Source organism: Magnolia sinica, chromosome 16 (genome assembly GCF_029962835.1).
Source record: "Magnolia sinica isolate HGM2019 chromosome 16, MsV1, whole genome shotgun sequence".
Taxonomy (NCBI): Eukaryota; Viridiplantae; Streptophyta; class Magnoliopsida; order Magnoliales; family Magnoliaceae; genus Magnolia; species Magnolia sinica.
Window position 1 is genome coordinate 59,815,795 of NC_080588.1, and position 72,089 is coordinate 59,887,883.

Genomic DNA, 72,089 nt, shown 5'->3' on the forward strand with positions numbered 1-72,089 from the left:
AATGGTACAAGAAGTTCGATTCATTCATGTTACAGCATGGGTATGACAGAACAGAGTCGGACCACTGTGTATTCACGCGCAAGTTCTCAGATGGTGATTTCTTAGTTCTGTTATTATACGTTGATGACATGCTTATCATGGAAAAAGACATCAAGAAAATCGACAGGCTGAAACAAGAGTTGGGCAAGTCGTTTGCGATGAAAGATTTGGGCCCGACTAAACAAATCATACGAATGGATATAACCCATGACAGAAGCAACAGAAAGCTTTAGCTGTCACAAGGGCAGTATATTAAGAAAGTCCTAGAGCGGTTCAATATGAATGCAGCGAAGCCGGTCAGTACTCCACTAGATGGTCACTTTAGATTGAGCGACAGGTAGTGTCCCAAGATGAAGGCAGAGGTGGAAGAGATGCAGAAGATACCCTACGCGTCAGCTGTAGGAAGTTTGATGTATGTCATGGTGTGTACACGCCCAGACATAGCATATGTGGTTGGTGTTGTTAGCCTGTATCTTGCCAATCCTAGCAAAGAACATTGGGTAGCAATGAAGTGAATACTACGGTATCTAAGAGGCTCATCCACGTTGAGCCTATGCTATGGTGATGGAAAACCTGTGTTAGAGAGCTACACAGATGCAGATATGGCAAGCTACATAGACTCCAGGAAGCCTACCTTGGGATTCATGTTCACGTTTGCACGAGGAGTGGTTTCTTGGCAAAGCAAGCTACAGAAGGTCGTAGCATTGTCGACGACAGATGCCGAGTACATTGCAGTCACAAAGGCATGTAAAGAGATGCTTTGGATGAAGAGGTTCCTACAGGAACTTAGCCTAAAGCAGGAGCAACATGTGGTTTATTGTGATAGTCAAAGTGCTATACACTTGAGAAAGAATCCAAGTCAGCATTCCAAGTCGAAGCACATAGAGATTTGGTATCACTGGATCAAGGATACTTTGGAACAGAAGGTGTTACAGCTTGAGAAGGTCTACACGGACGATAATGGGTCAGACATGATGACCAAGGCTTTGCTCAAGGGTAAGTTTAAGGTTTGTAAAAACCAGGATAGCTTGAAGAAGGTAAATCCCTCCTGGGTCAAAAAGGAAGAGATTTGATGGGGGTTTTTCCCCGTGCTCGACCGGTCGTGAGCCTTACACGACCAGTCAAGGGCTGGTGCACGACCAGTCGTGGAGTCAAGCACTGACTCGACTCAAAGTCCAGCGACTTTGGACTATTTTTTCCAGGGGTGCTCGACCGGTCGAGGGTGGTGCTTGACCGGTCGTGGGTGGCGCTCGACCGACCGTGATCTCGTCTCGACCGGTTGTGGTTATGCAGATTCACTCCTCGATTTTGCAGATTGTGGAAATCTGAGTTCTTTCGCAACTGGGATGCGGAAAGGAATTTCCTAAAACTATAAATGGGAGTTCTTAGGATTTTTCTACAGGCATGAAAAACACAAGAGGGTTATCAAAGGTGTGAAATAGAGATAGAAAAAGAGAGAGGAAGCTTGTAGAATGGAAGTTATACTCGTGGAGGTTATCTATTGTGCAATTTATATCTCAGCGCTTCTACGTTCTCGTAATCGATGAGATCTCTCTGTTTTTCTTTTATTCTCTCATTATTTATCCACTCCTGCATGAGTGAAGACGGTTGTAATGTTCTACTTCATGGTGGATTATTGATCTAGACGAGGTCCCATGGTTTTTACCTCTTTAAAAGTTTTTTCACGTAAAAAATCTCTTATGTGGTATATGATTTATGCTTTGATTTATTTCATTGCTTTATTATCCATAATTCTGATTTGTTTTGGGAGGCTAGATCCTACGGTTTTGTGCAAGGCCCCCAACACAATTCACATTGTTTCCTGTTGTGTGGTCCACTTTAGTTTTGAATATGCTTCATTTTTTTTATCAAGACTTAAAATTATATGGTAAGATAGATGGACCGGAGTGGATAAAATACATAAATCAAAGTGGGCCCCACAAAATTTGCTCTGTATGCTTAGCATGTGGAGTTAGTAATCAGTCTGCTTCCCTCCTTGGTGTATTAGACTTTGTATGTGGGGTCCACTATGATGGATCCCACGTCCAATACATCATCCATGAGGCCCAAAAATCACCCTCATCCTAAACAAACGAAGGTTCACACCACACAGGGATCTGTTAGGATGGAGACCCTACCATAAAACCTTCCAAATAATGTGTGAGGCCCACCACAAGTTACACACCTTTCATCCAATCCATTCAAAAGATTCATTCCACCAAGATGAATAGACATGCAAAAATCAGGCCGTTGAAGCAACCACACCACCTACTTTTAGGCATGATTGTATGTGTTGTGGTCCACTTGATTTTTTAGAGATTTTAGGCATGATTGTATGTGTTGTGGTCCACTTGAGTTCTGTATCAGCCTCATGTTGTCGATTCAAAAAACACGAAGGACCTGACATGATGGACGGATTAGACATCGGCTCTACTTCACAGTGGACCCCACACGCAATGGTCGTAGTGTAAGTTTCTTTTGCACTGGAGCGGCTGAGGAAGTCGTTGGTCCTCCATAAATGGCTGGATGGGCCCCATTGCACCTACGGTCGGGATGATCATAACATTCTATCCGATGAGCACTCGTAAATGGGGCATGGTCCAAAACAACAGATACGCGCTGATCACAACCATCCATTGATGTCATTTCAATCGGACCGTTAAACGAAGTAGTCAACGGTCCACATTCAACTGAGAAAAAAGTCCAGTGATTATTGGTCAGAATTAGCTAACGAGGATTATTCTCTAAGCACGGTCGATCCACAGCATCCCCTACAAGAACAATTGAGTTAAGTGGGCCCCACTCAGCAGTCAATCAAAAGACGAATATACCCCTACGAGCTATAAAAGTACACACGTTAGTAAGGTAGTTTTATGGCAACTCCCTTAATTCAACGCCCGTGACCTAAAAAAACACTCAAATTTCGCCATTTTAATGGATGGAAGCGACTTTTGGAGAACGGTGTCTGAAAACTTTCATACTCTGGCAGATTTTGATGCTCCATACACGCGCACTCAGAAATCTTATAAATAGCACATGTGTAACTCTCACAAACCGTCTAAATAGTGGGACCCAAATTTGATGTTTGAAAAACCAATAAGGATACCAAAACAATTCAAAATAATTGGACGATCCAAATTCAACGCATGTATGCAAAATAATCAGATATTGGATTGACATAAATCTGATTTTGCGTTGTTGGATGATAATGTATATCCGGAAGAATCATAATACAATAGAGATCCATCTCTCGATTGTACACGTGTGGGTTGACGTATCAATCAGAAACTTACATCTAGTGGGCCCTACTGTTGATGTGGATGGGGAATTATCAAAGATACACAATCATCAGATGATCCTATCCATCCGATTAACACATTTCAAACAAACGGTGGAAAATAAGATTAGTTAACGGTCAGCGTCAATTGTAAGATAAGCTGGTTTTCAAAAGGTGAACCATCCATAGTTGAATTGACTATTTGGACCGTCACGATTGGACGTAACCTTGCCACGTGTACCGAAGAAAGATGGCTCTACCGTATTATGGGTGTTCCGGCACTACCGTACCATCTCCCGTGGGTTAACCAATGACCTATGCAAGGAGGACCCTAATCGTCTACACCCAACTGTTTTACGTAGTGCTTAAAAGACCCAAGATCTGTGGCGTCCACCATTTTTATATGGCGAATCCACTCCGTCCATCAGGTGAGAAGAATTATTTTGACCGTACAAACAGAAGATAAGCTGGAAGAAGAGCAAATATAGGCCATAAAATAGGAACAATATAAAACTGCTAAGCTCACACGTTGTGACCCGTCTGAGTTTTGTATGAGGGTGAATTTGATATTTTCTTCATTCTGGTGATTTACACCTGATTAACGGGTTCGATGAACGATATACAACATGTTGGCCCCACACAAAAATCTACAATTGGCATATTATTCCATTGTTCCATGTGGTGTGTCTTATCTGAGTTTTTGATTCAGCTGATATTTGACTTTACAACATAACATCCATGATAGAACCTGATAGACGGAGTGGATTTTACATATAAAACATGTTGGGCCCCACAGAATGTATGTTTTACGTAGGGCGTAGAGATGCGGTACACGTAGCGGATTTCACGTATACAACGTGTTGGCCGCACAGAATTGGGTGTTTTAAGCAGTGCGTAAAACGGAGACGGATTGGCTACTCCCCTGTCACTAGCCAGGTGGCTGGTGGTCGGTGCTCTGTGGGCCCCACCATGATGATGTGTTTCATCCACGCCGTTCATCCATTTTTACCGATCGTTTTATGTCTTGATCCCAAAAAATGAGAGGTATATAAATCTTAGGTGCACCACACCACAGGAAAACAATAGTGATTGGATATCCACCATTAAATCCTCCTAAGGCCCACTGTACCGTTTATTCGACATCCAATCTGTTTATTAGGTCATAGATACCTAGATGAAGGGAAAAAACAAAGATGATCTTGGTCCAAAAATTTTATGGCCCCAAAACGTTTTTATGGTCGAAGTTCATTCAACACTGTTTCCTGTAATGTGGTCCACTTGAGATCGGGATATACTTCATTTTTCGTCTCATATCCTAAAATTATCTAAAAAATAGATGGATGGCATGGATGAAACACATACATCATGGTTTAGCCCACAGAGCACCCACGATCAGCCATTGGCTGGTGGCAGGGTGAGTAGCCAATCCGTTTCCAAAACGTAAATCATGTGCCGTGGATGATTCCAGTCCAGTCCCCTGTCCAAGGTGGGTCCCACGGTTTGGACAGGTTTCTACTAGTCACAAGCGCGCCACGCGTACGATCTGGCCGCCTGTGTATGAAACACCCTACTCTGCCACAGTATCAACTAACTCCGTCCAAGTATCCGTTTCTCTTTCGTATCCGTTTCTCCGTTATATTTGGCGGCACCAAGCTTGCAGACAGGAAAAGAGAAAGACCTCTCTCTCTCTCTCTCTCTACTTATAAAATGGCGGATTCTATAACATGTTTTCCACACTAAGCTGTGGAGGAATGGCAGGCTCAGATTGCTCTGTATCACTCTCTAGCCTTCTATGCCAGGAAGAAGCTTGTTTTGATGATGATGAAGAAGAAGAAGAAGAAGAAAATGAGAGATTTCTATCTATTGAAGATTTGGGTCTTTTAGAGACAGAGGATGAGTACATAGAGATCTTGGTTTCTAAAGAAAGGAGTTTTGGGAGTGAAAGTTCTGGATCTTCTGACGATTTTTCCACTGAGAACTGGCTCAAATGCGCTCGGTTGGATGCCGTCCGATGGATTCTGGAAGTGGGTTTTCTTTTTTTTTCTTTATTTTTTTTCTGTTTTTTTATACATTTCCTTGTTGGGTTTTTTATTTTTTATTTTTCTGAGATTGCCGATTTGTTGGGTTTTTTTTTTTTTTCCGATCAGACGAGAGCATTCTTCGGCTTTAGTTTCCAGACTGCTTATCTTTCCATCTTTTATCTGGATCGATTCCTTTCAAAGCGACCTATTGATGTAAGCAGTTCGAAAATTTTCTGCTTTTTATTTCAATTTTTTGAAAATGGTGTTTTTCGTTGATGGGTTTGATTTGCATATGTTAGCAGAGCGGGAAATATTGGGCGATTCGGTTATTATCAGTGGCGTGTTTGTCTCTGGCTGCAAAGATGGAGGAATGCAGAGTTCCGGCGTTGTCGGAGTTTCGAACGGAAGATTTCGAGTTCGAGAATCAGGTGATTCAGAGGATGGAGCTTCTGGTCTTGAGTACGTTGGACTGGCGGTTGAGTTCTGTTACTCCGTTTGCCTATCTGAATTACTTCATTTCCAAGCTCAGCGAGAAATCAAGACCAAAGACGTTGGTGTTGAGAGCTATGGAATTGATATTGGCTACAACAGAAGGTGAATTAGAAGGAATGAATATTGATTTGTAATGGGTATTTCTAGTTTCTGTTAATTTGCTAGGTTTGATGTTGTTTTTCATGTAATTTCAGTGATGGATTTAGTGAATCATAGGCCATCAGCAATAGCTGCGGCGGCTGTCCTGGTGGCTTCTGATCAGAGCTTACCGAGTACTTCAGGTGATTTTAAGATGGGCGTAATCTCGTTGTGCGGCTGCTTAGAAAACGTGAGTACTTGTCCCTTCATTTTTTATTGGATTTCAATTCGATAATTGTCAAAACAGAAAGAAAAAAAATTTACATTGAAAATTGCATAATAGCTCTTTTTATTTCCATTAACAGAAGCATGTGTTTTCTTGCTATAATCTGATGCGGGAGTTGGAAGAGAGGAAATTGAACATGCACAATCTTGTAGCGTCAATCTACGCAATCCCCGCCAACGGAGACGTTCTTGATGATTAAGGTAACGATTTGGAAGAAAAGCAAATCGATTGAGAGAGAGAGAGAGAGAGAGAGAGAGAGAGAGAGAGAGAGAGGAAACCTATTACAGATCTTGTGCTATTCGCCGGATATGATTTCATTTTGCAATTGGATTATAGGTCTAATGAGTGTCGCATCTCGAACTCCCATCAATATGATTTGGAGTTGATTGATGATACCATTTCGAAAATCTAAAGATGGTTTTTTGGGTTTATGGTTTTGAGGGCATTCTCTACCAAATTGGTTAGTGTAATCAAGAAACAGAACCACAGGAAAAGGGGGAGATAGAGAAAAAAAATGGGGGGAGAAAGCTGACTTTTGAGTCCAAAAGCATGGAAGAGGTGTTACCCAAGATGCCATTGAAGTGTGTTTGTTAATAGTCATTCAGCTAGTCTTTTTGGTTCATAGTCATTGTCATTCATGAAAACCTTACCCAAATATTCATTTCATTTGTATTTCTTTAGTTATTTGTAGAATTTTGGTAGGGACCCAAAACAAAAAAGAAAAAAAGAGAGAGAGAGAGAGAGAGAGAGAGAGAGAGAGAGAAGAAAATCATTGTTGCGAGTCTTTTTTTTCTATGCATTATTTAAATATCTGCCTTGCAGACACTCCTTTGGTGGGGGTTGGGAAGCATGGGATGCTTCCAATGTCTTTAAAAAGGCTGAGAGCAATGCGGGGAGGAGGTGGTACTGGCTGTGATTGGATGCACTTATGTTGCATGCTGTCGATAAAAAGCATGTAAAAAAGAGGGGAATGGGGTTTTGGGTATTTGTTTTTTTTTCAATGTTGGGAATGTCTTTTGGGGGTGTGCTTTCACTGTTACTTTTGTGTTGGGGCCATAAAGACAGACATTGTTGTGGTATCAAAAGGAATTTGTTCATGGATATGTGATGAGCTTAATCTGCATCTAAGTTGGTTTTTTTCATGATCAATGATATGTTTGAGGAAACGTCACGTGACACAATATTGGTAATGGTTTCATTCAATCGAGCTTGAATTAAAGATGCGACGGCTTTTTCTTTATTTCTCCCATGCATTCTCTTTTATCCTCTTAAGTATGGGAATTTGTAAGTTGGTTGTTCCTTCATAAATGGACTTTTTCCTTTTCTGTTGGTGATTGCTTGTAATTTCATATGTTATATATTTGACTGTGTTTGGATGCACAAGTGAAATGAATTGTGCTGTATCATGGTATTCATAGTAAGGAAGTGAGGTTTGCTTGAAGACATCCCGACATATTGCAACATGATGTCGGAACTTCATCCATTGGAACTTTTCAATGACCGAAGTGGTTTATGTGATAGACTTCCAATGGATGGGGATGCCCCAAAGATCTCTCATATTGAATATTTTCAACCCTTAGATTATACATAATGGCAACCATCCATCTTCAAAGCAAAATATCCAAATTTCAAACTATCCAAGTAATAGAATCTGAGAGATTTTATTTGTCTTCTATCCACCATACAAGGTGAGACATATAAACAGTCTGGATAATTGGAAGGCAACTTAGATTCAAATCCCAAAATTCCAATGTATCACATCGCAATATGCTGGCATGTATTTGAGCAAACCTCTCAGGAAGTTGCCTTCAAATTGCGCTTACATATCTTTCCAGCTTGAAACCAATACTATTGGAATTTCGAGCTCCATGAATCCAAAGTAAGAAGCTAAATCTCGGTTATTTCGACTTTATTGGACTAATATTGCAATTCAAATTGTCGGTGCATCCAAACGCCCCCTTAATAGTAATACAATCATGGAGGTTTAATCAACTTCCACAACTATCACAACACTTTGATTGTGAATTGGATTCTTTTTCATTATATCATTGGGCAGTCATTGAAACAAACCCACCAACCCAAACCCATCATGGCTTTTAAAGTAGAATACACCAAGCAATCTGTATTGCGAATTTTGTGCTCGGGTTAATTATTGTTGAGTTTGCAAATTCCAAAAATCATTTGTGACCTCACAGAAAAGACCAAAGAAAGAGAAGGTAAAACAGAGAAGACTTTCTTCACCTATCTGAACTCTCTTTCTAATCCAAGTTTTACTTCTCATGACCCTTGCAGCATCTTTATATGTTTTTTCTTGTGTTGTTTTGACTTCAATTCAATTCCTTTTTGGAGAAGGGTTACCCGTGACAGACATGTTTGGTGATTTTGGGACCTTTGAGCTGGCCTGGTAGCATGTGAGTGGATTGTAGGCTGAATTTTGACGTGATTGGACAATCCTAGTGTTCCTTAAAAGGTAGGCAAAAATATTCTAGGGTTTGGTCTTTTGGTGATTTGGAAAATAAAGATACATTTTAGGTTGTGGTCAAGTACATTCCTTTAATTATGTTTCTCATAAGAAAAAAATAATAATTGATTAAAAGGTAAAAACCAAAGAGACCTAGTTTGCTACGTGGTATAGAGTAGTAGGATGCAGATAATGCATAACTGTCATAATCTATGGTCCTTTGTCTTCAGAGTATCTAAACCATCGACCAGCTAAGATACTAGCAATAGCTTTCAGTGTTTTGGCCGTCATTTTTAATAGCCATGTGACTCTGCGTTGTACACAAGCTCCAATCATTGCAACATTGTCATGGGTCTCATAAGCCAGAGATGATGCCCGCGGTCTAATGACAAGGTACTTAGCACCTGTCACAGGGAATGAAGCTGGGAAAGAAATAATGTCATGACACAATGCCTGTTATATACCTAAACAATGGCCAAGGGAGGTGCTCTATGCCTGGTACACATGTTATGATAAGTTTGTGCCTTGGCATAGAGCTCTATCTCTTGGTGGAAGCTCAATGCTTGGCCCTAAGGCTTCCTCTAGAAAGTCTAGTGATTGGAGTAGAGCTTTTCCAATGGGAGTGGAGTTTTCATACTGGTAAAGGTCACTTGACTAAACATTGGTGTGAAGTTTAGAAATTTAGAAGTCAAAGGTCAAAGTGAGTTCCAAGAGCAATCTCAAAAAAAAATGCCTCACAAATGAACCGCTATAAGGTATTTATAACCTTAAGGGTCTTGATTTTTCATCCAAAAGTAGTTAGGTGGTTATGTTGATGTGGTGCCCCTTGATTGGTCGAGAGGAGTGACGGTTCGTCAATCTTGAAAAGCAAGCAAATTGGTGAAGAGGCTAGCACCTACTTGGGGAAGGGCTAGGTGCTTTGCACTTGATTAGAGCTATACGTGAGTCAAACTGAGTAGAGCTTGGCACAGCTCAGCTTGGCTCAGCCAGTAGCTAACCCCAGCTTGAACTTGGCTCGGTCCTCGAGCCTGATTGGCGAGCTCAGCTCGGTTCGGTCAGTAGCCCGGGCCAGATCGAGACTATGCAATATTTGCGCATCTTCAATTTCTCGCATAATGAAAATAGTAACAGCACTTTATATGTATTTCACCAAACACTCGACGAGCAGCATAAAAATCAAAATATATTGGCAGTCTTATAATGTAAAGTTTTTTTTTATAAGGATTTATTTCGTATCTATTCCTTCCTTGCCACCAGCCAATCCCTCAGAGAATGTATGCACCCGAAACAACACTTCATTGAGTCATTTCATCAAACACTCGGCGAGCAATATCAATATCAAAATAATCGAGTCATCGAGTTGATTCAATTTGAGTCGATTTGAGTTAAGGTTCGATCCGAGTTGAGTCAAGCTTGGGCAAGCTCAAACTCAGCTCAAATTTTTTTCAGAGTTCCAAAAACAGCTCAAATCCAATTTCAAGCCAAGGCAAGTTGAGCTTTTCCGAGTCCAGTCCAACGAGCTGTCTGAAGCTTTACTCAAGTATCTCTCTAAAAGTAGGTGCAAAGGGAAATTTCAGGTACTAAGCATCCAGAGTCAATCTAGACAGGCATTATATTTTAGAAACACTCTTGAGTAGGTCTAATGACAGTTGGAGGTGTCAAAATCCTTTAATTTTTCCAAAGTAGTATCCTCAAAAGCTTGTTGTCCCACACCGCTGGTGCAAGAAAGAAATAAGGATACTCAAGAACATTTCAACACCAATTCTCCGTTGCGTGCACAAGGTCTGTACTACCCTTGGCTTTGGTGCAACATGGAAAAGTGATTTTTTTTTTTAATGTCAATATCTAATTATTCAATTTCTACTAGTGTTGTACATAATATGAATCATTTCTCAATTTATTATCAGTGTCCATGCAATGGTTGGCCATTGATATGATGGCTATCATATCTAGTCGCCTTGATTTTGGGCAAGGACCAATCCACAAGGTGGGCCATTAGTGCCAATGGTCTTTATTTGCCTAACACGATCACCCTCACATTTATTGAAGTACTCACTTAAAAAGAATTTTAGGTGTAATTGGTTTACATGCTATTCCATTTGACTTTTTAGTTTATTTATAGATAAAAAATGAGTTGTGTGTTCAGCTAGCCTTTAAAGTGTTTACAACAAATAAAGTATGCATTCATACCATAGAGCTTGGGCTATGAACCTTTCAAAATCTGCGTTGGTGAAGAGGCTAGCACCTAGCCCTTCCCAAGTAGATTAAGTTTGGAAAAGACAGACTCCTGCATCGACCACCTCACAACAGAGGTCTATTTGGACCACCCTTGTTTTGATGCTCGGCAAGAATCTCTTAATGTAGTACTTTATTATCAAAGAGTAGTTAGAAAGGGTGTATCTATCATAAAGATGGGCGTGCAATGTAGAGAGCGCCTCCCTTGCGTAATGACGATAATACCCTTTTCCTCGCGCGCCGGGAACCGGTTACATCAGAGGCTCCCTCCCAAAAAAGCTGGAATTACGGCCACAAGCTCCAATAATAGTTCACCACCATTATCAAACTTTGGTGACTTATCCTCCTTACGTGGCACCCATCTACCATCATCCATACCATCCAAACTGTGGGGTGCATTGGAGATAGATCACATCTCCAAAATCACACTGATCAAGAAATCCTAACCATCCCATTGATCGCTCTCAATATGGATAGGTAAAGTAAAATGTGCCGTCCAAATTTCTGTTGAAAATCATCTGGCCACCAACATATTCTCACTTTGATTCATGCACCATCCACTATAGGCCCAGCGATTTGGACAGCCTGGATTACCGTACAAGCATCCTCTGTGCACAGTTGAAAAATAGACACCAGTTTTTAAAATGGTGGTGAATTATCCTAGGAATTCAACCCGTATCTTTTCCAACATCCACACTGCAAAGAGATCTTATCAAGGGAATCCGATTCCTAACTTGAAAATTCTCATTCAGAAATATTTTCACAGCTGTGAATTCTTATACCAATACCAGATTTTTTGGGTGGATGGTGTGTGGCCACCAAAGCCATTAATAAACCCCCTTAAAAAGATAAATGGATTTTTTTTACTCCTTTTTCTTTTTCATTTATGATCATGAATAAAGATCAGGGCCCATCCCAGGAAATGCATAGTGTCCTCAAATTTTCATTTTGTATTAGTGGGTCCCAGGAAATGGGCCCCTTCAAATTTAAGCTTTGATTGATTGAATATTTCTTCTTTCTTTCCTAATCTAATTGGATGGTTATGATCTACCTATTGAGAAAATTGTTGGGGGATGGACCATCCATAGGAGGAATGATCTAGATCACTGAAGAATGGGCCCCACTTGTACAAAATGAAAACCCAATAAGGGTATTGTCAAATCAAGGATCAGATGACTCCTCTCAAGTAGATAATGGATTTCCTTGCATTTGAACAACTCAAAGCAATCTGAACCACAGATGCCATCTATAAGAGTGATGGATAATTGGTGTGTATTCCTAGGGCCTGAGTCTATCTATCCTTTTCTGATCAAACAACAGGGATAGTAGGTGATTGATGCAACCAGGCACTGACCTGGGTTGTACCACCATCAACTTTGAATTAATACAAGGAGACAAATGAGAAATAATTCACTATGGGTGAATCTCCACAAATGAGAATGCCCACAAAAAAATTCATTAAGTGGGGCTCACCGTGATGTATGTGAGAAATCCAGTCCATACATCAGTTTCCAAAGCTCATGATATATCAGCCTTTCAAAAATGAAGGAGATCAAAAGCCCAAGTGGGCCACGCGACATGAAACAGTAGGGATTGAACGCTCAACATCGGAAACTTTGTCGGGCCCACAAAAGTTTTGGATTAGGCTGATATTTTCGTTTTTAATTCATCCCACTAAAAATAGTCTTATGATTGGTTTGGATAACATATAAACATCATGATAGGCTATGAGAAGGTTTCAACCGTAGGTATGTTAATTCTCACTCTGAATTTTGGACTGCCTCTTTTCTGACCGTTGTCCTGTTGTGAGATTGTGAAAGTGAACATTGTGGTGGGCCTCACGTAACTTAAGCATACAGCTTCCTTTTGGCCTGTGGCACAGGCAATTCATATATGTTCAATTGCAATCAGACAACAATGGCTGGTTGGTTGACTGATGGATGAAACTACCCCATAAGTATTGGGTCATTTGGATGTATGCAAAGTTCTTAAATTGTAAAGGGATTATAGATAATTTGGTTAAAGGGATTATAGGAGCTGCTTGCCTTTAAATGTTGTAATATGGAATCGGGTGAAAAGTTATATTTTAAATTATTGGTAAAAAATTTACAGCTAAAAATGTGTTATACATGTTAGAACACAATGGTTAACATATACTTATAATATTTGGAGATTATAGATAATCTGATTAAAGGGATTACATATAATATGATTATAAAAGTTGTTTGCCTTTAAATGCTGTAATATGAAATCGGGTAAAAAGTCATGTTTTAGATTATAGAAAAAAAATTCACAGATAAAAATGCATTATACATGTTGGAACACAATAGTTAATATATACTTATAATCTATGGGGCCTACCATAATGTGTATGGTACATCCAATCAATCCATCATGTACTTCCCTTGATGCTCTCCAATGGTCCTAGAAAAACAGCTTGTCCATTATCAAATGGGTAGCACGAGCAAAGGATGGGACGTCCACTATTAAAAACTTCTAGATTGCATTTGGGGCCATTGTGACGGATGGAAGACATTCAATCCATTTAATGTGTGTATAATTTAATACTCTCTTAGGTTCATGAAAAAATCAAGTTTTTTTTATAAGTTAATGGCTGTTTGATTAAAATGAATAGATCACTTGAGCCAAATACTTGGCAAAATATTTATTTTAGTGGGCGTATGCATGCTTTTTAAAAAATCTTTCTCCTCATGCATTAAGAGCCCACAACGTCGAAATAAGAGTATTTTCATCTTCAGACCAATGAAAAAGTATCTCCAAGGTAAAAAAAAACTTATGTTTGAAAGAAAGGGGCTGCTGCCACAAGCAGGTCACACTTGTAACAAAACTCAAAGAAACCCAAGGAAAAGATATGGAAAACGGATTACCTGCATTTGGAGGTAACTATTTTCGTGCCTCCGGATATTATACCAGACACGTGGCATATGTCTATGATAATCTGAACCATACATCATGTGTACTTAGCCATGGATTGACTGTTAACAAATTTTTTTTTATTAGATTAACAAAACCATCCAAAAAATGTGAATTTTGTCACTTAATATGAACCGTTGATGGTTTTGTCTTTTGGTGTTCATTTGTACGCCACCAATTGAAGGGCTAGATTTGTCTATTACTAGTTCATGGCCCATGGACAAATCCCTATGTAAGCACGAAATGTACAGTATCTATTTGATCCATGTGTTCCACGTGTCCCGACATGGATGCACGGAAAATGCCGTGCTGGCACGGGTACTGCTCTCTTAAAAGGCTGAATCCATCAACCAATATGGACGTTGATGCAAGTTCCGTTTCCTCGTATAGAGCTTTTTATGAGCTCACACACGTGTACAAACCAGCTTACATACACTCCACCTTTTATGCTAGGATTGCAGACAAGTCCAATATCCAGGCCTTCTATAAGGTGGGGCTCACCGTGTAGATGTTCCATTCCAAAAATGAATTAATCTGGTCCATTATAACGGTGGACCACGATGTCACAAACAGTTGAACGGTTAAGAAAGCTTCAGTAAGTTTTCTCAGCCATAAATTTTATTTTTGTAACTGTGTCCAAAATCACGATTCAACCGATCTTATTCTTCAGAGAAAGCATCTAAATAGCTGTACGCCTCTGATGAATGGATTGGATCTCCTGATAGTACACGTGTGGCATGTGCATGAGCGTAGTAAAGACCTTGACAGTGCCGTTGGATAGTTGTCGCTTGAGAAGAGGCACAGCGCGTGTGTGGTGATCTAGACCGTACAATAAAGTGGACCTTAGGAAGTGACCACCGTACAAAAGTCAATAGATCGGAAATAGCAATCATCGAATCATCTAGTGGTCCTGCACCTAATGGCCCACCATTTATCGTGGCAATCAGATCTGAACTTTTTGTGCTTTTTTTAATTAGATTTTAAAAAGTAAAATAAAACAAGGGTGAAGGACACCACTCAAACGGCTGGGACTGCATGATCGGTACGGATTCCATATGGTAGATTATCTACTTCATGGCCCACCAGATGTATGGCACCAGTCACCGTACAACCTCCAGATGTGTTGAGGGGACGCGGATTGCGTGCTGGCCCTGCCAGTAGCCAGTCGCTACTGGTCGGTGCTTTGTGGGCCTCACCATGATGGATAGGTTTTATCCACGCCGTCCGTTCATTTTGCAATATCATTTTAGGGCACAAGCACAAAAATGAACCAGATCCAAATTTCAGGTGGACCACACCACAGGAAACAGTGATGATTAAACGCTCGCCGTCAAAAATTTCTCCGGGGCTACAACTTTTGAATCAAGCTGATGTTTGTCTTTTCACTTAATCGAGGTGTGTTTGACCTAATCAACACGTTTGGATGGCAAATAAACGTTAAAGTGGACCCCAGGAAGTTTTTAACGGTGGGATTTCAATCACCATTTTTTCCTGTGGTGTGGTCCACCTGCGATTTTGATCTGCCGCATTGCAAATGGATGGACAGCGTGAAGAAAACACATACATCATGATGGGGCCCACAGAGCACCGACCAGTAGGTATCATATGTTGTCCACCGATGAACGCTGCTTGCTGTTATTTTAGGTTTGTACAAGTGGGGCCCACTAGAAAATATCCCTGACAGGAGAATCCTAACCCTTCAATTGATTCGTATAAGATAGACGTATAAGAAACAAAATACAACAATGGTCCATGATTCTAATGAAAAAGAAGGCCAAAGATCAAACCGCTAGGATTCTCCAATCTAGTAAATTCTTCTTGCATGGTAAATACGCAGTATGATCCATCATATCAACGGCTTGGATCACTGAACCATGGGCCTGCACGGGCAAACTGAGAAGAAACCCCACCAAAAGGTATATGTCCTTGAGTAGAGCATTCTATAATGCTAGGCTCACGTGCCAAAACCCAACAAGCGGAATGACTCCACCATAAGAGGACGAGATTTAGCTACAACAGTAGTTGTAGGGAGCGCGTGCAACAATAAGCATGTGGGGCCGAGATTAGTGTGTGTGTGGCATTCCCTCCATCCATCATTTAGGGCATCTCGTGTTAGGACGTGACCCCAAAAATCATTTCGACTCAAAAGTAGGCCATACCCCAGGTAAAAGGGAGGATTGGATGCCTACCATTGAAGCCTTCTTGGGGCCCACAGAAATATTTTTATCCCTCTGATATTTGATTTCTCCTTTCACCCTGGTAGAAATGACATTATGAACGGTTTGGATTTCATAGAAACATCACTATGAGTCCCAGGAAGGTTTCAATGTTGGGCATCCCGTCTACACTCTTCCCTATGGTGTGGTGGTCTTGAGTTTTAGATTATTCTGATATATTTTTTTTCGGATTCTAACATAATATTTCTATATAATGGACGGAGAGGATTCAATATAAAAATCATTGTGGGACCCACGTAACTTGTTGTTGCACGGGTTACTTGCGAGACTGTCGTACGAAATCCCAGTCCGTCATACAACGTATAATCATCTTGGTCAAATCCGAAAATCAAGACCGTTGTTTTAATATTAGTTTCTACTAGGGAGATCTCTTTTCAGGTGCGCACGCGGGTTGTCAGGCGCACGTGGGAGAGATTCCCTCGGAGTCCATTTGGATTGGTGGACCACTATTTTTGTGTATCGCCCAATCTCCATGCAAGAGATAAGGACCGTTCATCAACTGGGGCGGTCCTGAGCACTGATACGGTCAGCTTCTTAATTAGGATGAGTTGTTTAGCAGTTAATGCTCAACTGTTGGTCAACATTCAACTCATTTGGTAGCTAGCATTTTATATGTATTTAAATCCAAATTAAAATATGGGTGTGGCAGGGGCTCTGTGTGGCCTACCATGATGTATGAGGTCTATTCATGCTGTTTATTTAATTATTTTCTTGGATCATTTTAGTGATTTTACTTTTTGGGTTTAAATTTTCTTTATGAAAAAAACACTGCATTAAATGAAACTGTCTGGTATATCATAAAATTATAATTTTTATATCAAATTTTACAACTAATGTTGGTTAGATGCATATGGAACTGGATTTTTATATATAAAGGACTCACATGGATGGATCATGTCGGTAAAACATATGCACTAACAGGGAGCCCAAGAATGTAATGGATTTTGAACTCTACCAAAGAGCATGTCATCTCCTTTTGGAATTGGAGGATATGATACTTAAATTAATCTAATTCTTCCCATCATTCCAAATGTTGAATGGAACTTGCATGGACTAAATGCAATTTCAGACCACTTAATCTCCCGTTCCAAATAAGCCCTTATTATATGAACCTAAAAATGAGAGAGATCTGAAGCTCAAGTAGACCACACAATATAAAGTATCGACGACAATAATGCTCAACATTAAAACCTTTTTAAGGCCCACTATGATATTTATTGGTTAATCCAACATATTTATAGGTCACATGGACTTAGACGAAAGGAAAACACAAATGTCAACTTAACCCAAAACTTCCATGGCTTCAAGAAGGTTTATGCTCCACCATTGAAATCTTCCTAGGGCCACGGTGATGTTTAGTTTTCACCTAACCTATTCATAAGGTCACATAGACAAGGATGAAAGGAAAACATAAGTGTCGCTTGATACATAACTTTTATAGCCCCCAAGAAGGTTTTTAATGGTGGATGTCCAATCCCCACTCTGTTGTCCCCTTGATCTATGGATCTGTCTCAACTCTTGGTTTATACCTTAAAATGATATGAAAAATGGATAAACAATATAGATAAAACCCATACATCATACCGGAACCTATAGAGCCCTTGCTTGGACTGATTTTGTCTAGGCATCGGTAGGACATGATCCACTCCTTATAAATTTGGTCGTTTTTGCAGCTTGTAATTAAAATTCATAAAATGCATTGAAATTCTATGATATATTCAGCAAAACTTGAATTCACTTAAGTAAATCAATTTCAATACTCCAACTTGATATACATATGTAATATTTTACATAATGATTGTAACAAGTTCATTGAAATATATATGTACTTTAGCTAAAAAGTATATTCAGCCCTCAAGTTAGCTACGAAAGTATGTCCACTTGGGCCAACGGCTGCTCTTGGTGGCGGCAGCCATGGCTGTTTGATTTTTTGTTGTATGACCTAACAGGCAGATGATCTAAATGTTGTATTTATCACCTGTATGCAACCACTGGATGTGTCATGTATCTCAAATCCATCCAAGTAGTGGGACCCAATATAGATTGGTCTTATCCCAACAATCAGATTGATTGGACATTATCCACCTCTAATTAATTAACAGATATTTGATTGGTGAATTTGGATCATTCCCTTCTTTTCATCAATCACAACCATTCATCTTTACCATCGAATGGATTCTCACCAATCATCCAGTTAGGTTTATACTTTAGTGTTAAATTTGGGCTATAATCCATCTGCAGTGGGCCCCACTATTTGGGCAATACTGAAGTTTTGATGGCACGTGCCACATCATCAGTAAGGGGGGCATCAACGCACCATAGCCGTGTACAGTGGCAGCACTAAAAAAAAATCAGTGGCAGTTTTGGAATGCACGATAAAATGTAAAGAAATGGATGAGAGATATGCTTCAGTTTTCTCAGAGCATACGTTATAGTGCTCTTAGATGCATTGGGAAACTTAATCCAGTCAATTGATCTGAACCGTCCATTAAATTCTGAACCCATTTCATGGGCGACCATGAAAAAAATTACACTGAGCAGATGATCTAATCCATCATTAATTTGGCCATATCTTTGTAGCCATCCTTTTTCCAAGCCATGGATGGAATGGTTAGGATTTTTCAACAAAACTGTTACTTTAGAATCAAAAGCAATCCATGGTGCTCCCTAACATACCAATGAATCAAATCGTTTATTGGGCCTTTTTCATGTAAATGATCTCAACCGTCCATTTTTAAGGCTATTGATCAAATGGTTAAATTTGTTAGATCGGTGTAATGCATTCATGGTATGATATTGAAATATTTTTTAAACCTGATGAACAGTCTAGATCAGTGGATTGAATTGTCTAAGTGTCTGAACACGACTAGAAGCACTATAAATTATAGTGCTCACAGAGCACTGGAACATTTCCCAATAGATAATATATTTAGACTAGCGAAGTAAACCCATGCAACTAGCGCACCATAACTTATAAGTGCGCTCAGTGCAGAATTTCTCTATACGAAATATGAGCTTTGACTACTGGGCCATTTTGAAAAAGGAATGGTTTGACACTCAGGCAGGGCAGACGGTTGATGCGCAGGCACGCATAACTTGAAATGTGCCACATATGCAACTCGAATTAAACTGTCCAATAAGTGGGCCCAACTTTTGATAGGTCATAAACCAATAAAACAGTGAGCTGATGCATTGACAAGCTGTTAGTGGACATATTCCACCCGACAGCTAAAATAAAAATGCTAACGGTCGGCATTCAAAAAAAAAAAAAAAAGGCGGTGGATTCTACGATTTGGACAGTTTGATATGAGTTACATGCACTAGTCCAATGCACATTTCATTGGCAACCATGCAAGCATCATACCAATTTTTCAAATACTAACCATTTGATTAATAATCTTTAATACAGACTATTAAGATCATTTTTATTTTTATTTTGTACACAAGTACGCACCCTCACACACTCACGCTAGTGGAATTTCACCACTTATGGATACTTGAACCCTTGACCAGGTGTTGAAACTCCTGAGAGTCCACCACCCGAGCAAGAGTAAGGATCCCTATTGAGATCATTTACATGAAAATATAATGCAGGGAAGGACGCGAGGTTGAGCATCGTCTTCCTCAAGGAGATAACTGTTCCAAATCCACGTAACTTCTCTGGACTCCTAATAGAGACTTCTCAAATCCACAAAAAAAAAAAAAAGAACAAAGAAAAAAAAAAAAGCAAATTAGAAATAAATTCTATAAAATTCATAATTTGATTCCCAATTGAAATAAACGAGTTCACAAACTTTAAATAAGGATATTAAGCCATGGGAGAAGTTTCAAAATCAAATTACAAGTAAAACTCATAGAAATAGAAATCGCAACTTACTATAAATGGTAAACTTACTATTTATAGATGGTCATGATGTCTACTGGTGTGCATGGTTTTCGGCCAAAAATGGTAAGTGCCCTATTTGGCCGAACCATGATGTTCTCCTAATTATTCCAAGCACTTTTCATATTGGACGCAGCTCCTAAAGCCCAAGGGACGAAGAGTTATACTCAAACTAAAAATTACTATAAATAGTAAAAATGAAAATAAAATGGGATTTCGACCGTTGAAATGATGGTATTTTACAAATTTGGCGTGAGCAACTGGGTATAGCAGGGTTAGGTGGCTAAAGTAGTTTGTCCTACCCAAAAATCATATATGGTATGTCGGATAGCTCATTCCGATTTGCGAGATACGTTCATTTTGAGTGTTGAAGGTCTGGATCACTTCCGCTTGTGATCAGGCCTCTTCTGATCCATCTTGGCCATGCAACTATCTGCAACCCACTCTACATCAAAATAGGTCTAATCAACCGTTTGATCCATCCATTTTTAGAGAATCACTTTTGTTAGGCAATCAGGGTCATCCCATTCTGGGCTTGCAAAAACAATCACCATAGAAAATAAGGCCAAATCAAGGATAGGGTGTGATTTTTGCATGATAGTATGTGAAATATGTTATCTTTGATGGACATTTCAAATCTATATATTGATTATGTGTGTGTACATATCTATAATAATCATAACTAAGTACTTACTTATGATAAGCTATTATATCCATAATTATTGCAGTTGGTGATGATTACCACGAGGTATGCGTGGGAGACCTTGATGGGCATTTAGGACCCACCAAAAATCTTGAAAACCCAAGCCCATCATGTAATAGGCCATCCTCTACTACAATTACAATCCAATGCTTTTGTGGTGTGTTTCATCTCGCTCAATAATAGTGATTTTGTGTTTAGTTCCTATTGATGATGTTTTCCAGTTAACTCTTCTTAGACCCTTGAGTACCTGCACAAAGAACAAACAAGGAATACCCTGGCTAATGCAGGAGACCCTCCGATGCCAAAGTCAAGAATCTGGGTCTTTTTAGAAATTGTATAAGGGTAGAGATGATGTATGTGTCTGTACATTTCACCATTGGAGATCTCCCTATTTATAGTAGAGGGACATCATATCGTAATATGATCCTCCATATTTAGTAGGTGCGTGTTGTAGGTGGATTAGAACTCCTAACGTATCAGAGATCTCCCGAGATCCTCGATGGGGATCTCGGACTCCTGAACTAATCGCGAGTTAGTTTCCACGATCCTTAGAGAAAGATCGAATAGGTGTTCCTTCATTTTAGGTTGGTCATTGTCTAAAGACCAGGGCGCAGTCATCCAAGCTTCAATTAAGGTTGGCCGATGGAAGTCACAATGTCGATTGAGCTTATAAGAAGGTCGGCATCATAGCGACTGCGTCTCGCCGCATTTCCAACGCCGTGACTTGCGACTGAACCGATACCCAGGCAAGAAGATGCCGATCGGCGTTTATTCGAAGAAACACCGCGCGTTGGATTTCGAGGGAATCTCTACTATTAGTCCCATCAATCAACCATTAAAGCATCCCATACCTCAAGTACAACAACCCATCTCCACCTTTTTCAAAAGTCCACCATTCTTTCCACCTCACCACTCCTCTTTTCCAAATTTCAACAACAACCATACACCTTTTCACAATTTTCAACCCAAACCATCCCCCATCACTCCATCACCCATCATTCTTTCTTTCTCTCTCTCTCTCCCTTTACAACTATCTCTCTTATTCATTTTTTCAAAAATCCAAATCCAAGAGAGAGCACCATACGTATGAGTCCCCCATGGTGAGAAAACTTCATTTGTGAGGTCCACCTTTCCTACCCCTTCATCTCTCATCTCAACCATCCATTTCTCATCTTCCACCATCAAAGAGGAGCTCAAGGAACTAAGGAAGCCAAGGGAGTAAGAAGATCAAGCGGTGGGTGTTTGGATAGGATAGTTTTTGATGTTTTTAAGATGGGCCAAGTGAGGCCAACCGATCAATGGTTCGGATCTCACTTTGGACCCTATGATGTGGCCAAAGGCCCACTTGGATCATCATGATCATTCCATGATGGGGCCATTCCCCATGGACCCCATCATGATGTTCACCTTCTTGCATATTTAGGGTCATCTAGACCGTCTGATTTAGTGGAGAAGGGATCTCTACCGTTGAATTTTAATTCATTAGGCCCACATGTAATGGGACCCACTTGATGTATGATTTAGTGCAAGGGAGGGCCCATAGTGCCGGGGTCCCTCCATCACACGGTCTCACTCTCTATCTCTCTCCCTTTTTATTTTATTTCATTTTATTTTATTTTGTTATATGATGATGAGGTTGTGTGGCCCACTTGAATGGACCCCACCATAGGGTATGTATTCCATCCAAATCACCTACAAGTGGGGCCCACCTTGTGTGTGGTATCCACACCATTTTCCATGAGGTGGCCCACCTAAGCAGGGCCCACCCCTAATATATTTTCAAGGGTCCAGCGTCCAGGGACGCTGGACGTTTTGGGAAAAACATAAATATTAGCTTGCCAACGGGGGTTGTCCACTCATGTAGGCCCCACCTTGATGTATGTATTTAATCCATGCCGTTCATTCCTTTCCCAAGATGATTTTAGGCGTTGAGCCAGAAGGTGGGATCCATCAGACCTTCAGGCGGGCCATACCATAGCAAATGGTGGTTTTCACCATTGAAAACTTCCTTGATTGGTTGTACCTTGAAACATGTCCGATATTGGACTTGAACTGCTCGTGGTGAGCCATGGGAGAGCACTGGATGGCGTGGATTCCCTGGATATGGCCCCCACCTGCAATTTCCTTGAAAAATAAAATTAAAAAAAAAACAAAAAACTTCAACACAGCAGCAACGCTGCTGTGTCAGACAGCGCAGCAGGCGCTGCCTGCGCCAGCGAGCGGGCGGACTGGCCGCCGTACATATGGTGGGCCCCTACCTGACGTGGGCCCACCCCAAAAATCAGCTTGATCCAAGACGCAGGTGGCCCACACCGTATGAAACAGTGGGATTGAACATTTACCTTTGAAACCCTTTTTGGGCCCACAGAAGTCTTGGATCAAGGTGAAAATTTTTATCACCCTTCATCTAGGTCTGCTTGACCTTATTAAGGGTTTGGATGAAATGTAAACATTACGGTGGGCCCCACATGGAGCCCACACAGATATATGTGTTTTGTCTCCACCGTCCGCCTGGACGGTGGAGCCCACTGTGTGCGTGTGTGTGCGCGTGTGTGTGTGGGTGCATGTGTGTGCTGGTGTGTGTATATATATTTATATATAATATTATATTACATATAATATATGTTATACGTATATATATAATGTTATATTATATATAATATTATATGTTATATATACTATTATATTATGTATAATATATGTTATGTGTATATATATAATGTTATATTATATATAATATTATATGTTATATATATATATATATATATATATATATATGTGTGTGTGTGTGTATATATTATATTATATATAATTTATTGATGGTGGGAGGCCCACCTCAGTACTTGTGACCCATGGTTGAGGCCCACTTTGATGTATATATAAGGCCCATGGGTCGAGGCCCATTTAATGTATTAGGGGCCCATGGGTCGAGGCCCATTTGATATAATGGGGCCAATGAGTTGAGGCCCATTTGATGTGTACATGGGGCCCAATTGGTGAGGTCCATTTGATACATATAAGGCCCAGGTGAGTAGACCCATTTGATGTACATATGGAGCCCAACTGTCGAGGCCCATTTGACACGTGTAAGGCCCATAAGCTTAGGCCTATTTGATATGTTCTGAAGCCCCCGGGTTATAGCCCATTGCAATGTACATAAGGCCCATTGGTGCGGCCCGCTTAATGAATATAGGCCCATATGATACGGCTCATTTGATGTATTGAAGGCCCAATGGGATATACCAAAGGTCCATTGCAATGTGCAATCTCGACATGATTTATGACAGTCGTGCCTTGGGAGCAATGTTGGTTTGACGTCCACATTGCAAGTATAATGTTGGTTAAATGTCCGCATTATGCCTTTCCCTAGGGCCCATTGGCGGGCCCATGCGTGTTATGTGCAGGTCGTCTAGGCCCACCTTCGTTATGCATGTCATCCATCCTATATAGCATGTTTAAATTCCATGATTCATGATCATATGCATCATATGTATGCTTGATATGAGAGATGACGATCATGCATATGTCTTTGGGCGATTGTTTAGTGGACTCCCGTCATAAGGGTGTTGCCACTGCATGAGCGCATGATACGAGCAGGATTGCGGTTTGACTGTATAGTGTGATTCTTGCATTGGCATTGTGTGTTATGGTTACCGTACGCCCTAGCGACATTAGGGCCGTAGCCTCCACAGGCGTATCGTGGTTGGCAGGATTAGATACCGAAAATCTTGTTCTACATAGGGTGCTATAGATATCCCTATTTGAAAGTCCCTAAACCCTTATGGTACCAAGAGGTTGCTCCAACGTCTAGACCGAGTGGGTGTATGAGCACCGAGTGCCGATTACGAGACGGTTGCGCTTTCCACTATATCGTGGTTGGTTGGAAAGGGGTGCGGCCTTACCCGCCCGAGAGTAGGGGGCAATGCTAGGCTGATTTTCACCAGCTCGAGGAATGAGTCCGCTATTGATGAGCTGAGCCCGATATTGGCAGGCGGATAGTGAGGTCTCTTCCACTTACCTTATTGCGCGCGATGGGGCGGTGATCTGGTTTAGAGTGTACTAGACCTCGATGATATTCCAGATTTGAGCTGTATTGATATGTGAACTTAGATGAGGATTTGTATGCTTGAGTTGCATTTTGCATTACATGGCCTTGGTATGGCCGACATCATTCATGCTTTGCACCGCATGGCCTTGGTATGGCTAATGGTATTCTTGGCTTTCATCAGCATATTCCGCATTACTCTGATACTGCATAACTACTATCTTGCGCACACACTTACACCATCCTCTAAGCTTTTCATAAGCTTATGCACGACCGTGCAGGTAGTGTTGGACAGCAGCAGGGCTTGGACGCGTGGCGGATCTTCTTTTGGAGTTTTGGTCTATCTTCATTGTATTTCCCTTATGCTCATTGTACCTGTAAAGTTTTTGTTTATAGTGGAAATGTGATGAATGTTTTTGGTTGTGTTTGTGGGTTATGCCTTTGGTTATGCTTATTACGAATCAAACTGATGTGGAAAATCCTCCTTGTAGCATCCCAGGATCGGAACCTGGCGAATGGGCGTCGGGAGTCGAGAATGGGGTTCTACGGAGGCTGTCGGCGCCAGATTCGGCGATCGGGAATTTTGTGAGCCCGGTTTCCGAGTTTGGGGCGTGACAACTTCTATCCAAACTAGTCCCATACCTAAATTTGGATTGCCAGACTCAATGTGGTAAATTCCTAATCTTAGGTTGGTCGTGCGCCCCAACCGAAATCATGACCAATGCGAAGGAACACATAATGATTTAGCTGCGTACCACCAACCCTAGTGGATAGTGAACGGAGAATCCGTTCTCGGTCGTGCCGACCTTTGGAATGACCTTTCTAGTACCGATCTTTAGGACGACCTTAGTCTTCCCAATCTTTCTTCTTAGACACACGTAGGGTTCCTTGCCTCTTTTAGCCATCGGGAGGTGCCAAGTCTTAACCTAATCTGCATTTGTAGGTTGGTCTGTTTTTCCCCATAACAGTTCCTCTTTAAGTAAATAAATACCGGACTTCCTACTCCAATGCTTATTTGCCTCGAAATCGATCTGTCTAGCCATGAGTAAGTTGAAGAGAAATCTAACGAGCATTGGGGGACCACACCCACGTGTATCAAAATACAAGGATGATTTGTTGCTAGGGATGAAAGGCCAACTAAGATCAAATATTGCTGGTTTTCCAGGAAATCTATTTTAGTAGAGTGAATGATGTCGGTGGCCCGAGGTAGAGCATTCAATGAGCTAAGGTGGCCCCATTTTTCTTTATAAGGAAAACTCTGAATAAATGTCGTCATCGTGCAAGTTATTACTAACAGTAATCACAGCTAACACTTTTTCTCATTCAAAAACACAAATAAAATTGAACACATTCGATTTATAACATTTAGGATAAGCTAGTTTTACACCAGTTCCAGTGTAATGCCACTATGGTGTTCACACCCTAAGTATAGGATTGTGATGTAGTAATAATTTCAGTAAGAGCGAGGTCAAATCCATAGGGATTGAACATTGTACGTAATCTGAAAGTAACTTGAATTAGAACTAAGCGATGATGTAATCTAAATCAGAGAAAATTAAGAGAATAATTATGAATAAATTAATTAAAAACTAATAAAAATAAAGGTGGGAACTAGGGTGCCAAGGATCTACTTGTAGCAATTGGAAAGCTACCTTACATTGATTTAAAGATACAACTGGAATCGAAGTCCTATTTTATCCAGTTGGTAAGAAGAAATTTGTCAAATCGTTGAACGTATCATGAATCTAATCATCAATAAATAAGAATGGTGAAGATTTGGAAGTGATTCCGTCACCTAACCATGCCTAGGAGACGAGGGCAAATAACAGCAATTTATCAATCTCACAGCCAATCATAAAAGAATTGAGAAGATTGGCAGGATTTCATTACCCAACCATGCTCATGAGATGATGGTGAACAACGGAATTGCCTAATTTCACAATTTCTATACATGAAAAGAGAATATCTCAAGCTATCGCAGATCTATTATAATTTGAGTCACAACAAACCATTAAAGCTAAAAATATTCCTCAATAATCAAACTAGAATCCATAAGGTTTAACCAGACATAAATTAAAACAAAGCCAACATCTTAATCACGCTACAAGCCTCACCTCTTAGCCCCAGCTAAGAGGTTTAGCCTGACATGATTATGCTAAAACTCTTCAGGAAAGACATAAACAAAGGAAGAAAAAACAGAAAGAGGGAAGGAAGAAGAGCTGATGCCGGCTACACGCTTCTCTCTTTCTCCCTCGTGCTCACGTCCTGGCCTCCACGGCCGCCCAAGATTCAAGAATGCCTTCTCTCTCTTTCTCTCTCTTTTATATAGGCAAGGGAGGTCGGTTCAGACTTCGGAGGCTGGAAGTCGGTGGCTAGGAGCTTTTACACAGCTGAAGCGTATGCAGCGACGAGAAACGCAAACAAGTTGCGTTTGGATGGGAGTTTTGGGACGGATGGCCATCCCATGTTCGTTTTGGCCTTCTTGGTGATGGATGTGGCCCCCTTTTGATGAGTTTGGGATGGATGTGGCCCCCTTTTGATGAGTTTGGACGTTCTGGATCACTGATCCGACCATCATCAAGAAACAAGGTTGGAGAAGCCTGGTGAGGTCTGGACGCTCGTCCATGCGTAAAATCAACGCAAGAACTACGTTGATGTGTTCGGTGAGCCCCACAATGATATCTTAAGATCAATCTACGCCGTTAATTTGGTTCCTGGCGAAAAACCAGTCGAGGAGTGGTTTTTATCGAGTTTTTGTGCGGTCCACTGTATTAAACCAACTCACCGTTCATCCTACATTTTCTGATAATTCACATGTATACGTTTGCATTGAGTAAAAAGGACACCTAAGCGAGGGCCAAGTCACCCCCTAGACATAATGGACGGTCCAGATCATCCATTTGGACGATGGGTGGGGCCCATAATCACAAACCGACGATCGGACATCCTTCACTGTTCGTTTCTTAGTTTTTTAAAGAAAGAGAAATTTACGACTGTGAACCCCACCTTTTATCCAGCAATTTTTTTGAAGCAATACAAACTTAGAACCGTTTTATCACCCAATTTAAGGGGTTTAAACTAAATTTGGAGCATATCTAGATATCGGGCGGGCCCGATTAGGATTTATGGGTCGATCGTCAGTTAGGCCATTTTCACAGGGGTTCCAAGAGCTGAATTTCGACGTGTACGATTAATTTATGGTCCTTAGGCCATATATAAAGTTTTGAACATCGAACAGATGGTGAGAACCCCGTGATCTTGCATTTTGGACGATTGTAAGGCCCGTTTAACATGAGTGGCTTAATTTTCTCGAATCTCTATCGTGTAAATTCTTCGATTTCGGTCCCCGGGGTCTATCCCTTGCCTTGGTGACTTCAAAGCGTCAAATCCATAGTTTTAGTACCATTTTTCAATCCAAGCTTTTAAATTACACCTTGCATCACAAACACGATCAAAATGGGCCGTTAAACCATATCATGTTCGTAAAATTAGGTAATAAATGGGGTCTAATATGCAATATTTGACCCTCAATACATGGCATGTGTAATATATATGCCATCAGACTATTATTTCACTTGCAATTGGAGGGGTTTCCATTGTTTTCTATGGTGTGGCCCATCTGATGATTGGAGACCTTGTTTCTTGGCATCACAACATGATAGAAGGGCGCACCCAATGCACGAATTGCATGGTACACATGTACCATGATGGGCTTCAAACACAAAAATACTCAAAATATTAAAAGGTCAAGGAGAAAAACTTTAATACTCTGGCAAAGTCTCTAGAATGATGGCTGATACACAACACTAATTAATACTTAGGTATATACGGGTATGGGTGCACATTTTAAGCCGATATGGGTATGGGTAGACGTAAGTGCAAGCAACCCCCACCCAACATAAACCCAACCCATCGCCACCCTTGATCAGTAACTCCTCATTTTTAAAAGGAAATTGTATGCAATCTAAACCAACTGCTTCAAATTGAACTAATTGGCCTTGTGGGTAGGCCCCACGCATGATAACAGAGATCAAAACTTCAAGGGGGGAATAAGTGACAAACATCAATGCCTAGACCGTGGGAAATAAATAGCATAAATGGTACAAATAATAATAATAATAATAAAGACCATGAATGTGGCTGTAAATTGCAATTAAATGGGTATGGGTTCTTGGTGAAGAATGATGCATCTGGATACTTGTGCCAAAATTTGGAACGGATAGCACCAAGGGCCCCACCAAAAAAGAAAAGAAAAGGGGGACCCTTTTGATAGATGTCAAACCGGCTCTTTGTAGATGAGCTCATTTCAAAACCCACCCGGCAAAATAGACACTTGAAACCTCACTCACCTAAAACCAATTGGATTATTTTTCTACTAATCCAATTGATTTCGGGGGAGTGGGCTTTTCATTGCCTATTTTGATAAGTAACAATTCGAATGGAGTTTGCGAAAGTGCATCCAAACACACAACACACAACTCAAAATGGGGTTTGGCTAAAAAGGCATCTAGTCGCGTCCAAATGGGCTCTGTCAAGCTTCTGGAACTAGCCCACCATAACCCTGTATGAATCTAGGGCTGTCTGTGGGCCGGGTTAGCCCGTCAGGCTTTTTTGTTTGGCTCACTTGGGGTTGGCTTCGAATGAAATGTTAAGCCTGTGGGATAGGCTCAGGCTTAAAATTTAAGCCTGTTTATTATTGATCCGGCCGGCCTCAATCTATGTCTGTGCGGCCCTTGCTGATTTCAGGTTTCAAGGGCATTTTTGTCATATACCATGCATGAATGGGCACACCTAATGAACATCCCAGATCTTTAACAAATGTGGGTAGCTAGGATTGGGCCGTGTTTAATTATTCCCGGGCGGGTTCTGGCTTTTTCTTTTGGGACCGTTACGAGCCTAGTTAGGCTGGGTCGGACATGGGATTTACTTTGTGGGCTGGGCATGGAAGGACTTCATCATGGCTCGTCGATGGCTAACTCGAGTTTATTCTTGGAGCTTACAAGTTGAGCCAATGCCGATCACTGGGCCCACCAAATTAACAAGTGGGCCTGGGCCAGAGTTTCCCATTTGTTAAAAATTGAATCCTTATATCAACTCAGACCATCTTTGGCTCTCATGCACTGGATCTTGTCTTGAATTTGAGGCCCATCAATAAACGGGTTGGGATGGACCTGATATTCAGCCCAATATTTTTTTTTTAAAAAAAAGCAGGGCGTCAGGTGATGCTGGCCTTGTTTGGACCCAGCCTACTACTGCACGTCACTTTGATCAACGGTTAGTTTTCTCTTTAGATGCACTCAGAGAGGTGCATGCTTCGAATGCATTGTAATTCCAACGTGTTCAAGCTATGTGGGCCCACCATGATGTGGGAGTGCCATCCAACCTATCCATTCGAGCTGTGTGGTTTGTATTCACTTGTTTAAGTCTGTCTGCCCGAATAAGATGTTGCCTAATGGGAAACTCTCTCTCTCCCTCTCTCAAAAGTATGAGAGAGCTAGTTTTAGTACAATTGGGATAAGTGGCCTCTCTTGGATCATGTTGTTTACCACATAGGAAAGATACGGAGAAATGGGCATAATTCTCTTGTAAGAGATCTATTATGATGAGAGAGTAAGAGAGAAGTAAGCCTTGGAAAGCTAAGTATAATTATCCACCGATATAAGTAATATTGTTGAACTCGTGACTTTTTGTGCTCTCGACACTGGTTTTTTTTTTTCCTCTCTTTTCTTCCATGTTGTATTAATTTTATGCAAGTGTTTTTTCGCAACAATTGATATTGAGATAGTGGTTAAGAAGCCTTTTAACATAAGATTGATTTTAACACTGGTGTTGCAATTGTTTCAATGGTTCAATCTAATTCTACAAGATTCGAGACATTGAAATTCAATAAATTTAGTTTTATGGAAGTTAAAACTTCACATGATTTGGGTGAATGAAGGATGAATCTTCATTTTCTATTTTTTCTTTTCTTCTTTTATTTATTTATTTATTTATTTTTACACTAGGTAATGTGGTGTTGTTCAATGTGTCTGATTAAACTAGCAGTAAGGGTTTATAAGACAAGTTTCAGAACCCAATAAGGAAAATTTATGTAAAGTAAAATCTTTCTAAAATGGTAGTAGTGCAATTTAAAGACAAAGGAATGGTCTTCTTTACAACAACACTTTAAAATGTTTAATAACCTAGCTAAAAGATTGAATGCTGTAAATATGAAGATTAACAACAAGAAAAAAAAGTTGCATATCTACTTTACTGGATGTAAATTTTGTGAAATGATTTGTGTATGTGTCTTGGTTTGTTAATAATGCATGTATGATTCTTAAATCAATTGAGCCTATTTAAAGACGAAGACAATCGAATACTTGAAGACTTGCAGCATCAAAGCATGTAAATTTAGGTGCCTTGGTAAACCTATACATAAACCCATTTAGTTCCAAAACTACTTACTTGTGGATGATACAAGTCAATAGGAAACCCCTTATTTTATCATCCCATGCCTTAGGAATTAATTTGAATAAGTTTAACTAGACTTATACAGTTTGGAGCTTCTGATGGTCAGAAATTAGAGATTTGTCAATCGAATCGACAGTTCCATCGATTTGAGTTGATTTAATCTACAAACCTGTCGATCGAATTGGCAATGCTATTTATTTAAGTCGATTGAATCTACAGACCTATCGATCGAATCAACATTGTCGTCGATTCGAGTCAATCAAATTTATGACTAATTGTTATAGATTTGTTGGAGCACTTTTTTAAAAAATATAAATTGGGCATTTAAATTTTACTATTTTTAATAATTATGAATTTTAAGTTTTTCTTTTCTATATTAATAGTGTAATAGGGACATACATAGAAGACAATTATCTATTAATGAAATTTTGATTCCTATAATTATTTCTAATTCTTATTTTTCTCATGGATTCGAGATATTTTTATAAGGTGTAACAACCCAAATTTTTTTTTTTTTGGGAACCAACCCCACCATCCGCTTGCATGTGGCCCACCTGAGATTTGGATCTGCCTCATTTTTAGCCTCATGTCCTCTCATGCCCAGGCCAAGATGATGGATAAAGTGGATTTATAACATCATTAGTGAGACACACAGCATCTTTAAAAATAGAAAAGAAAAGAAAAGAATGAATTATCTCCAGTGACGTGCGGAAGCACGTCATCGCCGACCAACCCACTCTTTCCCTTCTTCCTTCTTTTTCGTATAGTAATAGGCACCGAACCCTCCCACCAATCGAAACTGTTCACATTCCCCAGTCAAAAAGGAAAAAAAAAAACAATCGAATCAAAGAGAGAGAGAGAGAGAGAGTGTGAGAGAGACAGAGAGAGAGAGAGAGAGAGAGAGAGAGAGAGATTTGAGCAGGCCGGATCATCAAAAATATTTAAGGTAGGAGATCTTAACTTGAAGTTTAACATTTTTAGTTAATTGTTATATCATTTTATTCCAAAAATTTAAAAGTAATATTGCTTAAATTAATTATTATGTGATTGATCTTTTTATTTAAAATTTATTTAATTATTTAGTTTAATTGTTGAAATTTTGAAATATACCTTAAAACAATTGATGAATTAAATCGGTTTGATTTACAGTTAAATTTTAATTTAATATTCAAATATTATATATATATATATATGTGTGTATGTGTGTGTGTGTGTGTGTGTGTGTGTGTGTATGTATCTATCTGTCTTAATTATATTAGAATAATTAATAAATTATTGAAAGTATAATTTGATAAAAAATCTAATTTTAGTTCTAAACTTTTAAAAATTAATAAATTAAATAAATTTTGTTATTAAAATAATCAAATTCATCAGCTTTGGAATTTATTTAATAAATTAGATTATAATTTGATTGATTTAAATCTAAAATTAAATTTAAATATAAATTAATTCTTAAATTGTAAAATTTATTAAATTTTAATTTAATATCAGAACAATATAAAAAATATATATATATTTGTTAAGTTTATGTAAAAATTAAAATAAAATTTAAATTTTAGAATTTAGTGAATAAAAATAATAAATATTTTTATGTTAATATTTAATATTATTTAAGTAAAAAAAAATTCTGATTTAATTAAAGTTAGAATTTAAAATAAATTTTCTTATACATTATTAAATTAGTAATTTCTAAATTTAATAATAGTAAGAATAATATTTTATTTAAATGTTTTAGTTATTAAAGTTTCAACAAAATTATATCTAAAATTATTAATTAGAAATAAAAATTTATATTGTTGATATTTTCGATTACGAAACAATGATTTATCTTACACGCATGTTTAGTATTCATTGAGCATTGATTTTTATATGTTGGATGTAACATAAGTAAATAAGGCGATCGTGTTCCTTGGGTGTTAGACTCTAAAGCTATCAAGTAGGGCGATTGGGTTCCTTGGGTGAAAGACCTTAGGACCTACTGAATCCTTTGCAGTCTCCTTTGTGTATAACGTATGGGTACAATTGTATACGTGGACACATGTCAAAGGTACAACTGGAGCAGTAGTCTGACCAGCTAATGTATAAATGGGTCCATCACCACGAGGTACCGATGCGTGGGCGTTATTGCAACGTGGCCATCTACTTGAGTATAGTGTTGTATGAAATGATATATATTGTTTATGAGAATTCATGAAAAGTATCACATGCATTACAATTTTACAATTTTATTGCTTAAATTCATGTTCTTTTATTATCTGTATTCTATTTTTTTCCATTGTTTATAAAAATTTGATATAATCTGAATATGTTAAATTTTGGATAAGAAATAACCCTACTAGGCTGTTATGCTTACCCTACTACAAAATGCACAAGTGCAGAGGATACTATTTCAACAATCTTTTCCTTTTAAACGACTTTGAATATTTATTAAATTTGATTGAATCATGTGAATTGTAATAAATATCATAATATTATAACTCACGAACTTAGAATTCAGGTCCCGAAAACCTTATTCGAGTACCCCGAATGTCGGGGCATGGCATTAGAAGTATGGATAGTTTCCATAGATTCGGAACAATTACCCCCGAGGAAGATTGTGCTTAACCTCATGTCTTTCCCTGCATCACATATCATCTAAGTCCATCGTTTGTGACATGAAACATGGTTTCATGGGACCAAAAATCAGACCGATCCAAACCAAAACTTGTGGCCGTGTAAGCTTTGAAGGTGGTTGTTCAATCCCCACTGTTTATTGTGGTATGGCCCATTTGCATATTGGATCTGGATCAATCTCTGATGGTGTGTCTCACCTAAGGTTTCAAAACATCTGTAGGGCCTCGTAAGGTTTCAATGGTGGTCATTCAGCCCCCATTTTTCTTGTGCTAAGACCTCCTTGAATATTGGATATGGTTCATTTTTATATCATCTTCGTAACATGATCTGTAGAAACTTATGGACCGAGTAGATTCCACACGGACACCACGGTGGGCCCCACAAGATTTTGTTGCAGGAACACCATGCAACACGTGTCGCACGAAACTCGCATCCCAGTTTCGGTACTCACTCAATTTTCAAACCTCAGAAATGGCGGTATCTTCATTTCCTTCGTTGCTCCTCTCTGTCCTTTCTTCCTCTTCAACGGCAAACCCTGAAATTTCAGATCCAAGACCCTCCAAACCCTAGAAATCAAATCACAAAAATCAAATCCCAAAACCCCTCAGAAAAATCCCCAAAAAACCCTAACCATGGAAAAAACCCTCCGTTCCTCTCTTCAATCTTCTCCCCAGAAATTCCTCCTCTCAGCTTCAAACCTACCTCTCAAATCCTCAAAAACCCTTCTTAAAACCCTAATCCATTCCATTCCCCAAACATCCCCCCTCTCCTCATCTCTCCCATCGGCTCTCCATCACTCCGTCTCCCAATCCATCCATTCCTTCACCCACCCCTCCGATCCCGACCGTCCCAGTTCGCCCCCTTCCCCACCCTCCAAACGCCCCCGCCGTTCGTCTCGAAGCCAAAAGCCTGCTTCCCGTTCGGCCCCCACAACCGATTCTAACCGTCCTATCCTCCTCAAAAGCCTCCAGGTTTACACCTACATTGCGCACCTCTGTATCTCCCATCCAAGTAAGCCATTCCAGCCGTCGGATCTTCTATACTCTGTCCACGCGTTGCACGACAGCCTCATTCTATTTGAAGTGAACCCCGCTTTGATGCTTGAAATCACTGGATTGTGCGAGGAGTGGTGGAGAGAGGGGTGGCCTGGGCGGGAAACTCTGATCTCTCAGTCGCTCCCGTTCCTAGTGTCCCGGTCGTTGACGGAAGGGAAGAAGGTCGATGTCCGGAGGGTTTGTGCTCTTCGGGATGCTTTCTCTTTGTTCGATTTTGACGATGAGAGTATTGATGATTTGAAGATGCTTCTTGTGCGGTGTGTGATTGCACCCTTGTATCTGAAGACGGACGATGGGAGGCGGTTTTTAGCATCTTTGTTTGGTTTAAATGGGCAGCTTGTGAAGGAGATATTGGCGCTAATACATGCTCAAATCCCATTTGGAAGGAAGTCGATGTTGGAGGCCTATGCAGATGTTCTTTTCCGGGCATGGAAGGAAGGTGGGTCAAGGGATGAGATTGAAAGTGGGTTCTTGCAGGGCTTGGTTGAGGGGGCAATACATGCAAGTTCAAGGCCACTGGCTGCATCTGTGAGGAGGATTTTGGGAGGGTTTATTAATCAGAGGACGACGGATGGGGTCGAGAAGGTTCTTTTTCGGCTTGTGGAGCCTGTGCTGTTCCGTTCGTTGCAGGTACATTTTCTTGTGGCAATTGTCGTCTTATTTTCCTCACTGCTGTTTTGAATAGCTTTTTGTTCAGATATGGTAGCGGTTTGTGTTTGTTTAGTGAGACCTTTCACCTAGTAATCAAAGTGTAAGTTCAATAGTTCCATTATAAATGATTTTATGAGGTCTTTGATTCTGAAATTGATTGGCCAATTGTCGTTCCTCTAAATTGAAAGGTTGCTACTGACATGCTTCAGTGCCAGTGTTAAGTTCCCAAGAAATTTGAAAAATTTCAACTATTCATTTTCTACAACTTTGGATGGCCTGTGCAAAGTTTCCATACATTCTAATTCTTGGGACATCACATTCTCAAAGCATCCCACATATGAATCCAGTTTCCATATTGCAAAATCTCACTTTGTATCCTATGAACGAGTAATGAACTGAATCGTCAGTTTCTAAGCTTCAATTGCTTTCATGGCATGCAAGGGGGTTACTTGGTCATGGAGTCCATGACATCCATGGGTCAATATCATGGATTGGCAACTCTGGCTCGGTTGGACCTGATCCAGTTCGAAAGCACACTCCACGAGTCACCCAGATGACTCACCCTCAGCACAGCCAAGTTGGGCCAATTCAGGCCCGACTCAGCTGAGTCATGAATCGACTTGAGACTGGACAAGTTGGCCATCATGGTCATTGTATCTGTGGATTGAAATATTTATTTGTCAGCATGTACAAAGGTATTGAGAATGACAACATTAGGTTGGTTATTGAACAGTTTAATAAGGCTGGTTGTTGAACAGTTTAATAGGGCTGGTTATTGAACAGTTCTAAATAGGGATGTAAACATAAAATTATAGGTTAGGACCTCTAGTGTGCCTACCCCATCCACTAAAGTGAACAGCCATGCATGGAGAAAGCTAATTTTTTGGCATTTTCAAATTCCTTACGTTGACTGCATTTTGGTGGAATATCCAGATGAACACTAGTCTGAAAGTTGGCAATATCTTCGCTGCACAGCGATAAAGATTAGATGTAACAAACACAGACTACATGTGACATGCATGACTGTTTGTGCCATACAAAAATTCCAAAGAAAGGATGCAAGAAATTAATCTTGGTATGGATGAAATTGAGTTGACTTGTTTTTGGTATTTAAAGCAACAAGAAAAAGGCAATGAAATAGGGAACCACCCAAAGGAAACTCAAAGGGAATGAAATGGCTTACTGTAATAAGAAAAAGAGCAATGGTTGTAATAAGATCATGGTATTAAAAAATGGTTATGTAATGGTAATGGTAGGACCTGTTATGCTGTATGAGATTGTAAAGGCTGTTATGAAAAAAAGGCCTGTAACAGTCCCGTAATGGGTCGATACAGCACCAGTATAGTTTCTTCCTTAATGTTTTTTTTTTTTTAAATTTTAAAATTTAAAATTAATTAATTAATTAATTAATTGTTACAAGGCCATAATGGCCATAAGGCTGGCCGTTACAACCACCATTACTGTTATTGAATACCTTGCATAAGATCCACAACCCTCTAGTCAAAGCTAGAGATTAATTTAAATCCTCGTCTCTATTCCTCTCTCCTACATCATCCATCTAGAAAAGAGGAAACACACTTTTTTTTAAAGGAATTTCAATGAAATGCCATCTTCCTTTGGCTTAATTAGATGAATAATAATAAAAATCTTTTGATATCACCACCCACATTTTGAGGGTCTATTTATTTTATCACTTTTTGTCAAATCTAAGTAAAGACGGTTAGCTTATTTTTTGAACATGACGAAAATTCCCTTAGTAGTAACTTTGAGCAACAATTTAGACCATTCAAAAGTATGTGGAGTGTGGAAAACAATCAGGGCCATTCTAAGATGGTGGACAACGATCTAGACCATTCAACACTAGGTGGTTAGCTATTTGGACAGTTCAAAAGTAGATGAACAACTATCTAGATTATTTAAAAGTATGTGGACAATGATTTGGACATTTCTAATATGGTGGACAGTGAGCCAGACCGTTCAAAGTAGGTGGATAGGGGTTTGGACCATTTCAAGATGATGGACAACAATATGGACCAATCCTTCCATCAATGTATGGAAAGATATGACCGCATTGGGGTAGTTTTATCATTTTAAGAATACTAACACGACTCACAGGTCGAAGATTTCATGAATGAAGCCTCTGGCCAGTAATTCCTCTACCTATTGATGAAGCTTTGCATGCTTTGTTGGATTCATTTGGTATGTTCAGAAATTTAGTAATGGCACTCTGGGCACCAAATCAATTGCATGCTAAATATTGTGCATAGATAGAAGATCATTGGACAGTTCACTTGGGACCAAATCTTGAAATTGGGATAAAATGTCTTGAATTTCATGTGGTTGGATAAAGCCTTCATTAATCTGATTGGTCTTGCATTTGCGTCCTACCATACATAATTCCTTGTTCTTGACTTTTCTCAGCAAATCGGTCCATATTTGACATTGTGGAAGCCAATTTTGTTCCTTTGGATTCGTCATCTCTCATAGGGTTGAGAGTGACAAGCTTCTCTTTGTACATGAAGCTTGCGACCTTTATGAATTACACTTTGTCATAAATCCATGGGTGTGCCAATAATATATGTGTGACTTCATTTGAAATGATATCACACCAAAGTGATTCTTTGTAATGCCTCAAGGAAAAGTTCATTAAGCAACACTTGGTCATGGGGACAAATATTTCTTTCACCCATGCAATTTTGTAGGGCTTGTAATGCTTTTGAGCCTTTAGCTTCAACTTGTTTACCATGTTGGATCCTTACTCCTGCTCCAGTGCTAGACTCTTAGCAGTTTCAACACCCGGTCAAGGGTTCGAGTATCCATAGGTGGTGAAATCCCACTAAGGCGTGAGTGTGTGGGTTGTGTGTAGGGCTGTACACGAACTGACTAGCTCAATTAGCTCGCTCGACTCGACTCAAAAAAATTCGATTCGACTTGGTTCGAAGTTGAGTTCGAGTCGAGTTCGTGCAGGCCCCAGCTCGACTCGACTCGGATCGAATCCAGCTCGAATTGAACTCGGATCGAACCAACTTGGTGACTCGGTTACTTTGCCATTGATGTTGCTCACCAACTGTTTGATAAAATGACTCAACAAAATGTGGCTGGTGGCAAGGAAGGTTTGACTAGTGGCAAGCAAGGTATGTACCTGAAACAAATACCTTTTCTCTCTCTCTCTCTCTCTCTCTCTCTCTCTCTCTCTCTTTTTGGTTTTTATGTTACTTAGAAGGTGTTTGATAAAACACCTGTAAAACCATTGCCTTTGTTTGTAAAACTGTGGGTTTTTGAAGTTGCAGTTCAGGTGTTTGTGGAAATGCCTCATCGGCTCGAACTCGGCCCGAGCTGCTGACCGAACCGAGCCGAGTTCGCTAGTCAGGCTCGAGGACCGATTCGAGCCGAGTTCGAGCTGAGGTCAGCCAGTGTTCGAGCCGAGTTGAGCTGAGGCCGGCTCGACTTGGTTCGACTCGATGTACACCACTAGTGTGTGCGTGTGTAAAAAAAAAAAAAAAAAAAAGGAAGAAGAAGAAGAAAGAAAGAAAGAAAGAAAAACTTGTTTACCATGCCTTACGAGACCATGTTCATATTGCCACCTCCATTAATAATAACCTTGAGAACCTTTCTACGACATGACACTTGTGTATGGAAGATATTCGTTTTCAACTAGTATTCTTGGGCATCTTTTGGTGTTCTTAGGATCCTTTTGGACCACCAATGATAATTTATTTTCTTTAAAGCCATTTATGCCTTCCTCAATTCCTGATTGACACGTTCTAGATTGCTTTCATGTTCACCTTCCTTGTGGTTTTCTATGAAGTTTCTTTTGTAGCATTCAAGTGGCTTCTTCCTCACATATCTAGAGAGTGCGTGATGGGCACTCTACTCCATAATGTCCGTGATCACTACATTTGGAATAAGTGTTGGTCGACCTTCCCTAAGCTGTTGCAATTGATTTTCTATTTGTGTCGGCGTTCCGAGAAAAAAGATTACTTGCTGATTATGGCTAGGAGTGTTGGAGGCAGAATTTTTGGCCAATTTTGTCATCCTGAGAGGAATTTATGGGTTTTTTTTTTTTGGGGGGGGGGGGGGGGGGATGTTTATACTAACAGGACACACTATGGACCTGCTGGTAGTGGAGCAGAAGAGTGTATTCCCTCTGGCCTGAAGGCTACTGCGTCTTGCAACATACTTCTACTTGGTGTCTCTGTGAAGTGGGATTAGCAATTCATAATAATGCTGTGTGTACTCTTGGACAATTAGATTGTCTTGCTATAGCATGAGGAACTCTTGGAAGGAGGTCTTCTCTTATTCCTGTGGGAGAAACCTTTGCTTTAATATTGCCTTCATTTCATTCCAATTGCTTAATGGAGGAAAACCACAACATTGCAATTATTCTTCGACAACATACTACCAATCATGGGCCACACCTTTAAGTAAGGGATTACAAAATAGTTATGTAACGGTGTTACGAGGTTGTAATGTCCGTTATGGAAAAATTGACTCGTAATTGCTTGTAATGGCCCTGTAACGGTTTTGCAATGGTCACAAGGGTCTCGCAACGGTTTGTAGTTTTTTTTTTCCTTTTAAAGCTCATAATGGCTGTTACTGCCCTTATCCTAACGGTAACAATAGTGGCTGTTATGACCATTGTTACCATTATGGAATAATTTACCCTTAAGTTTTTAGGTAGCAAAACCTAGGTTGGTGACATACTAGCGGAAGTATCGCTTCATTGGCTTTAGCCAGTTAGTGAAAACCTTGGGATTTATATTATAATTGTAATTTAGAATTTCAATCTTGATATGCTTGCTGGGATCTTGACATGCTCGTAAAAAACCTAGGTTGGCGGGTTCTTCCATTACATAGCAGTGGAAGTATCATTTCATTGACTTTAGCCAATTAGCGAAAACCTTGGGATCTAAATTATAATTGTAATTCAAAATTTCAATCTTGATACGCTTGGTGGGATCTTGAAATGCTCGTAAAAAACCTAGGTTGGCGAGCTCTTCCATTACCTACCAGCGGAAGTATTGCTTCATTGACTTTAGCCAGTTAGTGAAAACCTTGGGATCTAAATTATAATTGTAATTCAGCATTCCAATCTTGATATACTTGGTGGGATCTTGACATGGTCGCCCTCCTTCTAGATAATTGGAATAGTCTTGTCGAGGGTAGGTTGGTGCTCTTGAACGTGGTTGTGTGCAGTGATGTTGTTTGACCTAATAGCCTAGCTCATACTCATCCTTGCCACTGCCATCGTTTTGAACATGTAACCTTAGATAAATATTCCTAGATTCTACGTCTCCTTTGGGGCCTCCTATCGATGTTTGACGATTTGGATTGCTTCCTCTTCTTGCTTCTTCAAGAACATTAGGTCGTGTTTGGATGCGCGGGTTTGGCCGTGCTTGTGCTGTCGTAAATGTATAATACAACTAAAATGCTGTTTGGTTTTAGCGGTTCGCAGTATTGAAATCACGCCCTCGAGAATGCTGTTGTCACTTTAGGGGTTTTACATCATCATACGGACGGATGAAATGAACTCATCCGGGAGATACGACTGGATATGAACATGACTAAGAATCAGTTTCAGTGAAACTAGGAGTAGGGAATACCATAATCTAGCACAAGTTCCCATACTCCTCCCAAAGCACCGAACCCCCATCTTTTCCTCTTTCCTCCCTCTCTCCTTATCACTCTCTTTGCTTTTCCTAGGGAGTGAGAGAGAGGGTTTTAAAGGGGAAGATGAAGAAACTGATTTTTCTAATTTGGGTTTTTTGGAAAATGATAAAAAAAAACCTAGTTTCTGATTTGGGTTTCTCTTGGAAGATGACAAAACCCATTTTTTGATTTCGGTTTTTTTATAAGATGAAGAAACCCATTTTCTCATTTGGGTTTTTCTTGGAAGATGAAGAAATCCAATTTCTGATTTGGTTTTTCTTGGAAGTTCTCTCTCTCTCTCTCTCTCTCTCTCTCAGCTCTTACTATCTCCATAACTACAACCAGCACACATGGCTTCTTTGAGAAGCAACAAAGCTGAGAAGGTGAAGAGGAAATTCGAGCAGTTTGATTCCAATGGTGATGGCGGTCTCGATGGAGAAGTCGTGCTTGAGGGATGCAGGGAAACCCAAATTATGTATAGGTATGCAATATCTTCCGACATTGGGTGGGTGACCACAATAACAATAATAACACATGTCTCTTCTTGTAATCGACTAATCCAAACACAAGATCTGTGCAAAGAATAGTACTCAACACAAGATTCGTGTCTTGAATGGGTTTAAGATGTACCGTCCACTACATCTTAAACCCATTCAAGACACGAATATGATGTGCATTTCAATACATTACAGTACAATACAAGACAAGCGGCGAATCTAACCGCGCCCTTAATTCATCCTTCTAGAGTATCTATTTTGGTTGTGAAATAAGCTTCCAGTGTCAAACCATTTCTAGATTGAATCGGTCACTTACTACAAGTTGATATAGTATTGAATCGGTCACTTGCTACAATGTTGATACAGTTTCATATTGAGGTTTAGTAGCCATCCTAGGATTATGAGTTGTTCTGCTTCACATGTAGGATTTGGAAAAGGGTAAAGGGAAAAGGGTAAGATTAGGGTTTGATGGGTTTTGGGTAAGGTTTGGTGAAAAAGGAAGGAAATAAAAGAAAAGGGAAGATGGGAGATTGAGGAAAAGGGAAAGAGGAGCCAGGATTGAGAGGAGAAATGTGTCTTTATTTCAGTTTCAAAAAGGACCTTGTTCCCATAATCATCATCATCATCTAAGCCTTATCCTAATTAATTGCTACATGAATCCTATTCTGCCATTCCACTTTATCAAGGGTTAGACCTTTACTTAGATCATAAGTCATCAAGTCTTTTCTTACTACCTCCATCCATATCCTTTTGGGCCTTCTCCTTGCCCTTTTAGAGCCTTCAAATTGTACCAACTCACTTCTAATCGACATTGTTCTTAGTCTCCACTGCACTGCACTACATTGCACATGACCAAACCATCTAAGTCTACTTTTCCCTAATTTTATTACTCATTGGTGCTACTCCTAAGTTCCCTCAAATGCAATTCATTTCTAATTCTATCCTTCCTCATCTTGCCACTCATCCACGTCAACATCCTCATTTCAGCTACACTCATCTTTTAAACATGTTGTTCCTTAACCTACCCAACGTTTTGTCCCAAAAAGCACGGCTGGTCTTATAGCCATCCTGATCCTATAAAATTTCCTTTTCTTTTTGAGTGGTACAGGACCATAACCCAAAACTCCAGAGGCATAACAAGGGAAAAGGGAAGCAACCACGTGAAAATCAAGGGGAATGAAAGGGCTTACAATAATAAGAAAAAGAATAGTGGTTGTTATAAGATCCACAAGCCTCTTGTCAAAACTAGAGATCACTTCAAATCCCCTTTTCTATTCCTCCCTCAAGATCATCCATGATCCATTAAGAAAGAAGAAATGCACTTAAAATAAAAAATAAAAAAAATTCATAAAGCCAAAAGATCCTTGATATGTCTAAAGGGGTGCTTTAAATAGGCTTACAAGAGAAAGCCCTAACTAAAGAAGAAAAGACTCAAATAATCCCTCTTGTTTAAGTTGAGGTACTTGGGTCTTTCTCTATTTATTTACATAAAGATAGAAAATGAAAAAGACTAAAATAAACTTATAAAGACCATTACCTGTCACACGTGTGACTATGGCTCACATGTGGGGTCCGCACATTCTAAATGTGTGATCAAGTGGGCCCACTCATAACTTCTTGCATGGCATATTTAGTTGCATCAGTCTTGAATGACTGTTCCATATGAGAGTGGTAATATTCATCATCATCATCATCTTAGCATTCTTGCAACAAATTGGGTAAACTTTTCAAAAAGTAGATTGCTTGTGAGCGGCTACCCACCACACACAAACATAGACATGAATATCGGTATCGTATCAACCGATGCAACCATATCGTATCTGTATTGGCACAAGACAATACAGGGTCATATTGGCTTGATACGAAAAAGCTAACATATTGGCTCGATATGAAAAAAACTGACCCGTATTAGCCCATATCGGCCAATTTGGGGCCATACGGCTAATACAGGCCAATGCGCCCCTAAAAGCCTAATTTTGATTTTTGTTTATTTTTTTTAAAAAAAATTTCTCTCTCTCTCTCTCTCTCTCTCTCTCTCTCTCTCTCTCTCTCTCTTTTCATTTAAACCATGGAAGAAGCTTAAAAAATCGTTTTAGGCTAGATCGAGACATATTTTGAGATCAAAACAAATAATTTGAATGGGATTCGACAAATCGAAGCGAAGTGGACCATTATATAAAAAATCGGAAAGAAGGGTAAACCTTCACTTTCTTTTTTATATTTTCACATTCTTTTTGTTGTCTTTCAATGTAATGGGCCCTAGTTCACAAAATCACGCTTGATTTGTATTCAATTAGGGAAAATTTAGTTGATCTTCAACAAGTCAAACTGACATACAACATTTTCATCAAAGAATGGTCTGATACACCATTGAATACATCGTCAAAACACAAAAAATGATAGATTCTTTGATATCCCATTTCCCCCCATTTATACACACACACACACACACACACACTTTAAACCCCGATACCGATATGCGACGCCATATCATATCATTTTTCCGCTAGGCCGATACGTCGACCGATACCGACATTCAAAACCATAGACAAAGACCTTCCTCTTTTAACCAGGCATTTTGAAACTTGCCATGGCATAGGTTCACATAGATGACACTTGCATGCCAACACGGCCCCATCAAGTAGTGTTGTCAAAATCCTATAATTTACCATATACGATATACGATTTGAGTCGAATCTTAAGCAAAATGATTTGAGTCCCACCTTCAATCCTTTTTATATGAATCCTACGATTTATGATTCAACTTGTTCTCTTCTATTTTAAGTTTCACTTGGCTTTCATTTTACGTTTTTAAATTGTTGGGGGCTTTAAGAATCACTTAGAAAAGGTAAATTATTTTATTTGTTCTTTATAAGATATTAAATGATATATATTCTCTTCAATGTTAAATCATGGAGTTTTTTTTTTTTCATGATTTCTTACTTCTTAATTGGTCGAAATACCAAATTGATTAATGTCTTATCTAGAATGTTTTTATGGATGGCTACGATCATGTTGACTTATATGTATTGTGGGATGATGTTTAGAAATCAAAATATCTTTTTTCGTTAGTCTATAGTATGTCAATATCAAATGCCGCTTTTCCAACGTGATTCTACATTCAAGAAAGGTAACAAGAACATAAATTATTAAAGGATCCTTGGATGTTTTTTAAAGGAAATTTATTGAAAGACAAAAAAATAAAAGAAAGATAAAATCTATTATGACATGGTATTGCTTGGTGCACATTGATGGCAAAAGGATGATTGAAGAGTTAAATTTTTTTTTTTTCCTGATTTATTTATATTTTTATTGAAGAAAATTAAAAAAAAAAAAAATCCTATGATTTGTGATTCAATACAATTCAACCTCTATTACCATTTGCAATAAGATAATGATCTTGACAACATTGCCATCAAGTACTGACTGCCAGTCCAACTACATGCACACCTAAAGGGCGTGCAAGAAAAGTAGGGTTATCGAGGGACAATTTCTAGGCATACTGTTGAACACGAGTCACTGCTTGGTGGCACAGAGTAGCAAGGGGCAAACTATTATGTCTACCAAACACCACTAACATGCCAACATGATCATGCCCCAATCCCCATGTTGCATGTCAGCCCAACTATCACATGCTACTACTCACAGTCATGTTGCCCATTTCATTTCTTGTTCTAAGTTATTTAACATTATTCGCATTTATCTAAACTATGCTCTTCTATATATTCAGGGGTGCAACACTTCTTTTTTTTGAAAGATAACGGGAACTTTCATTGACAAGCGCTGAGGTAGCGCAAAAGGCAGTTAACAAAGAAAATGTTTATTATTGCATCACTTGAACCGTGATAACATCCTTTATTGTTTATTATTTTGTTGGCAGGCTGCAAACGCAAATGTTCGCCAAAATGCATTGCATTTACTCTTAGACATGTTTCCTCTTGAAGATCCAGATGCTACGAAAGAGGTCAAAGATACTCTTCTTGATAAACAGTTCTTTTTATTGGAGAAATTACTTGTAGACGACTGTCCTGGTGTGAGAGTTGTTGCTGTGGAAGGCTGCTGCCGTATTCTTCATTTATTTTGGGAAGTCATTCCTTCTTCGACAATTACAAAGTTATTAACCAAAATTATTAATGACATGTCACATGATATTTGCTATGAAGTCAGACTGTCGACGTTAAACGGCGTTATATATCTGCTTGACAATCCACAAACTCATGAAATTCTGAAAGTGCTTCTTCCAAGATTGGGGTTCATGTTCCTTGATCCTATTCTTTCTGTACGTGTGGCCGTTGCTGATCTCCTTCTGGCTTTAATACATATTCCAACTTTCCAGTTTAATAAGGTACATACATTTACTATTTCAAACCTGTATTTTGTATTAGCTGGTGCTTATTTGTTAAGTCTCCTGCGCCGGCTTAGAAACAATTCAACTTATGTTGAATCAGGTGGGTTTCTGATGCGTCACGTTGTTCAATAGTGTCCTTATGCATCCTGTCTACACAAGAGGAGCCCACTGTTCTGTGATCCAAACAGTTGGGATGAACCCCAACGTGGAGTGGCGATGCCATGAGAGTCTTCTAGAGTGGAAGATCCTGTCCATCCAATCTTAGGCTGCTGGATCATTGCTTTATTTATTTCTTAACTTTTTAAGGTCACCTTTTGGGAGGATTTTGGGTCATCCCTCATCCACTAAAGGAAGCATCATATCAACAGTGTGGTTCAAAGTACCATGGCCTCCACGTCTATGGATTGGCATATGAGGATACTATTCATGCCTTCATGCACCAGGGCCTTGTAATTCCTCATGAAGTATAGAACATATCAATTTTGTGGGTTTGAGTGAGTTGAATTTTTTTTTTCCTTCCTGATTTCTTTTGTTTCTTCTCAAGGCTGGTTGATTTTTCGTGCAGGTGGTTGGTTTAGAAGCCTTACTGTCTTCCCTTTCAAATGATCACCCACTTGTTGCTAAAAGAATAACAAGGCTGCTAATACCATCATACTTTCCTTCAAAAGTAACTCCAAAAGAAGCCTGTAATCGTTGTGTTGCACTTATAAGAAGGTCTCCTACTGCTGGGGCAAGGTTCTGTGAATTTGCTCTATCAGAAGGGTCATCTCCGAAGCCTCTTATGGAACTTGTCAGATTCTGTGTCAGTTTGTCACTCTCACCTGATGGTCTAAATCCTGATCAGATTGATGGCTTTTCTATTGCTGCTGCTAACATTTGTAGCAGTCTTTTGAGTGAAGCATCTAACAAGATGGCCCTTAATGAGTTGATTACAGGCAAAAAACTGAAGCGTTTGCTTAGTGTAGTGACGAGTGAGCGTGCACATGCTTCAGTCTTAAACATTGCCTCCATGACTTCTCCAGACAATGCAGCTTGGCTTCTCGAACAATCTATGGACCTGCTCAGGAATTGTGTCAGCTTATCTGAAAACGTTGAAAAGCAAGCAGAAGTTAGGGCTGCTCACAAGCTAGTGTTGTTTTGTGGTAGATTTGATGACTTCTTTGAAGCATTAGTAAACCATTTGCAAAGAACTGCTTCTCGGTGCCATACCAAGTTCGGCTCAGACATGCCCATGCACTGCATTCCAACTAGAAGGAAGAAAGTTAAGCTTTCTGTGAAAACATCTACAAAATCTAGTATGGTAAATGGAAAAAGATTGTCGAATTGTGGCATTTCCAATGTGGAGGGAGATTATGTTATTGCTGCAGTGATGGCATGGCAGATTAAAGACCTTCTTGTATCTGTGGATACCCGCAATGCTGTGTTAAACTCTCCAATATCAGATCTGGCTTTGTCTGCTTTGAAGGTTATTTCTCAGGTGAATATTGAACAATGCATTCACTGTGAATTCTTGGATACATCACCAGTTTTGGCGTACACCTCCCTTGCCACACACATGGCTCTTCACAATGTTGATGTAGCGAATACAAGTGATGTGGGTGATAATGAGAGAAACAGCTTGCATTCCACAAGGATTTCGCCGGAGGTAAGTACTATTTTTGTTTTGCATTATCTCTGTTAAAACTTTCACTTTTGTATGGATTGATCTCTTGAAGTGTGCTTAGGTAGTATTTTATGTTCTTTTACTGTACATTTGGTTCTAATTTAGACCACAACAAAGGTTCTATATTGATGCAACAAAATCATCACTAGAACAAATTCACAGCAACACATACCAATTATGCCTGTAAATCACCTTACAACTAGGGCTGCAGCTTGGGTTTGGGCCAACCCGAATTCGGTTTGGGTTGGGTTGTCAAGGTCCTCAGGTTTGGTTTGGGCTGGAAAACAATAAGCTGATTTGAAATCAGATTGGGTTCCGGTTGAGAAAATTCAGATCGGGTTAGGTTGGGTTGCGAATAGCACATGTATTTGGGTCGGTTTAGGGTTGAGTATAGAGGAATATGGGTTGGGTTTAGGTTGGGCACCTCGGGTTAGAATTCGGGTTGGGTCAGGTTGTCGGTTGGGTTCTCTTGAGGTTGGAGTGGGCTCGGGTTGACTCTCAACCCGCCCGATTTATATCCCTACTTATAGCATTTCAGTTGATTGAAATAACTTGAAAGATGGATTGCTGGAAAGATTTAAGCAATTTAGCCAGTAGTCGCTACAAGATTCTTCAACAGCATATGGTTGAAATCAAGCAAGGAATACTTAGAACTCTAGCAACACCTGCAAACAATCCATAGTTTATTCAAAATATTCATCTTTCTACACATAAGTATATAAACCATGCAAAGTGTCTCCTAAATCTCTTCAGAATTATTGTTTAAATTTTCGTTCTATTTAAAATAATCACAACTCTGATGTAGGACATGAAATTCAAATATGATGTGCAAGATTGTCAGGCTTTAGATCACGATAGTTCAGAAACAATTACACAAAATTCCATATCCCACACAAAAGTTCAAGCATTCAATCAAGGGGAATCTATGCGGGTCCAGGCCTACACATGCTAGGGCCGGATCAATCAAAATTATAGACCCCCAATCCACACAGGCACACATGCACAAAAATAATTCCCCCAATCCAAGGGATTCAGAAATTTCAATTCGGGGAATCCTAAGGTTGAATAAAGGGTATAAAATTGGGGATTTGAGTAATTTAGGGTTAGATTTAAGGATTTTGGGTGAAAGAGGAGTGAAAGAGAGGAGAGAGACGAACCAGAAAAGTACCGCAAGTGTGGACAGCAACAATGGCACAGACGCACGTGCGTGTGATCCCCGCCGCACGTGTGTGGGGCCCACTATTCAGAAAAAAGGCCACCTTGGCCCTAGTCGGCCAAGGATAGACTTTAAAACCCTCAAATCTCAGCTCGATCCGATGCACGGTTTGTGCTTAGTGCTCCGCCGAAGTTTTAGCTATCCTGCAGGGCCAGATTCCAGAAATCTGCTGTAGATGGGGAAACGCCTGCAAATATTGATGGATTTGCAGATGAAATGCTTGTAGGAAAAGAGAAATATGGATGATAGAAGGTAGGGGTGAATCGGGATAGGTGTGGCTTCGCATCACAGTAGTCAGCCCTTCGAGGAAGGGAGGGTTTCACACCCAATTGAATCTCCACAACTCAGAAATTTAGAGGAGAAGAAAAACATAACAATTTTATTAATCTTCATTAAATGAAAAAGACTACAAGGGGTGCTTATTTATAATAAAACCCTATGCCCTAAAACTCGCGCCATGTGCGCAATTTATTACTTGCCAACGAAGTAATAAAAAATAACAACTAATCAAAGCAATCTAAACCATCCATGATATTCTTAATAACAATAATAAGCAAAACCCAAAGTACGAGATTAATTAGAATGGTGAGCCACGATCATGAGAACCCATGGTGGGATTCACATGACTATCGGGTCTACTCCAACGAATCAAAACGCAGCCCTCTAACTAGGAGGCCCTCCCTGGATGTCGTCATCGATCCAGATCGATGGTGGGGCCCTCCTCCTTGCGTACGTACGTAAGGGGGACGTGCATGTGTGCGAGATGTTCCCATCAATTCTCCCCGGCTGCGAATGTTTCGCCACTGGCGAAATAAAACTCCTGGATCGCTCCGAGATGTAAGGATAAAGTCTCTGAAGCTCCTCCTTAGTGAGGCACGTACTGTCTGAAGCTGGGTATGACTTCCACTTGACCAAGAACTTCTGAAACCCGTCGTCCAACATGGATATTATCTGATGGTCCAAAATATCCTCTATCTCTTCTCTGGGTGTGGGAAGGGTAAGTATGGGAGGTAGAGGCTGGAAAGATGGGTCGGAAGGGGGCCATAGATTAAGGGAAAGGTTTGGGGAATCAAGATGGTTAGGTGACAGGCTAAACAATATATCAGTGGTCCCTTGAAATGCAACTAGATCCTCTACATTGAATGTGGAACTAATTCCTATGGAAGGTGGAAGATCTACCACATACGTACTGAGATCGTTTCGTTTTATAATTTTAAATGGTCTAGCGCTACGCGCGTGTAATTTACGAACGGCTCCCTGAGGGTACTGCTCTGGCCTGATGTGGACCATCATAGAGTCTCTTACATTCAATTCCTTGAAACGTTTATGTTGGTCTGTAGAAAGTGTGTAATGTTATTACTAGTTATGATCTTCTGCCTGATTTCTTGATGCCATGAATAAATGTGATACGCAAAAGACTCTGCAGACTCTGACTGCTTATGGGACAGTGACATAGGGACAAGATTAATAGGTTTCCTAGGTTTATAACCAGTAATGACTTCAAAAGGACTTAGACCTGTAGACCTATCGAAAGAACTATTAAACGCAAACTCGGCTATAGGTAGTACGGTGTCCCTCGTCCTGGTGTATTTGAGACAACCCAAAGGGGTTGAATATATAGAGATTACAGATCTATATAAGGAAGGAAATAAAATCGAATCATCTACCTATGGAAAACCAACTATATAAGGTATGCTAACTATACAAGGTAAGTGAGCCTGTTTAACATCCCCTCTTAAACTAATGCTGGTCATCGACAAGTAATAGTTTGCTAACTAGAAATGAGTGACGTGCAGAAGTGAGGGACTTGGTAAGAATGTCTGCAATCTGATCATGGGATGCAACATGTGGAAGAGAAATGAGCTCAGATTGAAATTTCTCCCGGATAAAGTGACAATCAACTTCAATATGCTTTGTCCGTTCATGAAAAACCGGATTAGAGGCAATCTAAATGACACTTAAATTATCAACATGGAGCGGAGTAGGATTTTGCAGAGGAACACCCAGGTCAGAAAGAAGTCCATGTAACCAGACAAGCTCACTACACACAACGGACATCGCCCGATACTCGGCTTCTATGCTTGATTTGGAAACAGTGGTTTGCTTCTTACACTTCCAAGAGATGAGAGAAGTGCCTAAAAAAACACGGACTGGTAGATCTTCGTGTGAGAGCGCAACTAGCCCAATCAACATCCGAATAAGCACGAAGGTCCAGAGTCACCGTAGAGGAGAAGAATAGTGATCGATCTAGAGTTCCACGTAGGTACTGTATGATGCGTAACACTGCAGTCTTATGAAGAGTCCGAAGAGCAGAAACAAACTGACTGACGACTTGGATAGCGTAGGCAATATCAGGGCGAGTCATAGTTAAGTAAACCAGACTCCCAACCAAACGGCGGTATAAGTCGGGCTGTGCAAGTAGATCACCATCGTCGCGGCCATAATGAATGTTAAGTTCTAAGGGAGTCTGAACTATTTTCTAATCTGTCAATGATGCCAAAGCGAGAAGATCCTTGGCATACTTACGTTGGTTGACCAGGATCCCACGTTTAGAACGTGAAATTTCAAGCCCAAGAAAGTATGTAAGATGGCCGATGTCTTTCATCTTGAAGGAGGATTGCAGAACTTCCTTTAAAGCCGAGATGCCAGTAGCATCGCTACGAGGTCGTCAACATAGACCAGAACAATGACAATTCCGTGAGCAGTGATGCGCAAAAATAAGGATGGGTCATGACCACTTTGAGTAAAGCCAGCACCCGTAACAACATCGTGAAAGCGTTGGAACCATGCCCGAGGTGCCTGTTTGAGGCCGTACAGGGCTTTCTTTAGGCGACATACCTTATTGTCAGGGATTAAGGAGCCAGGAGGAGGTTTCAAATACACGGTTTCTTGAAGATCTCCATGAAGAAAGGCATTTTTCACATCCATCTGAGCGAGTGGCCATGAGCGAATAGAAGATATAGCCAGAAGAGTACGAACAGTTTTCATTTTGGCCACGGGAGCGAAAGTCTCATCATAATCAATTCCGTATTCCTGTTTGTATCCCTGAGCGACAAGTCGAGCCTTGTATCGATCCAATGATCCATCAGACTTGAGTTTGACCGAATAAATCCATTTGCTACCAATTAGCTGTTGGTCAGCAGGTCGAGTGACAATGTCCCACGTATGATTATCTTCCAATGCTGCAAGTTCTTCTGCCATAGCCTTCTTCCAACAATCATGAGTGGCTGCCTGAGAGTATGAAGTAGGAATAGAAACGGTATCCAGAGTAACATTCATGGCAGACATAGAGCATATCAACCGATCAGGCGCTCGATGTTCACGAGCGGAACGACGGATCGATGAAGGTTCGGGATCAGCAACGGGTACAGTAGGTTCGGGTTGAGTAATAGGTAGTGGATCTGTACGTGGTCGACGTGAGTAAACTTGCAACGGACGAAGAAGGGTACTTAAGGCAAACGGAATTTCTGGAAAGGCAATTAGACCAGGAGAGTTGGGAGTGTGCGGAGGAGGAAGAGATGAATGAAAAGCAATGTGCTCAAGAAAAACAACATGTCGTGAAACCCGAACACGACGAGAAACTGGATCATAACATCGAAAACCCTTCTGAGTCTCCCCAAATTCCAAGTACATACATTTGATTGATTTTGGAGATAGTTTGTTACGTTCACGTGAATACAGTTGAACATAAATGATAAAACAAAAAACAAGAAATGTGGAATATGTACGAGGTAAGCGGTGAGAACAAAGTAAGGAGATTTATTGTTCAGAACTTTGGTTGGCATCCAGGTTAATCAAGTAGACGGAATGTAACATTGCTTCACCTAGAAAGAATGAGGAACACTCATAGTTGTCATCAGGGTGTTGGCGGTTTCAACAAGATGACGATTTTTTCTTTCAGCCACCCCGTTTTGTTGTGGAGTATCAGAACACAGGTGGTTTGATGAATAATTCCATGCCCTTGAAGAAATGTACGAAAATCGGTTGAGAGATATTCCCCCGAGTCGGAGCGGAGAGTTTGATGAAACCCGAAATTGAGTCTTCACCATAGAGTGAAATAACTTGAATTTTTCAAAAACCTGTGACTTCGATTGCAGAAAGTAAATCCAAGTGTAACGTGTGAAATCATCAATGAATATAACATAGTATCGTAACCCAGAGAGAGACATAATTGGTGGACCCCAGACATTCGTATGCACAAGTTCAAACATAAAAGATGATTTTGTAGTACTTAGGAAAAATGGAACACACTTACTTTTTGAAAGACAACAGAAAGAACAAGAATAATCCAAATCATTTTTATTAAGAGAAATATTCCCTAACATGCCAGACGAAATTAACTGAAGTAACCGATCGGAATGTGGATGACCCAGGCGAAAGTGCCATAGTTTCCACAATTTATTTGCCGAAGAAATATCTGATGAAGAAGGAGAAAAGAAACAACGAGCCGGAGTGACAGATGGATCAAAACCAGCACGTACAGACGACCATGCCGCCTACCCCTCCCAAGTACCTTCCCCGTCGCCAGATCCTGCACAAAACAACAGTTGGGAAGAAATATGACTAAGCAGTTATTTGATGTGAGTTGACCAACTGAAATTAAATTGGAGGAGAGGTTAGGGACGTGAAACACATCACGAAGGGTGAAATGAGCAGAAAGAGAGAAAGTCAATGATCCAACAGATCGAATAGGTAGTCTAGTGCCATCCGCAGTAGAAATAGCATGATTTCAGGTGTAGGGACGAATGTCACGAAAATGGGATACAACTGGTCATATGATTGGAAGCACCGAATCAAAGAACCATGTAGAAGATGAGGATATACGACATACCGGCCGCAGAAAGGGCATGAACGATTTGTTTGGAGCATCGCAAGAGTCAACGGAGATGAAAGACCTTCAGCGAAAACATTAGATGTAGAATCAGTAACAATCGGCTCGGAAGAAATAGTGGCGACAGGGCAGAAAGAGCACGACCACGACCACCATGTCCACGGACGGAAGAAGATGCATATGCACGTGTACGGCAATCTTGAATACCATGACCAGTTCGTCGACAATAAGCACACCATTCTTTGCATTGAGCGACAACATGACCCACTTTGTTGCAGCCGCGACAGGTTAAAGAAGAGGAGTCACGTGTTGGTGTAGTGGTGGACACAGCAAGCACCATATCAGATGATCCCGGAGTCGAGGAAGGAAGTGATAGAACTTTCAGTTGTTGTTCCTCAGCCAATAGATCATTAATAACCGAATTCAATGAAGGAGTAGGGCTACGGTTCAAGAGAGCAGCTCGACAATGCTCGAATTTCGGATGCAATTTCATAAGAAATTGGCTAACTTGCGCACTCTCGCGCATAGTTTGGAAAATCCTAAAGTCATTAGGAAATATTGGATCCATCAAGGCCATCTCAGTCCAAATTGTGACAATTTTAGAATAAAATGATTGAATACTGTCATCACGCTGAGTAAGATTAACGAGATCCTGTTCCAGACAATATGACCGGGCCGCATTACTTTGTTGATAAATTGTCTGAAGATGGTCCCACATTGCCTTAGCCGTGCGATGAGGTGTGAGGCCAACAGCAATGGATCGATAGACCGAATCGAGAATCCAGGTAATAATCCGTCCATTGTTCATTTCCCAATCAGCCAATTTATCGGCATCCGTGGAAGTGGGAATAGTAACAGATCCATCAATTAGTCCCCACAAACCACGACCCTTCAGGAAGTTCTGAAAATGGATGGCCCATAGTGAATAGTTGGTACCATCAAAACTACACCTTGGGGCCTCTGTACGTGATGAGTTCTTATCCATTGATCGGAATTAATATAAAGCACGCAAAGAGTTGCAGCAGAGGAATGTTTTAGGTGTACCGTACAACAGGAGATATCCAACGGGTAGCAGTATCTGGATCTTGGCGGAATAGGATCAACAACAGCAATAGGTCTGGATGGGAGCAACAGATCTGGACGAGCAGAGGAGCAACCAGATCTGGATGAGCAGATGAGCAACAGATCTGGATGTGCAGAGGAGCAACAGATCCGGATGGCAGAGGAGCAACAGATCCGGACGAGCAGAGGTTCTTGGAACTCGGGTGACGCCGACGAGCAGAGGTGGTCGGACGGGTGGTCGGACGGGCAGGGGTGGTCGGATCTTCAACAGGGACGGTCGACGACGCAGGGGTGGCCGGATCTTCAACAGGGGCGGTATGATGCAAGGGTGGTCGAATCTTCAACAGGGGACGCGGGACGAGCAGCAGATGGCACTGGACGAGCAGAGGGATGATCGGACGACGCAGCAGGGTCGGACGACGCAAGGGTGGTCGGATCTGACAGGTGGTGTCGGATTTGGATCAGTGAAGCTTCGATACCATGTAAGCAGAGAGGAGCCGAAAGCTTTTGTGTATTTGAGATAACCCAAAGGGGTTGAATATATAGAGATTACGATCTATACAAGGAAGGAAATAAAATCGAATCATCTACCTATGGAAAACCAACTATATAAGGTATGTTAGCTATACAAGGTATGTTTCAGCCTGTCTAACATACCCTAGAATCACACACCATGGACTGTTGGTGCACTTGAGTGGACTTAGTTTAAGTTAGAGATGTTGAAAGGAAAGCTAAGAAGGTGTTGATACTTGAGAGACAAGCTTCATCTTGGCGAATCGGACCCAACGAGCATCTGATATGTCATACTACTCAAAATAGTGGTCCATATCCCCCAACCAATTTAGAAAAGCTTTAGGGTCCAAGTAACCATCAAACAAAGGGGCATCTACTCTAACTCCCTTGAGGAGTTGCGCATCTGGGTCATAATATCATGATGTCCCTCACGGGGTGGGTGCACAGGTGCGCGCCCGTGACCAATTCCTTGGCCACTCCATTCCTTGGTCTAATCTCCTGATCACCTGCCCCAGATTGGGCATCTTCCCCAATGGTGGGGTTTGCCCGGGCGGAGGTTTCTAGTTGGGTAACGCGCACATTAAGCTGCTCACAGCGTTGGTCCATACGTTGTTCCAAGCACCTACCCAAAGACTCAAACTGCTGGGTCATTTTGTTCATTGACTCTTGCAATTGCTCCACGTTTAGTGTAGGGTGCAAGCCAAAACCACGATCAGTACGTGTCAGCATACAACTACTAACTCAATCTAAGGACCTTCTACTATGACTATATGCGCCTAGATAGGACTAAATGCTCTTATAGGACTATATATGGAGAAAACGACACAATACTACTCAATTTCCAGCAACCTATCTGTCCAAAAAATCTGTTAATAGAAAATCCAGCAAAGAGATATGCGGATTTTTTGATAGCAGAAAATTCAGCAGCCTATATTAGAAATTATGGACCTCTAAACAACTCTATATGATGTTACTTAATGTATAATGGACACAAATAAATTAAACCCTAAACATGCAATGCATTCCCCTACAAGAATCCTAGGCTCTGATACTAAATATGATGTAGGACATGAAATTCAAATATGATGTGCAGATTGTCAGGCTTTAGATCACGATAGTTCAGAAACAATTACACAAAAGTTCAAGCATTCAATCAAGGGGAATCTATGTGGGTCCAGGCTTACACATGCTAGGGCGAAATCAATCAAAATTATAGACCAAACAAGAATCAGAGGAGGGTAAATCCATCCACACATGCATAGAAATAATTCCCCCAATCCAAGGGATTCAAAAATTTCAATTCGGGAAACCCTAAGGTTGAAGAAAGGGTATAAAATTGGGGATTTGAGTAATTTAGGGTTATGTTTAGGAATTTTGGGTAAAAGAAGAGTGAAAGAGAGAAGAGAGACGAACCAGAGAAGTACCGCACGTGTAGATAGCAACAATGGCCCAGACGCAAGTGCGTGTGATCCTGGCCCCACGTGTGTGGGGCCCACTATTCAGAAAAAGGCCACCTTGGCCTTGGTCGGCCAGGGATGAACTCCAAAATTCCCAAATCTCAGCTCGATCCGATGCACGGTTTGTGCGTGGTGCTCCGCCGAAGTTTCAGCCCTTCTACAGGGCCAGATTCTAAAAATCTGCTGTAGATGGGAAAATGCCTGCAAATATTGATGGATTTGCAGATGAAATACTTGTAGGAAAAGAGAAATATGGATGGTAAGTGGGGGCGAATCGGGATAAATGTGGCTTCACACCACAGTAGTCAGCCCTTCGAGGAAGGGAGGGTTTCACACCCAATTGAATCTCCACAACTCAGAAATTTAGAGGAACAGAAAAACGCAGCAATTTTATTAATCTTCATTGAATGAAAAAGACTACAAGGGATGCCTATTTATAATAAAACCCTATACTTCAAAACTCACGCCATACGCGCAACCTCTTACTTGCCAACGAAGTAATAAAAAATAACAACTAATCAAAGCAATCTAAACCGTCAATGATATTCCTAATAATAATAATAATCAAAAATTAAGGTATTAGATTAATTAGAATGGTGAGCTACGATCATGAAAACCCATTGTGAGATTCACATGACTATCGGGTCCACTCCAACGAACCAAAACGCAGCCCTCTGACTAGGAGGCCCTCCCTAGACGTCGTCATTGATCTAGATCGATGGTGGGCCCTCCTCCTCCTTGCGTAAGTGCATAGGGGGGGCGTGCATGTGCATGAGATGTCCCCATCAAACTCCCTCCTATTGCCAAAAAGAATTTTCCTAAATTAAAACTGAATGCTAAAGACCAAAATATTACTTAAAATTGCAGATCCACTTTTCTAAATTCATCTTGCAATTGAATAGGAGATTTGATGGAAGCAGTTGGCTGTATACACTAACGAAATAGCAGAATAGGAAATCTGATGGGTGCAATACACCAATAATATCGGCTAATATTATCAGTTGTATTGCTGATACATAAAATAATTTTGTATCCCACAATTTTATGGTTTAATCTAGGTAATTGGCATCTACAAATTTTAGTGCCTCGTATCAACCCTCATAGAGTATCAAATGAATTCCCCTCAAATGGTATGGATCTACTTCCTAAAATCATATACCTTGGGAGTCGTCTTCTAAAAAAATATTAAATTTGAGGTTTGCTGCAATACATTTGGATGTTATAATTAGAGGATAGATTGGAACTATAGCCATTGGTTTTTTGTTCGTTTGGACTGTTTCTGTGATGTTCCACACACATGATGGCCATTTTGAAAAAAAAAATAATCAAGATTGGATGATCCAAAGCTTTTGATCAATTTCCCACAAGACAAGGGTTAAGGAGGTGATTCATTTTCAGAGAATAAGATTTAAATGATCGAAGGTCGAAATATTCTAATCTGAGAATAAATTTTTGGGTATTCCCATCCATTGCGAGGTCCATCACTTTGGATAATTGAAATGCGACCCAGGGATCCAACCGTTAGTTGGTCACATCCTGACATATCTGATAGCAATACATCTGGACCTCTTGTAGCAATCCCCATTAAAACATCAACTTTCAAATTTCAAGTTAATTCATAGTGGAGTGGCTGATACACATCTGTGGGGCAAAATTGATGCACCACTCGGATATCTGCCACACTTACTCGGTTGGCACATGTGGCCGCATATTGAGGTTGGAAAAAGTTTAAAGAGAGAGTGAAGACTCAGATTTTTAGTACTTTCTTTTACTCGAAATTGATGTTGTTTCGTGCACAAACTAGTAGGTTAATCAGTCGTGGAGATTGTCTAGGTACTATGTAGTGATTTCTTTAGTCTGAGTAAGAGCTTGAAAGTTTTGGTTGTGCCTGCCACTTTGATACTGCAGTTATTCATGCTGGGATTTTTTGCCTTCTACAAAGAAGAATTCCCTTGTACTCTGCTGCATCTTTCTACACTTCCTTGCTCATATCTTGACTTCTGTTCTTCAGCAATCAGTGCTAAACCAGGCGCTGACCCATCTCCTCAATTGCACCGAGAGGCTCTTTCGTGCATGTGACCCTGGAAAATCCAGCATTTTGAATTCCGACCTCAGGCAAGGAGAGAAAATGGTTGAGCGTCGTAAGTCCAAGAGAAGAGAAGCTCTAGCAGATGTCTCAAACACAATAGGTAGGACATACAGCAGAGAAACTTATCAATGTATGATAAAACCACTATCCGATTGTGCCATGATGAAAATTATCTCTGAGCTTTTCCTTAGTACAAAAGACATTACCAAGTTTTTCAATTGACAAAGTTGCCTAATTCTTCTTGTTTCTGCCGTATCCGGGTTGCGAACTTCCGGTGCACATAAACCTTAGCTTACTCTTTCTAACCATTTTTTTTTTTAATCTAACAGCTTTTCTGATAACACATTTACATTTCAGATCAGTATCTTGCTTGTTTTCCAGGACATAGTAACTAGAGGCAAGATTTGTGCTTAGCCAATCAGTTTCTTTCACCCAATAAACTGCCCATATTGTGTCCACCTTTTGGTGACCCAAACTGTTCATATGGTGGGCCCATCATCTGCACCATCTCACTTTAATTTTCGGTTAGTTCCCCCCCATCAAGCCACCAGTTGGATTGCTAGGATTCTGATAGTCGACATATTGGTTCATGACCTATTTGGAAAAAAGGAAAAAATGCTGTTTTTTTTTTTTTTTTTTGAAATTATTTTAAATAAAATAAAATCTAGCAACATATGATGGCTCATCTAAAATAATCCCACCATTCCGTGAACTGACTATATTTTCTTTTTAATGATTTGTTTAGGTACGGAACCTAAACCTGATTTCCCCGAAATAAGGAGGATATCAAATACAGTGAAAATGGTTACCACAGTTCTGAAGTTTGTTGTCGATGCTGCCACCGTGAGATCTGCTTCCCTCAACAAAGGGAGGGAATTGCAGTTCACATCTTCATATGTACAATACATCATCACCACCCTGGATCAACACCCAGGCTACATATCATTGTCTGAGGAAGAAGATTTGAAAGATATTTTCTTATATCTCAAGAGCTCCTTCACTTATGCAGCCAAGCTGCTCAATCTAGTGCTCAAGAATTGCAGTGAATCTTCCCCACCGTCACAGGAGGCCTCCTACCTTGCTAATAACCTTCTCAACCTAATCACCTCAATCGAATTGCATGTTGGATCAAGGTACGCAGCATATCTTGTTCCTGTAGCAACGACATGGCTTCCTGATCTGATCCTTGCATTGGCCTCCAGCCATGTTCTGATCAAGGCAGCGAAAGAGGGTGGCTCCAATGGCTTGTCCAATCATGGTCAGCTTTCTTGTCCAACATGGGCTGTACTTCTGGGTAAGGCCGAGCTCAATGAACTGAGTGAACTTAGCCAAGAGGAGGAGACTTGCAGTACTAATGAAATGGAGTTTTCAGTGTTCAAGAGGCTCATTGGAGTGGCAGTTCTGCAGTTAAAGAAAGGAAATTTGAAGATACTGGATGCAGTTGGTGCTGTAATTTTAAATAGCTTAACGGCCACGATGGAAAGCCGAGACTTTGGGCTGGTCTTTGGTCTGGTGCATTTTGTGTGCATAAAGATGGTGGGTCCCGAATATGGAGACTGGAAAGAGCTGGAACTGGTGTCCGCTTCTCTAAAAGAGATGTACATTCGAATAGAGAAGGAGATTCAACATCCAAAGATAGGCAATGACGGAAGGCACAGGCTGGAGAGTGCCAAGGCATTGATTGAATCAGTTGGGATGGGCCATGGATGAAGATGGTGGGAGCTCCAAGATGAACTCCGGAATCAATATGATAGAAATTGTAAGATATTAAGTGGGCCACTCAATAGTTGCAGAACTCTGCAAAGATGGCTGAAGGGATATTGAGTTTAAAAGGCTTGAAAGTTGAGGTCAGAGATATTCATGTATCTGATTATGAGCACATTTCTGAGAGATTTCTGTACAAATTGTCTGTATCTGTATCAGACTATCAGTGCTTTATGTAAACTGTTGATAGGTTATTGGTTAGAGTTGTCCAGCCAAAGTGGGTTTGAGCTCTGAATTCTGATAGGCCCGCTCATTTTTCTAGGCCAGTTTGGTTCGGACTAGTCTGGCTCTCTGGTCTGGTCTGGTTTTTTTAAACACTGTTGTTTACAATCACGGTTAGCTTGTATCGTAGTTGGGAAGATGGGAAGGATTAAGAGAGCAGAATAAAATCTAGTTTGAATCTTTCATTTTTCTGTATCCAATGCAAGTCTCGGGATTATCAAGGTGGGTCCCTGTTGTGAATCCATGGCTCACTAGTATGCTGATTGGTTGTCCTCTGATCAATGAACCTTTTGAATGTAGTTCATTTGCCATGATTTTGGAAATTGTTAATTGGCCTCTGATCTGGATGGTTAGGATTATCTGATAGCTTTGACTATGGGCTGAAACCTAGATGATCCACATAAGGGGTCATGTAGATGGTAGCGAATTAGCTGTTACCCGGGTAACAGCTTAATGGGTGTTACTCGTACCGTGCGGGGCTCACCTTGATGAATGTGTTTCATATCCACACCGGCCATCCTTTTTTTTTTTTTTTTACCAACTCATTTAAGGTGGCTATCCAAAAACTTAAGCAGATCCAAATCTCTGGTGGACCACCACTGAAAAAAGTGGTGATTGACAATTAAAAGCTTTTTGTAGCCCTGGTAAGTTTTGGATCAAGCTAATCTCTGTATTTTACCTTCATCCAGTTCTGGTTGACCTTATCAATGGGTTGGATGACGAATAAACGTTATTTATCTGCTTATAGTGGCCCTTGGGAAAATTTTAATGGTGAACGTTCAATCATCATTGTTTCTTGTGGTGTGGTCCACCTGAGATTTGGATATGGTTAATTTTTGGTATAGTTTCTAAAATGGGTTGTAAAAACCGGATGGATGGAGTGGATATACAGCATATGATCAAGGAGGGCCCTACGGTAAGGGTAACACCCACTAAGCCCTTGGTAACACCTAATCCGCGCCCCATTTAGATGGTGAAGATGGGGAGATGGAAAGAGAATTAGAAAGTCATACTTTCCACTAGATGGAAAACCTCTGATTTCTTGGTGGGGAAAGGGAACTGTTTTAGCATTAGGGGGCGGCAATGGTTGGGTTTGGACCAGGTTCGGGTCAGCCCAAGCCTGTTTCATTTATTAAACGGGCCAAGAAATTTTGTTCAAACCTAACTCCCAACCCATTACCCTTTAACCTGACCAACACACTTAAAAATTCATCAAGCCTAACCTGTCCCAACCCAACTTGTTTAATAGTAAATGGGTTGGGCTTGACTGACCTGACCCAACCCACCACAACCCTGCTCAGGTTTTAGAATAGAATATGACACTAACTCTGCCCAGATGGTGGACATGCATATGCATACAAGAGGGAAAAAAAAAAGAAGAAGATTTTTCTTCTTTATTTTGTTTCAAGTTTTGGGTCAGGTCCGGTCGGTCGGATTTGGTTGGGTTGGGTTATCTGGCCCAACCCATTGATGACGTATATCAGAGAGTTGGGTTTAAACCCAAGCCTCATCCATTTACTTAAAACAAGTCACATTTCTAACCCGAGCCTGACCTACCTCAAAAGCGGGTCAGGCCAGTTGACTGGCAGGTGGACCCGACCCATTGCCACAGTTACTCGGCAGGGACACATACATTGTTTGAAAACTCGGAAATGAAGACTCAGGTCTCAGTTTGGTCGAGTCAAAACTTAGATGAGTTGACCTGTTGATATGGCGTGGTTGATCAGGCAAGTCCTTTATATTAGTCTAAGAAAAGATAGAAACAAGCTCAAAGATTTTAGAGCTTTACTAAGTCCAAACGTGTGTACAAGGCAGGTTATATATACGCTACGTGTGCCGGCCTGATATGTTGGTTCTAGATCTAATCCATTCATCAGAGGGATACAACTATATTGATGTCCTCGCCCAAGAAACAGGTTAGTCTGCTTGTCAGGTGGGCTAGATTTTTAATTGCCTGTCCTGTAAAAGTGATGCTAACTATTTTCATTTGGACGGTCAATATTGATATACAACAAACCGACCAGTGGTGTAGATCATCCATCACATGGGTCCCATTTTTGTCCTCTAGGCCAACCTAAGCCTAGCCCATGTCCAAAAGAAAATCCAAAGCGTTGCCATGCGCCATCTAATGGACGGTTTTTGAGTCCATGACCAACCTAGCGAAGCCCATGACCGCTCCCGCATGTTAAAAGTGAAAATAAAATGTAAGTTATTTCACTTCAAGTAAAATGAAAAAAATATGAAATTTTAATTGAAAGCTTGGTCCAAATTAAAATTATACAGACTTTTATATATTGACCCAATCTCAGTCCATGGGCCCACAAATGGCCTGGCCCATTAATAACCTTCTTATATATAGTGGAGAGAGTAGAGATTAAATCCATTCCGTACAAAATACCCGGCCATTTAGTATTAGCCTGAAACAGCCGGTCGATACAAGAACAGTACGACCCGCGTCGGTGGTCAATGAGATGGTATAACTAGAGCTGGGCACGGGACGACTTGACTCGTCCGACTCATTTATACCCGACTTGATTCGAACTGAATGGGTGAGTTGGTCCAAACTGAGTGGGCTTTGCCTAATCCGAACTCAAACCGAGTCAAGTTCGAGTTACCCAGTAACTCGACCTAAAACTCGATCCAGTTAGACTTGACACGAACCAAAACTGGACTTGACTTGGATTCGAGTATATAGATAATAAAAAACCCAAATTTCTAAGTATCTCTAACCTTAACCGTTGCACCGGCACCCGACCCCTACCCAAATTCTCTCTCCCTCCCTCATCCTCCTCTTCCAAGTCCAGTAGCCACCCTCCTCTCTCTCTCTCTCTCTCTCTCTCTCTCTCTCCCTGACTCAATATTTTTGACTGGGTCAGACTTGGTCCAGATTAGTCTAGGCCAAACCCGAACTCGAATCAGGTCAGGCATGTTAGACTCGGTACCAAGTCGGGTCGAGTTCGAGTCAGGCCTATTTCAAAACCGGATCGATACGGGTCAACCCTAACTTGGTCCGACTCGACTCGATGCCCAGCTCTAGGTATAACCAAACCGATTTGCAAACCTCGGTCCCAATTGTTCCATGTGCTGTGGTCTACCGGAAATTCTGATCAGCCTGGTTTTTTCACACCAACTAGAGAAATAAGGGACACACATGATGGACGGATTTGATGTCAACATCAAGGTGGACCCCAGCTGCTCATTTGTCTGCTAAACTTAAGATAAAAACTTTTGTATTAGAACTGACCTCTTTCTCAAGCAGTAACCATTACACCAACAGAAAAGTTGAAGAAAATCATTAGATTCAACCAACAAGGCTAACAAAAATATAATACTTATTCTCATTAAAATTACAAAAAGATAGACCATGTGGACCACCATGATAAGTGTACCACCAGAAATGAAGATTTAACATCTAGTAATTCTTAGATAAGTAGTTCCCAATTCATATTATAAAACAAGATAATCTAAAGCCGTTCATGCATCGGACCATGTGATATCATACTCACCAATCTGCGATTCAGGAATCTCCAGTGCATTCCACACTGCACGAGAAGCATCCACTATATTATTACGGCACGGTGGTTGGAAGTCATGCTCAGAATCACAACCGTTGACAGAATCGCACTCATCCACAACCTTAGCCAGCACGGATCTACCGTTGGCATTGATCTTGATGTTCTTTAGACAACGGGACCCACCATTATACCATCCGGTAGATAATGCGACGACTTGTTCATCATCGCTATGGTAGCTGTTATCACATTCCGAAGCGCCACCCCCATCACCGCCTTCAGCGAAGCTATTGATAGTCATGGTGGCTTGTGTGTCGGCGGTGATGGGCGGAGAGCATTGGTATTGTGGGTAATTCTCGCCGGCCTTGCAACATTCGGCGTTGTTCTGAGTGTTGCAGTTGCCGGGCGTGCCGGGCAAGTAGCTACTGGGATCGCATGATCTAACGACGTTTGAGATGGCTAGCCATGATAGTAGTAATAGTAGTGCAGGTAGGAACTTGTGGGCCATGGTTTTCACAGACTTTTAATTGGTTGGTTGGGTTCTGTAGTTGGGTGTGTGGCCCATCTTTGATTAGTGGTTCTATATTTATAGGGAAATGATGGATGGTTTCTTAATGAAAAAGGCAACCGTAGACTACAACGTATACGGCGAGCAAAACCCATTTAGCACGCTCGCTGACTGGTGGTTTTTCTTCCGCCGTGACTTCTTTATCCCTTTTCACTGTTTAGTACATCATACATGTGATTTCTAGCGCCTGTATCAACGAAGCACGTGTACGAGATCTAGTCCATTCATCTGGTGGGCCCCACATAGACATATACTGGAACAAATGGACCATACCATAGGAAGCAGTGGTGACAATGAAGAGTACAGTTGAAACCTTCTAATGGCCCACCGTGTTGTTTATTTGTCATCCAACGGGTTCATAAGATCACGTAGACCTGGATGAAGGGACATCATCAATATCTGCTTGATCCGAAACTTATATGGTTCCTAATAAATTTTTAATGATGAGACTTTAGTCTCCACTCTGAGGTCCGCTTGAGTCCTGGGTCTGCCTGATTTTTGGGTTCATACCCTAAAATGATCTTCCAAAATGGATGGACAGCGTCGATAAAATTCATACATCATGGTGAGCCCAGCAGAGTGCTGCCTGGATGGATTAGCATCCGTTCACAAGGTCACACAGACCTATATGAAAGGAAAACATAAATATTAACTTGATCCAAAACTTTTGTGGCCCCCAAGAAGTATTCAATGATGGGGCTCACCATGATGTTTGTGAGAAATCCACCTTGTCCATCCGTTTTTCCAAACAATGCTGTTAATGCACTAAATTTTGCACCACATTTGTCAATTGCAGTGAGTCTTCATGTCACGTAGTTGGTTGAGCCTTTGGAAAGTCAAGACCGAAGATACTAGTGAAGACAAAGCATTAAGGAGCAAAGAACAAGTAAAAGAGGTGCTTTGGTGACCTTAATTCTTGACCCAAAACAATCTTAGACCTCTAGATGATATAAGATTAATAGGAATATCTAATTGATCATTCCTTAACTTTAGAAAATCAAGTGGAACATGATAAATAAGGCCGGAAAAGGTGCGAAGCTGCTACGAAATCAAACACCCAAAACAACAGTTTTCGAAGTCTATTTGATGGCATCGAAGGGCCTTCAATGACATCGATCGAGAGTTAGAACTTTGTAGTAAGACAATCATATTTGTTCTGATTTTCTCAATGGCATATGAGGCCACTTTCGATGGTATAGAAGGTAAGTTCAATAGCATCAAAGGCCCCATTGATTGCATTGATTGAGAGTTAGAATGGTCTAGAAAGAAATCATGTGGAAATTCTGAATTTCTCGATGGCATTGAAGGAAAAGTTCGATGACATCGAACGGGCAAATCAGATATGTCCAGCAAGAATATATAAATTTCTCGATGGCATCGAAGTAGCCTTAATTTGATGGCATTGAAGGGACTTTGATAGCATCGACAAAGTTAATTTCTGTCTGTTTTTTTACCGTTGGAACTCAAACTGTTTATAAAGGGAATTCAGTTCTTGGGCATTTGGAGGGATTTTTGATGCAATAGAAGCTTATGAGATTTTATGTTCATATCCCTCATCCCAAGCCTCTATACCATTGAATTCTAAGTAATCTTTCTTAAAATTAAGTCTTTTACGAGGATTTCAACTTTTACCTTGAAGATGTGCTTAAACTCTTCCATTTTCTAAAGATCAGACTTAAGCTATTTTGGCATACCATTGTCTAAATCTTCTAGAAGACTCATTTAGATGAATCCCCCAAGAAATATTTCTCATTAGTTGTAAAAGATTCAACCAACCTCCCGTCAACTTGATCACCTCTAAGGGGCATCAAATGCAAGGCGTTTGATTTTAGAACTGAGGCCTTGACAAAACAGTGACATCATGATCGGGAGAGAATCGGGGAGCTAATTGAAGTACGTGAGAACGATGATTAAGTTATCCAAGAAGGCACTATAAAACAGGCTCAATCCGACAAGTAAGTTGTCAATTATTAGAGTTCATTTACTCTCTTTCCTTAGGTAGGATTGAGGGTAAGAGTTTGTGATCCAAACTCAACATAGGTTCTTGTGTAGGACATTGACTCTTATGTAGGGTCTAAATCCTAGGTTCTTGTGTAGAACCTTGGCTCTTGTGTAGGGCTTAAATCAAATCCTTATGTAGGTCACTCGGCAAGAGTGTTTGTGTGTCAGTCTTCGTGGGAGCATCTGGTGGGAGTAAACGTAGGGCCTTGGTATAGGACCGATGTTGTTGGTTAGCCTAAAGAAAACCAACTAAAGTCTCTAGGGGGGTTCCGGGGAGAGTGTACATACCGAGTTCTTGTATATGACCTTGGGTCTTGTGTATGTGTAACATCCCGGATTTTCAGGGGCCGTGTAGGAACTCCGCTCCCGAATTCCTAGTGTCATGGGTGCCCTAATGGGCTTAAGGTTTTAATTATATTTGGATGATCTTATAAACAATGGAGAGTTTAGCAGAGCATGAAATATAAGTACGTCATAAAGCAGTATCAAGTGCCACTAAATGTAAAAATATCCAAAACACAAATTCAAAATCATCTAAATAGGGAACTAGTCTCACCCATACATGACTCAAAGTGACTAGAGCTCTGGCCCATATCCTGTGGTAGCCCAAACTCAGACTAAAAGGATCCGCCGAAAGTCTGGGAGTAGGGAAGCTCCTCTTCCCTATCCATGCTCACCTCGCTTGGCTCGTCGAGCACCGCCTCACCTGCATCTAGTAAATGGTCTGGTTGGTGTTTTAAAACACCGTCCCAGAGTGGGAGTGAGTAGATAACTAAGTGGTTACTATTAGCCTTAAGTTACAACAAGCATCAATTATATGATGAATTTAATAAAAGACATACATTCACAGATCCCTAACTAGTCTTGTTAATGTATATGCATGTATTATGATATGATATATGACCTCGTAACAACACTCCCTCAAGCAACTTCATCTCACGGTCGCGCATGACCAACACTCCCTCATTGCGACCTCAACTGCCGAGTCACCAAAACTTAGCTAATGCGATGCATGAATAATGTTAGCTGAGTATTTAGTTAATTTCATCCATCTAGCAGATTGAAAAAACTGGTACACCTCATGTATCATTGCCCTCAACTGGTTGCGAGGCCAAGGCCCCTCAATATGCGAGGCCAGGACCCTTCGATCCTTGATCCCATTGGGTTCTCCATCCCCGATTTCAAGCACATAGGGAGTGCTGAGAAGAGGGATTCCTCGCGGTCACTACGGGGAGGCTCGTCACCCCAGCATAAGCCGACAGCTCGGATACAGTGTCCCATTCCACCATACCAGACTCTCGAGTCAGTGGATCAGTTTCAATTGGTTATCATTAGGCTTCAGTGGTTGAAGGGTGTTACAGGTTCCATACAGGCGTGAGCAGACATGGTTAATGAATATGGTTGGTTAGTAAGTGAATTAGACCGTGCGAGTTCAGGCGAGTACGTGACGGACGACATCGAGTACAAGTGACCCATGTAGTCCAACTACTGTCGCCCATTCGCATCCGTCCAAACCCGTTGGTTTAGCCGTAGGATGGTCCCGAACCACCTTCTCCCACTTCAGTTCCCTGACCAACCCAAGGGTTTATGACATTCAATAATATTCCAACCATTTCGGATTCGCCTTCTAACACAGTAAAGTCATGCACTCATACATCAAACATAAAAATTCAGATTGTCTACAATGCAACTACTAACAAAAATACGAAATTAATATGTGTGCATGTTGAGTGGGGTTGCCAACGAGATCAAGAGCTAAACATCATTCATGGTACAAACATACAATAAGGATTAATGTTAGCACAAATATACAACAAGGATTTATGCAAGCACAAACATACAACAAGGATTTTATGCAAGCACAAGCATACAACAAGGATTTTATGCAATCATACATGCTACAAGGAAGGTTATACTAGAATCACATAGGAGATGTACATGCCACTCCAAATCAAGCCCAATCATGTTGAAGAATAAATAACTAATATTTAACCATTTCATGGAATTTAGGGGGACCTATCATGTAGGGCCTTGACTAGGTTCTCTCTAGATTACTCAAGCACATAATCTTAACATTCATAATCATTAAACTCATAGTAGAATTGGTGCTAGGCCACCTAAGGAATAATCTGCACCTTGTGACGAACCGCTCGATCCACGGAGCCAGTAGGGTTATGGTGTTAGGAAATCAGTGTTGAAATGCTTAAATAAGTATACAAGTTTATAAGAATTGGAAGGAATTTAACCCAAAACCTAAACCCACAAACATAACTCCATATTTACCTTCAATTGTCGCCGAATCGACACCAATAAAGGACGATATTGCTATAGAGGGGATGAGAGGGTGAAGGTGCACAAACCCTCATCCTTTCAAGCTCTCCCTCTCTGTCTCTCCTCTTTTCTCCTCTTTCTCTCTTACTCTCTTTCTCCCTTTCCTTCTTATAGGGCAAATTCGTATGGGGAGAGGGGGTGCCCAAATGAGGCCCTTTTATAATGCCAGATTTGGTGTAAATGGCCCCGAGGGTTGAGTTTTTACTATAATAGCCCTATGGGAGGGTTTTTGTAGCCTCTAGGGCCCACTATGGGTTGTACATATTGATATACGCCGTAGGATAGTTAGCCTTAATGATGATCTACGTATGGACATGTTCGGCCCGCCATTTGGATGCGCCAATCGACAGATATGATTAGAAGTCTGTTCAACGGTTACCGATAGTCGATCAGGGCCGCGGCTATACGAATATGAGTAGAGAAATATTCTTACTCCACGTGTGAAGTTTGGTCGTAAACCGACGGTCCAAAATCCTCAACTTTGCATAAGAGTGGACGACTCATTTCACTTAAGTTTCAGCTTCTTCCTTTAGGGTATTTACACTTCTCATGAACTCGTTCTTTGGCTCAAGTTGAGTGTTTCTGGATAATACCCAGGTTCGACTCCTACGATGGACGTCGAGCCCAGTAAAACGAACATTATTCTATAATTTTGGAACTAGTGGCCCACCAATGAGCGGTACAGGGCTTGTTTGGAAAATCGGGATATTTCTGGAATGAATTAGATATTGATATTTCTTGTGGGCAATAATTAGGATTTGGATTAATTATGTTTATAGTGTGGCCTATTTATAGCTAGTGAAAGTGGAGATTTGGTCATGATTACTCTAAACCGTTAGTTTTAGGCTAAAAGAGTAATGAGGTTGATTTGGTCTATTACTCAAGATCCGGGCATTATCCGACTCGGCTTCGGTTAGATCTTTAATTTAGTTATGATTGCCTTGATTAGTTAGCGATGTGTCGGTTAGATTTGGGTTCTATATAAATAAATCATGGGGCTAAACTTAATGTTCAAGTGATCGGACGGATTCGTTGGCTTCCTGCGATTGATTAATCGGACTTGTGCGGTTCTTTACTGGTACCACCCAAGTATAAATTAACATTGAGTGCTAATGGTCAGTAAGTGATATTATAAGTTAATTAAAAAAATTTCAAGGATTTTTTTTTTTTTTTGGAAATCCAAAATAGTAAAAAATCCAGAACGTTACAGTATGGCCTAAGTTAAGGTTTTCGTGTAGGACTTTGGCTCTTGTATATGACTTAAATCCAGGTTCTTATGTAGGGCCTTAGCTCTTGTGCAAGGATTAAATCTCTAGGTTCTTGTGTAGGACATTGGCTGTTGTGTAGGGCCTAAATCTTAGAGTCCTTGAGTAAGAATGTAAATGTTAGAGGTTAACTTAATTTAAAACCTCATATAGTGAAATTCCGTACACTCATGGATTGAGTCGTTCGCCGAGAGTTGAGTAGGCAAGTAGCCGAACCACTATATATGATTGTATTTAGGATTGTCATTTGCACACTTGTTTAATTATGCTTATGTGTTTGAATATTTAATTATGTATGCATGATTAGATGGATGCTTAGTATTGACAGTTAGCACATCCCACACACCATTATATTATAGACTAGCTGCATATTTGCAAATCAGTTATAGTCTATATAATTGTATCCTCTATAGGCTTGGAAGCGGTAGAGTTAAATTGCCTTGTTTAGTTTAATTTGTTATTAGTTTAAGTTAGGCAATTAGATTTTAAAAGACTGAATTTTTAAATAAGTCCTAATCACCCACTGTCTAGGACATAGCTTTCATTCATTAGCTCCACCAAGCTTCCGCATGTGCAGCCACGGTAATCCCATTACACCACTTGCACAATTTCAAATGCTAGGGTGTGGTCTTAAATATTAGGCAGATCCAAAACTCAAGTGCGTCGTACGACAGTAAAAATTAGGTAAGGAAATGCCTATCGTTGATGCCTCCCTAGGGTCCACTGTGATGTTTATATGTCATCCATACCATTTATAAAGTCATTCCTACTGGGATGATTTGAAAACAAAAAATATTAACCTAATCCAAAACTTTCGATGTTTCCTGTCATGAAGCACACTTGAGTTTTGGATCTACCTCATTTTTGGCTTGAAGTCCTTACATGTTCTGAAAAAAAACAAAAAAAAAAAAAACAAGTGGATGGTGTGGATTTCTCATAAACATCACGATGGCCCCACTTGGTCCTGCAAAAGTCTTTTACAAGCACTCCGCCTCAGCTTCCAATGCATGCTTTAGCGAATCTGCTCCTATCGCAACGGTGTTGCCAGCGAAGGGGTCGGCCGCAAGGGATGGGATCCACCATGCTTTGTTTTTTAAAATTCTAATCGATCACTTGTTGTATGTCCTACTTTTAGGCGTAGGTGTTAAAAACGGGTCTCATATGTGATTTATTGTTTTTGTGGAATCTAATGGGTGGAGTGAATTTCTTATAATTGTTAAAGTGGACCCTGTAAAAAAAATCAACATTGGAGATCTCTCCCTATTGTTTCCTTTGGTGTGGCCCATCCTAATCATAGGTTAGCCTGATTTTTTAGCCTTGGGTCTAGTGTGGGATTACACAACTAAAGGTTAGAGTGGATTTCATATATGCATTAAGATAGGCTTGAGTGTGCCTCCAATTTTTTTCTTTCCAAGAAGATGAAAGCCAGATTTCTTCACGAGGATGCCAGTGCATATGCCAAACGTAAATCTTATTGCTAGAAGAGTGGAACTGCCAATTTTTTAAGGGGCCCACCATGATTTGTATATAAAATCCACTCTGACCATTAGCTGTGTAATATGATATTAGGTCCATGCCAAAAAAATCAAGCTCATCTCTGACTCAGATGGGCCACACCAAAGGAAACAGCTGGGATAA

At 40.4% G+C, this 72,089-nt stretch overlaps 3 protein-coding genes across 5 annotated transcripts in view; 2 read left to right on the forward strand and 1 right to left on the reverse strand.

Annotated features, from left to right (window-relative positions):
* The first annotated feature begins 4,965 nt into the window (after positions 1-4,965).
* Positions 4,966-7,433, forward strand: LOC131229386 (cyclin-D5-3-like). Of its 2 annotated transcripts, none has more exons than XM_058225327.1 (5): positions 4,966-5,340; positions 5,464-5,550; positions 5,637-5,931; positions 6,024-6,157; positions 6,273-7,433. In XM_058225327.1, the coding sequence occupies exons 1-5, from the start codon at positions 5,041-5,043 to the stop codon at positions 6,390-6,392; spliced, it is 936 nt and encodes a 311-aa protein (XP_058081310.1). In that variant the 5' UTR covers positions 4,966-5,040; the 3' UTR covers positions 6,393-7,433. The 2 variants fall into 2 exon arrangements, with proteins under 2 accessions (XP_058081310.1, XP_058081311.1); XM_058225328.1 differs by having other exon boundaries at positions 4,968-5,340; positions 5,640-5,931.
* Positions 7,434-34,247: 26,814 nt separating this feature from the next.
* On the forward strand, positions 34,248-60,652 carry LOC131229378 (uncharacterized). Of its 2 annotated transcripts, XM_058225319.1 has the most exons (6): positions 34,248-35,442; positions 45,490-45,954; positions 46,523-47,602; positions 58,711-58,888; positions 59,534-59,921; positions 59,991-60,652. In XM_058225319.1, the coding sequence occupies exons 1-6, from the start codon at positions 34,390-34,392 to the stop codon at positions 60,496-60,498; spliced, it is 3,672 nt and encodes a 1,223-aa protein (XP_058081302.1). In that variant the 5' UTR covers positions 34,248-34,389; the 3' UTR covers positions 60,499-60,652. The 2 variants fall into 2 exon arrangements, with proteins under 2 accessions (XP_058081302.1, XP_058081301.1); XM_058225318.1 differs by having other exon boundaries at positions 34,249-35,442; positions 59,534-60,650.
* Positions 60,653-64,089: 3,437 nt separating this feature from the next.
* The window catches only part of LOC131228963 (uncharacterized), a 14,190-nt gene continuing 6,190 nt past the window's right edge, over positions 64,090-72,089 (reverse strand). The window contains 1 exon segment of the mRNA XM_058224804.1: positions 64,090-64,726. Within this exon segment, the coding sequence (XP_058080787.1) occupies positions 64,249-64,726 (478 nt within the window). The 3' untranslated portion in view covers positions 64,090-64,248.

Excerpts from the sequence above, each read along its gene's own strand:
- LOC131229386 (XM_058225327.1), top strand. The coding sequence starts at position 5,041 with ATGTTTTCCACACTAAGCTGTGGAGGAATGGCAGGCTCAGATTGCTCT. Across the intron at positions 5,341-5,463 it reads CCGTCCGATGGATTCTGGAA|ACGAGAGCATTCTTCGGCTT; the intron begins GTGGGTTTTCTT and ends TTTTCCGATCAG. Across the intron at positions 5,551-5,636 it reads TTTCAAAGCGACCTATTGAT|CAGAGCGGGAAATATTGGGC; the intron begins GTAAGCAGTTCG and ends TGCATATGTTAG.
- LOC131229378 (XM_058225318.1), top strand. The coding sequence starts at position 34,390 with ATGGAAAAAACCCTCCGTTCCTCTCTTCAATCTTCTCCCCAGAAATTC. Across the intron at positions 47,603-58,710 it reads CCACAAGGATTTCGCCGGAG|CAATCAGTGCTAAACCAGGC; the intron begins GTAAGTACTATT and ends TCTGTTCTTCAG. Across the intron at positions 58,889-59,533 it reads AGATGTCTCAAACACAATAG|GTACGGAACCTAAACCTGAT; the intron begins GTAGGACATACA and ends TGATTTGTTTAG.